The sequence below is a fragment of the Capricornis sumatraensis genome, chromosome X, assembly GCF_032405125.1.
Source record: "Capricornis sumatraensis isolate serow.1 chromosome X, serow.2, whole genome shotgun sequence".
NCBI lineage: Eukaryota > Metazoa > Chordata > Mammalia > Artiodactyla > Bovidae > Capricornis > Capricornis sumatraensis.
The window spans coordinates 85167720-85238872 of record NC_091092.1 but is presented as its reverse complement, the minus strand read 5'-3'; the positions used below and the strand labels follow the sequence as shown (position 1 = coordinate 85238872).

Sequence of the window (71153 nt, the reverse complement as noted above, 5' to 3'; positions counted from 1 at the left end):
TCAGATTACTCATTAGGACTTTTCTGTCCAGTTTCACAGTTACTGCTTCTTGCCTCTGGAGAAGGTAATGGCAACCCATTCCGGTACTCTTGCCTGAAAACTCCCATGGACTGAGCAGCAGCTGCTCAGTCCATGGGGTCGCTACGAGTCAGACACAACTGAGCGACTTCACTTTCACTTTTCACTCTCATGCATTGGAGAAGGAAATGGCAACCCACTCCAGCATTCTTGCCCGGGAGGCTGCCGTCTATGAGGTCGCACAGAGTCGGACACGACTGAAGCGACTTAGCAGCAGCTTCTTTACTCTGACTTTTGTCTTTTTGTCTGCTCCAGCTGTTATGCTATCAAAAGATAGAATAAATGTTGTAATATTTTAAAACAAGTTTCTCTTTGTAGTTGTGTTTTTGGCAGGTAGAGGTGGAAAATCCTAAAGTATGTATCTTAGGCTGTTTTGCACAATGCCACTATGTGTTTTCTTTGTTTTGCTTGTTTAGTCCTTTTGACCTTGAATTTATTTTCCCAGGTACATCATCACTGCTTCTTTTATTTTGCAGCCACTAACCTGGTGTGTGGGTTTCCCAGGTGACTCAGTGGTAAAGAATCCACTCGCAGTGCAGGAGAGATGGGTTTGATCCCTGGGTTGCGAAGATTCCCTGGAGTAGGAAATGGCACTCCAAGCCAGTATTCTTGCCTGAAAAATTCCATGGACAGAAGAGCCTTGGGGCTACAGTCCAGGACTTGCAAAGAGTCAGACACGATTGAGCAACTGAGCATGCACAACCTTGTGTATCTTTGCCTAAACCTTATTTTTCTCACTGTTTAACATCTACTTCAACTATATATATATATTTTGCTCTCATTGCACACTTGTGTCTTCAGATTTAGTCCATTTGAATATGTATAAATATGATAATCTTGTCTTTTGTATTAAAATTTCCTTATTATCAATTTTACTGTTTCCTAAATGCTAAAATTTCCTTATTTCAATTTTACTGTTTCCTACATGCAACCTTTTCTTTTCTTCTTCCTAATACTTTGATGCTTCTCTTCATTTCTGTGCCTCCTCCTTACATCATTAACGCTTTTTATGTTTACTAATGGTACAATTATATATTGTGCCACTTCCAACAGGCAAGATTTATGTTTTCTCTATTATTTGATCAGAATACAATTAACTGTTCTTTGTAGAGAAAGATATTTATCACCCATATTTGCCTCAGGAAGAGGAACAGTATTATTTTTGTGTTTTTCTAGAAATATTAAAGCTGCTCTTTGGAAGACTGTATTTTTCTTAGGTTAAGTCCATTCTGCTTCAAGAAAACTTACTTAGTATTTGTATTCAAAGTTCCCAGTTACTTTATTTGTCATAATTTAACTCTAGCTATGCTGCTGCTGCTGCTAAGTCGCTTCAGTCGTGTTCGACTCTGTGTGACCCCATAGACGGCAGCCCACCAGGCTCCCCCGTCCCTGGGATTCTCCAGGCAAGAACACTGGAGTGGGTTGCCATTTCCTTCTCCAATGCGTGAAAGGGAAAAGTGAAAGTGAAGTCGCTCAGTCGTGTCCGACTCTTAGCGAACCCTGCAATTGCAAGTGTATGTCTTACCACAACAGTTATTGCTAACCATTGTTTTGCTCCCTTATTTTGAGATCTATCTTCTCATTCACTGTCCATTTATCTACAATACTTCCTTTAGTGTTTCATCAAATAGAGTAAACTGGTGGGATAGTCTTCAAATTATTTAATGTCTGAACCTGTTGTTCTTTTGCTCTAAGGAGTGTTTTCTTGGGAGTGGGTATAGGATCTCTGCATTAGAGTCCTCCTTTTTAACTACACTTTTTATTTTTGTATTGGAGTATAGCAGATTAACAACTGGAGAAGGCAATGGCACCCCACTCCAGTACTCTTGCCTGGAGAATCCCATGGGTGGAGGAGCCTGGTAGGCTGCAGTCCATGGGGTCGCTAACAGTCGGACACCACTGAGTGACTTCACTTTCACTTTTCACTTTCATGCATTGGAGAAGGAAATGGCAACCCACTCCAGTGTTCTTGCCTGGAGAATCCCAGGGACGGGGGAGCCTGGTGGGCTGCCGTCCATGGGGTCACACAGAGTTGGACACGACTTAAGTGACGCAGCAGCAGCAGCAGTAGCAGCAGCAGCAGCAGATTAACAATGTTGTGATAGTTTCAGGTGGAAAACAAATGGACTCAGCCATACAAATACATGTATCCAAGAGTCCTTCTTTGTTGATGGCCTACGTGAAGTGGCTTCTAAGATGGCTCCCAATGAGCCCAGACTCCTGGTATCCAAGGCTTTGTGTAATTCCTTCCATTTGTGTAACTCACTTCTAAGCAGTAACGTACCTTTAACACTGAGGAGATGCCACCTTCGTGATTAGCTGACAAGAGATTGTAGGTTCTGTCTTGCTAACAGGCTCTCTTCCGTGTGGACTTAGTGAACCAACCTGCCATGTTGGGGAGGCCTGTATAGCAGGGAACTCAGGATTGCCTTTGACAAATAGTATGAAACTGAGGCTGTCAGTCCAACAGCCCAAATGAACTGGATCCTGCAAACAACCACATAAATGAGCTTGGAAGAACATCCTTCCCCAGGGGAGCCTTCGGATGAGGCCCCAAGCCTAGCTGAGACCTTGATTGCAGCCACATGAGAGACCCTGAAACAGAGGATCAAGCTACGCTGTGCCTAGGATTTTGACCCACATAAACACTGAGGTAATCAGTGCATGTTGTTTTAGACAACTAAGTTTATGGGAATGTGGAGACAGGCAGATAGGGACTGGGGGCGGGGGATGGTCAGTGATTTTGTGAAAGATACTAGGTGGTTTCTGAAATGAAAACCATAGCATGCAGCAGGCAAGTTCAGTGTTTGGCTGCTCCAGGAGTCAGTTTAGAAACCCTGTGGGTCATCAATTGGCAGTCTGGGAAGACGGATAATTGGAAACCTGCATGGGATGTGGCACTGCTGTACTTGTGTTGGTTATTATTCAATGTTGTCATAGTCATCACTGTGGATTAATAATATGAGGAGCCTGGCCATTCAAGTGATTAGGGGACTTTGAAGTGTCCTCTGCCAGTCCCTGTAGTCCATCCATGGGTGGATTCTGCTGGTCAGTGATTGATTGGCAGCGAGAGCAATCAGGGGTATAGTGCCAGGGATGTGAGGTGTGCAGAGACCAATTTTTTTGAGTTGGTCAGTCACTGGGGGACTTGGTGCACACCTGGATTCCAGTGTCTAAGAAAGGAGGGAGGATGAGTTTGAGTTTTCATCTCTATCAGAAGAGGGACATTTAGGCAGATTGCTGTGGATGTGCACTGAAATATGCAGAAGCTCAGTTTATGCCCACAAGATGGCCTCCTCCAGCCTGAGCATTTTGAGGACAATGGATAACAGGAATATTGTTTACTGGGAGCGGACCCAGTATGGGGTTCAGAATCACAGACCGGCTTTGAAGTCAGCTGATCTTGGCTTCAGTATTTCCTGGTCTTTTACTTGCTAGTAGTGTGACCTTAGGATAACTGACTTAGCCTCACTGTGCTTCAACAGCTTCTGCTGTCAAATGGTGCTAATGATAATCATTGTCGTGTAGCTGGCAAGGTTACAGTGAAAATTAAATGAGGTACCTGATATTGATCAGCAGGGCCTCAGGGCAGGACAGGTGTGTCACAGGAGGGGCAGATTCCAGCCTTGTTGCCCCGGAGATGAATCACCATTCCACTGTTGAGCATGAGTACCACCTGGCTGGTGTCCCACGTCCAGAGCCCTGCCTATTTTAGTGAAAAATGTGATGTAGTTGATGGAGGAACAGTGGGAGGAAGGGTGAGCCCCATAGCCTGGGAGAGGGGGAGGTCCAGGGTGTCTGCAGGCAGCAGTGTCCAGGTAGGGGTGACCACCAGCCCCAGCCTGGGAGACATTCCCCCCTGATGTCCAGCACTCCCCACTGGCTCTGTGCAAATGCTCAGCTGATCACCACCAGATCTTCCGTTTTCCTGATCCTTGGGGATTTGCTAATTTCCCCTCTACGCTGATCTAGGGCAGAAAATTCCCCTCCCTTTTTCGTTTTTGTTTTTTGGTTTTTTTTTTTTGGAACTTAGAGGATGGCCAGGTAGTAGGGTGAACACAGTCTCTAGGGCCCTTGTAGTTCTTCGTCCTCTTCTCAAAGATGAATAAAGTGGCCTGAGAAGGTACATGAGTTGGCCAGGTTCCTGGGGTTGTGACAGTAATGGACTGGAGCCAGGTCTCCTGACTGTGTCCTCCACCCTCCCCACACCCCAGCCAAGACCAGCTTTCCCGCTAAAAGTTCCCCTTGAAATTCGCAAACAGAGGAGGATGAGGGAGCCAGACCCTGCCCCACAGCTCCCTTCTGACAGTCCTGAGTCTGCTGTCAACACGGGGACAGGCTGGTTGTCACAGAGGCTCAGTGAGACAGTATATATGATAAAACTGCATTACTTTATTTTGTTTATTATATGGATATGAAATAGTTAAATGTATTTTATGTTGTTATATAAATTCATATATGTATATAAAAATGTTAAAATGTATATTTTTATATATGGTTATATAAAAATAGTTTTATTTTTGTAACAGGAAGTCATATACTCTAAGTAGAAAAAAGAAAATTAAAGTGACCTCTAAGTCTATTATCACCTAACTATCAATTCTATTAACATTTTGATGTTTATGGTTTCAGACATTTTCTCTGGTATGTGCATGTGTGGCTATTCATGAGTCTTTCAGTTCAGTTCAGTCACTCAGTTGTGTCCGACTCTTTGCGACCCCATGAATCGCAGCACGCCAGGCCTCCCTGTCCATCACCAACTCCCGGAGTTCACTCAGATTCTTGTCCATCGAGTCAGTGATGCCATCCAGCCATCTCATCCTCGGTCGCCCCTTTCTCTTGCCCCCAATCCCTCCCAGCATCGAAATCTTTTCCAATGAGTCAACTCTTCGCATGAGGTGGCCAATGTACTGGAGTTTCAGCTTTAGCATCACTCCTTCCAAAGAAATCCCAGGGCTGATCTCCTTCAGAATGGACTGTTGGAGCTCCTTGCAGTCCAAGGGACTCTCAAGAGTCTTCTCCAACACCACAGTTCAAAAGCATCAATTCTTCGGCGCTCAGCCTTCTTCACAGTCCAACTCTCACATCCATACATGACTACTGCAAAAACCACAGCCTTGACTAGACGGACCTTAGTCGGCAAAGTAATGTCTCTGCTTTTGAATATGCTATCTAGGTTGGTCGTACCTTTTCTTCCAAGGAGTAAGCGTCTTTTAATTTCATGGCTGCAGTCGCCATCTGCAGTGATTTTGGAGCCCCAAAAAATAAAGTTTGACACTGTTTCCACTGTTTCCCCATCTATTTCCCATGAAGTGATGGGACCGGATGCCATGATCTTCGTTTTCTGAATGTTGAGCTTTAAGCCAACTTTTTCATTCTCCACTTTCACTTTCATCAAGAGGCTTTTTAGTTCCTCTTCACTTTCTGCCATAAGGGTGGTGTCATCTGCATATCTGAGGTGACTGACATTTCTCCCGGCAATCTTCATTCCAGCTTGTGTTTCTTCCAGTCCAGCGTTTCTCATGATGTACTCTGCATGGAAGTTAGATAAGCAGGGTGACAATATCCAGCCTTGACGTACTCCTTTTCCTATCGGGAACCAGTCTGTTGTTCCATGTCCAGTTCTAACTGTTGCTTCCTGACCTGCATACAGATTTCTCAAGAGGCAGGTCAGGTGGTCTGGTATTCCCATCTCTTGAAGAATTTTCCACAGTTTCTTGTGATCCACACAGGCAAAGGCTTTGGCATAGTCAATAATGCAGAAACAGATGATTTTCTGGAACTCTCTTGCTTTTTGCATGATCCAGAGGATGTTTGCAATTTGATCTCTGGTTCCTCTGCCTTTTCTAAAACCAGCCTGAACATCAGGAAGTTCACGGTTCACGTATTGCTGCAGCCTGGCTTGGAGCATTTTGAGCATTACTTTACTAGCATGTGAGATGAGTGCAATTGTGCGGTAGTTTGAGCATTCTTTGGCATTGCCTTTCTTTGGGATTGGAATGAAAACTGACCTTTTCCAGTCCTGTGCCCACTGCTGAGTTTTCCAAATGTGCTGGCATGTTGAGTGCAGCACTGTCACAGCATCATCTTTATATTATTAATATATGCACACTTGGTTTATATGAAAACTAGAATTGTTTACCTTCATTTTTTTGCTCTTTACACTAACTTAAACATATCTCCATGTTGGCAAATATTTTTGTATACAATTTTAACAGTTGGATAATATTGAGTTTTCGCACGTATCATCATTTTTGTAACCAACATACTGTTAATATAGGAATCATTTTAGGAATCAGTGAACCAGAACAGACTGGAATGGGTGAATTTATCTCAGATGACCATTATATCTAACACTGTGGGCAGGAATCCTTTAGAAGAAATGGAATAGCCCTCACAGTCAATGAAAGAGTCTAATGTGCAGTACGTGGATGCAATCTCAAAAATGACAGAATCATCTCTGTTCGTTTCAAGGCAAACCAGTCAGTATCACAGTAATTCAAGTCTACGCCCCAACCAGTAATGCTGAAGAAGCTGAAGTCGAACAGCTCTATGAAGACCTACAAGACCTTCTAGAACTAATACCTGAGAAAGATGTCCTTCTCATTATAGGAAACTAGAATGCAAAAGCAGGAAGTCAAGAGATACCTGGAGTAACAGGCAAATTTGGCCGTGAAGGACAAAACAAAGCAGGGCAAAGCCTAGTAGAGTTTTGCCAAGAAAACTCACTGCTCACAGCAAACACACTCTTCCAACAACACAAGAGAGGACTTTACACATAGGCATCACCAAATGGTCAATACCAAAACCAGACTGATTATATTCTTTGCAGCCAAAGATGAAGAAGCTCTATACAGTCAGCAAAAACAAGACCGGGAGCTGACTGTGGCTCAGATCATGAACTCCTTATTGCCAAATTCAGACTTATACGGAAGAAAGTAGGGAAAACCACTAGACCATTCGGGTATGACCTAAATCAAATCCCTTACGATTATAGAGTGGTAGTGACAAATAGACTCAAGGGATTAGATTCGATAGACAGACTGCCTGAAGAACTATGGACAGAGGTTCGTGACATTGTACAGGAGGCACTGATCAAGACCATCCCCACGTAAAAGAAATGCAAAAAGGCAAAATGGTAGTCTGAGGAGAAAAGAAAAGAAGCTAAAGGCAAAGGAGAAAAGGAAAGATAGACCCATTTGAATGCAGAATTCCAAAGAATAGCAAGGAGAGATAAGAAAGCCTTCCTCAGTGATCAACGCAAAGAAATAGAGGAAAACAAGAGAATGGGAAAGACTTGGGATCTCGTCAAGAAAATTAGAGATACCAAGAGAACATTTCATGCAAAGATGGGCACAATAAAGGACAGAAATGGTATGGACCTAACAGAAGCAGAAGATATCAAGAAGAGGTGGCAAGAATACACAGAAGAACTATACACAAAAAAGATCTTCATGAACCAGATAACCACGGTGGTATGGTCACTCACCTAGAGCCAGACATCCTGGAGTGTGAAGTCAAGTGGGCCTTGGGAAGCATCACTATGAACAAAGCTAGTGGAGGTGATGGAGTTCCAGTTGAGCTATTCCAAATCCTAAAAGATGATGCTGTGAAAGTGCTGCACTCAATATGCCAGCACATTTGGAAAACTCAGTAGTGGCCACAGGACTGGAAAAGGTCAGTTTTCATTCCAATCCCAAAGAAAAGCAATGCCAAAGAATGTTTAAGCCACTGCACAACTGCACTCATCTCCCACGCTAGCAAAGTTATGCTCGAAATTCTCCAAGCCAGGCTTCAACTGTACGTGAACTGTGAACTTCCAGATGTTCCAGCTGGATTTAGAAAAGGCAGACGAAGCAGAGATCATATTGCAACATCCGTTGGATCGCAGAAAAAGCTAAAGAGTCCCAGGAAAACATCTACTTCTGCTTTATTGACTATGCTAAAGCCTTTGACTGTGTGGATCACAGCTAACCGGAAAATTCTTCAAGAGATGGGAATAGCAGACCACCTGACCTGCTCTCTGAGAAACCTATATGCAGGTCGAGAAGCAACAGTTAGAACTGGACATGGAAGAACAGACTGGTTCCAAATCGGGAAAGGAGTACGTCAAGGCTGTATATTGTCACCCTGCTCATTTAACTTCTGTGCAGAGCACATCGTGGGAAATGCCTGGCTGGCTGAAGCACAAACTAGAATCAAGATTGCCGGGAGAAGTATCAATAACTTCAGATGCGCAAATTACACCACCCTTACGACAGAGGACGAGATGGCTGGATGGCATCACTGACTCGATGGACGTGAGTCTGAGTGAACTCCGGGAGTGGGTGATGGACAGGGGAGGCCTGGCGTGCTGCAACTCATGGGGTCGCAAAGAGTCGGACACGACTGAGCGACTGAACTGAACTGAACTGAGGCAGAAACCAAAGAGAAACTGAAGAGCCTCTTGATGAAAGTGGAAAAGGAGAGTGAAAAAGCTGGCTTAAAACTCAACATCTGAAAAATGAAGTTCATGGCATCCTGTCCCATCACTTCATGGCAAATAGATGGGGAAACAGTGGAAACAGCGAGAGACTCTCTTTTCTTGGGCTCCAAAATCACAGCCGATGGTGACTGAAGCCATAAAATTCAACGACGTTTGCTCCTTGGAAGAAAAGCGATGTCAATCCAAGAGAGCACATTAAAAATCAGAGACATTGCTTTGCCTACAAAGGTCCGTCTAGTCAAAGCTATGGTTTTTCCAGTAGTCAGTCATGTATGGATGTGAGAGTTGGACCATAAAGAGAGCTGAGGGGCAGAGAACTGATGCTTTTGAACTGTGGTGTTGGAGAAGACTCTTGAGAGTCCCTTGGACTGCCAGGAGATCCAACCAGTCAATCCTAAAGGAAATGAGTCCTGAATGTTCATTGGAAGGACTGATGCTGCAGCTGAAACTCCAATACTTTGGCCACCTGATGTGAATAACTGACTCATTAGAAAAGACCCCGTTGCTGGGAAAGATTGAAGGCTGTAGGAGAAGGGGACAACAGAGGATGAGATGGTTGGATGGCATCACCAACTTGATGGACATGAGTTGGAGCAAGCCCCGGGAGTGGGCGATGGACGGGGAAGCCTGGTGTGCTGTGGTCCATGGGCTCGCAAAAGTCGGACATGACTAGCAAATGAACTATACTGATACTGTTAGTAAGCGTGTATGAAGGATAGTCTTGGTTTTGACAACTAATACCACTGTAGTTACATTTCTGCATTTAAATCTTTGTGCATATACATGACTGATTTCTAGAAACTGAAGTCTTGGGTCAGGGTGTAAGGAAAGATATCTAATGACTTAGGAGGGGACAGTTGGTACACTTGGTCCCAGTGAGAAACCTGCCTTTTCTAGGTGTCACACAATCATATCCGTTACAGATACACAGCTTGTGGCCATAGAAAGGTGGTGCTCCTTAGGTCTCCCACAGGGTGCGACCCCCAGCTGAAGTGTGGGTGTTTTCAGGCTGGTGGATCTGATCTCTACAATGCTTCTGACTTCACAGACCAAGCTCCTTCCCAATAAAAGCAGGAAATAATCAAGTTTTTAATGAGTTATCATTAATTCTTGTGTTTGTTTGTTTGTTTGTTTGTTTTTGCACCCATTGCTTTCCCAGTGTCCTTAGGGGGCCTTTAAGAATCCCTGAAGCAAAATGTCCAGGTATGACTCTATAAATTTGGGTCAGAGCAGATATAGAGAGAATGAACAAAGTCAGCGCCAGGATCTATTTTGACTGTAGACATTTGCACCTGATAGTCCTGCAGAGTAATTAAAATTGAGCTATAAGTTTCTTTCTTACCTTCCTTTTAGATGCAGCTGGAAAAGAAATACAGTCATTTGCAGGATTTACACTGGTCACAGGTAGAAAATATGCCAATTCTTCCAGGGTAAATGTTTCCTGATAACTGAATTTCAAAAACATGTTTGATCTTCTTATGGAGTGTAGCTGAGTTATCCTTATACTTTATCATCTAAATCAGGACACTTTAAAATGGGAAAGGGGCATCATTAATAATTGTGGTGGGGGACTTCCTTCCTGGTGGTCCAGTAGTTAGGGCTCTGTCTCACTGCTGAGGATCTGGGTTCAATCCCTGGTCAGGGAACTAAGACCTCACAAGCTGTGCAATGCAGCCATTAATAATAGTAATAATGGTTATACCAAACAACAGGTGTAAACCGGACAAGGGGTCGCCCTAATGAAAAAGACAGAGTGTTATCGATAGTAATCTTGTCGTAAGTGTGTTATAGTAAGATCTGCCACAGCCGTCTTCTAGAAAATGGTTCTCACATATATATGTATCTCACATATTCTCTATCCATTCATTTGCCTATGTAGTCCTCATTTTTAGTAAAGAACAACTGTTACTGCATGAACACTGAATTTCAGAAATTTCAATTATGTTTTCTCCTACAAAATGTTATTTTAAATCCGATGTCAGAGCTGACATATGTAAAACAAAATGAGGTTGGTTTTAGATGACATTGAGAAGCTGGAGAGGAAATGGAAAGGGACTGGCAGGAGCAAGGGCGGAATTGGTACTTTTGAAAGGAAGCAGATCCATGAAATCCGAATACATAAGGACAAAAACTATGGTGGGGGAGGGGCAGGACAAAGGAAGCACAAAATAGTAGGGAAGGAAATAAATAACTAAGAAAGCAAGCTGCCTGAGACGGTAGTGTGGCATATGATCTAGAGTACAGGGATAGGGGGAGAAGGGCAGATAGCTCTCCTGCCAAATAGCCAAGCAAAGAAGACAATGGATACTGGCAAGGGCCATACTAGGAGATGGCATTTAAGTATTAAAGGGGCTTCTGTCAACTCTGCCTAAGCAACTCTAAAAGTTTAGAGACTTTTTTGTTGTTGTTGTTGTTGACAAGCTCTCATTTCCAAATAAAAACAAATTCCAGATCATGTAGATGTTTATAGTGACTAGTTTATCTAAACATATATACAGGTTCAGTTGTAAGATGTTAACTAAAATTCTGTGACAAATATGCTTTTTCTTAAATACCAAGAACATTAGAGAATTAATGCAGAGTCCTAAGGATAATCTAGTAGTCACTAAGGTTTTCTTAAGTCTTCACTTGAGATGCTGTTATTTCTAGCACAGGTAAGCAGGCACAGTCTTTCATATGATCAAACACTGGAATCTTTGATTGCTACCATAACAGCTGGCTTGCAAACAAGTAGCCAACCATTTGAAGAATGTTTTAAGTGAACAACTTGCAAACCCCACGGATGGATAAACCCTCAGAATGCATTAACAACCATAGCAACTGCACAGGCTATTCTTCTGAAATGAGATCTCTCAAAGCAGTATAGTTCAAAATAAAAGATTTTAATTAAAATGGGCATAGGCACAATTTTCCCACCAATTTGTGTGTGTCAAGCATTTAGTGACCTTTTCCACTTGAAACAGCGAAACAGAAAACCGGATGCCATGTTTCACTAATTACAGAGCCTTTAACTCAGGAGACAAGACCTCTGCTGACCAGAGCCAGTTGACAGGGAACTGAACTTGCTGCTCAGTCTCCTGCTCTGTCTTTTGCTCCTTGATTCAAGTTTAAGGATGTTTCATTTCACTTTTGGTTTTGTCTCTTTTGCCTCTGGGGGTTTGGGCCTGCTGACCCTGCCCACTTGAAGAGGCAGCCTGCTGTTCTGCTTTCTGCTTTAACACTATCCAATCAAATGCATAGTCATGTTGATAATTCAGGGTCCTGAAAAGAACGCGGAATAGCTGCCTCAGGTACGTGTAATCCGGGGCTTCCTCAAAGGACAGCCCGAGACAATACTTTAAGTACATGGCAAATTCTACAGGAAATCCTTTACATAAAACATCAACAGGTGTGGTCATCTTCATTTCGCTAATCTTTTCACATTTTTGCTTCATTGTTGCACCCTTTACTCCTTGCCATGGCAGGCTGGCTCTGTTAAAATACATCAAAACATATCCTAATGATTCCATGTCATCTCGGCGACTCTGTTCCGTACCAAGATGGGCGTTGAGGCTAGCATAGGAAGGCGTGCCAGTGAAACCTTTACCGGATCTGTAGGGTATGTGTTGCCCTGTCTTCTTGTCTCTGTACCTCTTGGCCAAACCAAAATCAACAAGGAATAACTTCTTCCACTTCTGCCCAGTACCTATTAGGAAGTTATCTGGTTTAATGTCTCTGTGTATAAGATTCTTTGTATGCACATATTCGATTCTACTGATCATCTGATCAGCTAACATAAGTACAGTTTTCATTGTGAACCTTCTTGAACAGAAATTGAAGAGGTCTTCAAGGCTGGGTCCCAGAAGATCCATGACTAGCACATTATAGCCCATTTCCTGACCATACCACCGTATCTGGGGGACGCCAACCCCACCTTGAAGGATATCATAGCATTCCCTCTCGCGTAACAATTGGGGATGCCTCACATTCTGTGGTTCTAGTTTTACGGCTACCTCCTCATGGTTGGTGAGGTCTATCGCCAAATAAACGTGCCCAAAAGAGCCACACCCGATCGCCTGTACCAGTTTATATCTCCCTCCGACCAGGAAATCGGCCTCGGGTCCACTGCTGCTCGCCATCCTGAGAGACAAAGATGGGGGTAGGTTAAGCTCTGACACCTCTAAGGGGATGATGGACGCCTCTAAGGGGACGATGGACGCCCCTAAGACTCGTCCAGGGAGCAAGGCTGTGAAGGCAGGCAGGAGACAGAAAACGCTGGCTGTTTCTCAGCGTTACAGGGCCCAGAATCGGCCAAGGGGAATCTGACCACCGCTACTGTCAGGTTTCTTTTCACCAGGCCACAGACTGTTGAGGGGGTTCTTACCGTTAGCAGGCTGAGCCTCTGGCCTCTGGCGGCCGCAGCCTCGCCTTCACAGCGACTTCGGGGGCTGGTTCAGGGGAGCCGTGAAGTTATGGCGGCGATACCGCTGCCGCCACTGCCGCGGGCTCCCGCCAGGAGGGGCCCCCGGTCACTCCGTCGACGCTGCCATCTTGTTCCAACGGCTGCAGCCAACGCAGAATGCCCCGCGTTCCAGGAAGGCGCTTCATGGCGCAGAGAACTCTGGGAAAGGAATCACGCGTGCTCTTAGAACCTTCAAGACAGATTATCTTCAGAGCCTTTCAAAGGCATCAGCCTGTCCTAGAAAAACAGATCTACTCCACATCCCGCATCTACTCAGGTCACACGTCTGAGCAGCTGTGACGTGGGGTTTCTTCCTCCAATGTCCATGGGCCCTCTCCTTGCTCCAGCTTGAAGATGACCTCTGGTTTGGGAACTTGGTTCCCTGTGAACAGGACCCGATACAGATTGGGTCCAGTTAATTGGGTTTCAGGGCCTTTCAACCACACTTCTATTTGCTCTTCAGGAAAGTAATCCCATTTCCCTGGGAATAGAGTAATAATCACAGAAGGGTAAAAGGACTGAAGTATCTCGGGCACATCAAAGATGACACCATTACACACTTCAGGTGCCCCAGAGCATTCAGCAGCTGAGAATGGAAGCAGCCTCTCTGAGGCCCCTGGCAGGTGCACGGGGCAGCTGTGCTTACTTACCCACTGCGCACAGGTGGCTGTAGGTCTCCAGTGTCACATCCTGGTCCAGGCACCTCTGTACAGGGTCCACGGGCTGCTACTCCTCCCTGCTGAGCTCCACACGGACGTCCTCGAATGACCCCTGTTACAATACAGTCCCATTCAAGGTGACATGGTCAGCACCGGGGGTTGGATGGAAGAGAACGAGGAAGTTAGTTGTCTTTCATGATTTTCGCCGTGATATGCTATGCTTATCAAATACCTAGTTATACCTAACATTGTGCAGGGTGAGAATATCTAAAGCTGTGAATTTCTCTTACTCATCATGTGTTAAATTCAATCAGTAACTCATTATTCAGAAATTAAGATTAAATTCGCTTTTCTAAATCTTCTAGTTCTTTTCGGAAATACCTAGAATTTATTTCTTAAACAGGTAGGTACCAGACATGCTAGGCTCTTTGGCCAGTGCTGTGTGCTAATTCGCTTCGGTCCTGTCCGACTCTTTGTAACCCCATGAACTGGAGCCCGCCAGGCTCCTCTGCCCGTGAGATTCTCCAGGCAAGAAAACTGGAGTGGGTTGCCCTTTCCTTCTCTGGGGGATCTTCTTGACCTGGGGATGGAACCCGAGTCTCCAGCATCGGCAGGAGGAATCTTTACCACTAGCGTCACCTGGAAAGCCTATCTGAGACCTCAGCAAAAACACAGTTATTCCTGTTTCTCCCACCAGTTTCTTTGAGGCAATCTAGACTTCTTCTATCAAGCACCTACAAATTTCTCCAGCCTCCACCCGCTGCCCAATTCCAAAGCCACTTCATCTCTTTTTAGGCGTTTCTTATTCTAGCACTCCACCCCCAAATACAGAAAGCTGTAGTTTCCTAGGACTGTTGTAACAAAGTATCACAAACCGTGTGACTCAGAACAATAAGAATTTCTTGCCTTGCAGTTCTGAGGGCCAGAAGTCTAAAATCAAGGCGTCAGCCAGGTCATGCTCTTGTTGAAGGTGCTAGGGAGGGGTGTGTTCCATGTCCCTCTCCTGGTTTCTGGTGGCCTCAGGCACCTCTTGTCCTACAGAAGCATCCCTCCAACCACACGGTCATCTACTCCTTGTGTGCCTCCACACGGTCTCTCTTGTGTGTTTGTGTGTCTCTGTGTCTACACTTCCCCTTTTTGTAAGAATGCCAGGCATATTGGAGTAGGGCCCACCTAACGACCTCGTTGTAGATTGATTACTTCTGGGAAGACCTGACAGGTTACTGCTGTGAGCCGTGTGCTACGCTGGGATTCGTGGTCTCTGGAGGAGAGACAGGAATTCGATCCAGGGCAAGAGACGAGGCCTGCCCACTAGAACCTTTTGGGTAACAGAATTTTATTAAAGTATGAGAGAGAGCGAGAGAGAGAAAGCTGCTGACACGGACATCAGAAAGGGGCAGAAAGAATGCCCCCTTGCTACTTTCTGGCAAGGTGTTTTATGTCTGTTAGCAAGCTTATTAATCAGATAAGAGTGTCACCTCAAGGCTGAGGGGGTTTCACCAAGGCCCTCTCCCACAATATGCGTTTTTGAGATAGGATGGCCCAAGGTGTGTCATCCCCCCGGCCATAAAACAATTGGCATGAATACTGGTTTCTTGAGCCATTATCAGCCCGAGGGTTGAGAAAAGAAAAAAAAAAAAGTTATTCCTAGGCAGAACCATTTTGAAGAAAGGCAGGTTGCAAAGCAAATACATGGTTTCATTAACATAGCTTAAGAAAAACTTTTCCATAAGAAAAACATATTGGTTAGCTCATGGTAGAGCTAGGTGTCATCAACACATAGAGAGAAGGAGAAAAAAAGCACCTGCCACTTACAGTTTATTGTCTCCTGCCGCTCTGAGACTTCTGGCCTTCCTCCCTGTTACCGTCTCAGGCCCTATTTTTAATTAAGGTCACATTCAGAAGTAGTGGGGGTTAGGACGTGGACACAATTTTACTCATAACAGAGTCCTCAAGAAGGAGGAAACAGACAGAACAGGCTCCATCTGGAAAGCAGGACTCCATCTTGGGCTGGACTGTGGACTTTGAGCTCTATGCCCAGTATCTATGGAAATGACATACCAACTGGAAAACCAGGCCCCCGGGATGGAAGAGCCCCAGGGCTCATACCTAGACTCTCTGCTGCCTGAAAGAATACCCTAATGATCTGTGTAACCGAATAGAATCATAAATTCTATGATGCTTATTGGGGTATGACCACAGGCCTATTGGCCTATTGACAGTTGTCCACTGTTAACTACCTAGGCTTAAGGCATATGAAGCACGGGTTAACTCTGAGTGTATCTTTCCTTTCCTTTCTTCAGACTAGTTTCAGGGAATTTGGGGAGGTGGGTTTGGGCACGTACACTTAAGGCATATAAGGTTTTCAGAAAAACTGGTCAGGGTCCTTGGCAAAGAGGAGACTCTGCCTTGGGGCCGCCGGTGTAATAAACTGCACTCCACTATCTGCATTGTCCTTCTGAACGAGTGTGTTTCCCAGAACGCGTGGCTACAACACTCATAGATTCACAGGGTAGCTGTGCACACCCAGTGAGATGAGGTGGCTGTGGTTTTCGGCATCATGTCCTGGTACAGGAACCTCTGAGCAGAGTCCAGGCCCTGCCACTCCTCTCTGCTGAAGTCCACGGTCATGTCCTCAAAGGACACTGACACCTGTAACAAACACCAAGGACACTGACCCCTGTAAACACAGCCCCATTTGGGGTGACCAGGTCAGCACAGGGGGATAAGGGAAAGTTAGGAAATTGTTTTTAGTGATTTTTACCGTAATACCCCATAGGCTATGCCTTTTAAAGGCCTACTTACATGTGATGTATAGAATAAAAATATCTCGTCATAAATTTCTGCCACCCATTGTACATAACAGTCTTTCATTTTTGAAAATAATGCTTTTAATTTGCTATCTATTTTATACATAGTAGTGTGTATACCTGACTCAGTTTGCTGTAGAGCAGAAACTAACACAGCAGTGCAAACCATCTATACTCCAATAATAAATAAATAAATAGTGTGATTGAAAGGGGGGAAAATGATAATTTTGTCCAGGATTTGAAGTTTGTTCTACTTTGTTGCTCATGTTCATGGGAAATTTGTGCTTTATTCCTTTTTGAAGGAGGCACGTATACTTTATTAAAATTTATTTATGTATATATCTTTGTCTGTGCTGGGGCTTTGTTCCTGTGCATGGGCTTTCTCTAGTTGTGGCAAGCAGGGGCTACCATCTAGATGTGGTGCGAGGGCGTCTCATTGCAGTGGCTTCTCTCGTTGCAGAACACAGGCTCTGGAGCACACAGGCTTCAGTGGTTGGGGAGCACAGGCTCAGCAGTTTGGCTCCCGGGCTCGAGAGTGCAGCCTCAGTAGTTTTAACGCACAGGGTCACTTGAACGAGCGGCCCCTGCCTTGACAAGCAGACTCTTAACCATTGGACCAGCAAGAAAACCCAGCATCTACACTTTTTTTTTTTTTTTTCTCAATTGACATAGCTCCCTCTACTGCTGCTTTCATTTAGTCTTCAAAAATACAGCATTTTCTCTTGACGCCTTCTTTCTGGGTCAATTTAACTTAATTCCATAGTTGTCGGAAAACGTACTCTGTCTGATTTCAACATATGGTCTATCTGGAAGAATGTTTCATGTGTCCCCAGAAAAGAATGTATGTTCAGCCAAGGATGGGTGCAGTGTTCTCTAATATATAAGTCAACTTGATTGAGTGTTGTTGAACTTTTATATCACTTTACTCACTTGTCTTCTACTTGTTCAACCAGTTCTTTGTCGACTTTTTGGTGAAAACTGAAACAGAGATGTTAGAAATTTATATTGCTATGCAAAGGAACTAGAATACACAAAGCAGGGATTAGCACGGAGGATTTCTATTATGGAATGTTAGGACTTACTGTAACGCTACAATAATTCAGACAGTGTGGTATGGATGTAAGTACAGACACAGATATTAATGAAACAGAATAGAGGGTCTAAAAAACAGATTTGCACACATATGGACAACTGTTTTATGAAAAAAGTGACAAAGTACTTCAATGGGGAAAAGGAAAGACTGTTTTAAAAATTGTGCTGGAACAAATGAATGAAGTCACTCAGTCGTGTCCGACTCTTTGCGACCCCATGGACTGTAGCCTACCAGGCTCCTCTGTCCATGGGATTTTCCAGGCAATGGTACTGGAGTGGATTGCCATTTCCTTCTCCAGCGGATCTTCCCAACCCAGGGATCGAACCTGGGTCTCCCGCATTGTAGACAGACGCTTTACCGTCTGAGCCACCAGGGAACAAATAGATAAACATTTTGGAGGAGAAAGCAAACCGTGATGCACACCGCACACCATATACAAAAGTTACCTTAAGTGTTCTCACCGCACACACAAACACACACACGCACACACAAAGTAACTCTGTGAGGTGAAGAATGTGCTGACAAACTTGATTGTGGTATGAAAACAGACATACAGATCAATGGGACAGATGAGAAAATCCAGAAATAAGCCCACACATTGATGGTCAATTGATTTTTACCGAAGGAGCCAAGAATATGAAAAGGGAAAGGACAGTCTCTTCAATTAACGGTTTGGCAAAATTGGACAGCCACATGCAATAGGATGAAACTGGAACACTCTCTTACACCACACATCAAAGTGAACGGAAAATGGATTAAAGACTTGACCGTAAGACCCCAAACCACACACCTTCTGAGGAAATCAAAGGTGGTAAGCTCCTAGACGTAACTGGTGGAGATAAATTCTTGGATTTGACACCAATATCAAAGGCAACAAAAGCAAAAATAAACGAGTGGGAATATACCAAACTAAAAAGTTTGTGCACAGCGATTGAGACCTTGCACAAAATGACAAGGCAGCTTACTGAATGGGAAAAATATTTGCAAATTGTATGTCTGAAATGCGGTTAAAATCCAAAGTATGTGGGGCTTCCCTGATGGTTCAGATGATAAGGAATCTGCCCGCAATGCAGGACACCATGCTTAGATCCCTGGGTGGGGAAGATACCCTGGAGAAGGAAATGGATTTAAGGAAATAGAATTTAAATCCATAGATTTAAAATGTGTGCATTGGGTTGACAACACTTCAACACACCGAGAGAGATAACCAGGCGTCATGTGCCATCTGGAGGGATGAATTAAAAAGCATTCAATACCACTTCTGTAGTATGTTTGCCCAAAAATCAAATCTGGTTTGATCAAGCCTCTAAAATTATCAGTTCATATGAACATAGAGACATGGGAACTACGAAATAACACCACAAGAATACAATTAGGAAATTCCCAAAGGTGGAACATAGTTCAGGGCAAATGGCCCAGTTGCTTCAACAAAAACATAGCCAGGGGTAGAGCCCATTACATCAGTTCCAGATTAAAAGGGACTTGAGAGATTATTGGGAGACTATTCTCCACAAATCTCATATTTCTGTGTATCTTTCAAGCAGACCGAAGATTGCCTTTTGTCCAAACTATCTTTTTGAATATTTCTATAGTGAACAGCCTCAAAAGGTAGAGTCTCCCTCTCCAGAGCAAAGGGCAAGTTATACTGGAAATTATGCTCAAGACATCTTTTCCTCAAGGCAAGGATCAGGCAGGCTTACCACCCTTTATGAAAGACTCGACGCCCGTAAGCTAGGAGTGCTTCTCCTATAATGGAGCCTACTGCACACGCAGGATTTATCTGGCCTTCTGCAACACCCTGTGGGGACTGAGGCTTAGGGAACTCATGGAAATGTTGATACTCTCAGTGCCACTAACGCTGTGGGTATTCAAGTGTTTGTCTCTGACCCAGGAGTCTCATGTTTTCCAACAGCAGCCATAACACCACGGCCAGCCACCCTGTTAGCTTTCACGGAGGAGAAAATATTAGACCCTATGCCTCAACTACGGAAGCCCACACACCTAGAGCCTGTTTTGGCAACAGAAGAAGACTCCACAGTAAGTCCGCACACAACAACGAAGAGATGCCCCTGCTCGCTAAAACTAGAGAAAAGCCTACACACCAATGAACACCCAGCACAGACAAAATTAATGAAATAAATAAATAAATAAACGGACCCATACCTGCCAACATCTTGACTTTAGCCCAATGGGAGCCATTTAGGTCTTCAGAACTACAAGACTAACATTTTCTGTGGTTTTAAGCCAACGAGTTTATGGCAGTGTGCTACAGGAATGATAGAAAACGGACAGAGGCAAATTCAGGAGATCTGAGAGAAGTCTCTGGAATCAGGAGTGGAAATGTTGATCCAATTGTATGGTCAATAAACGGTCCTCCACTTTACTGCCAGTCAGTGAGGAGGAACTGAAGAAGTTATTGCATGCAAAGTACCCTGAAGTAGGTTTAAAGACAGCTGCTTCGACAGTGTTACAGTTGGTCTTAACTCTTCCAGGTGGGGGACTTCCTCACCAAACTGTGGTCAGTCTCAAGTGTAACTTATTGTACACACTCTCAAGCCTCTTATTGCAACAACTAGTACAGGCATACCTCAGGGATATTGTGGGCATGGCAGACCACCGCAACAAAGTGAATATTGCAATAAAGTGAGACACAAAATTTTGGTTTCCCAATGCATGTAAAAGTAACCTTTATATCGTATTGTAGTCTACTAAGTGTTCAACAGCACTGTATCTTAAAAACAATGTAAATTAATTAATTAAAAAACTTTATTCTTTAAGGGCTCCACAGGTGGCTGAATGGTAAAGAATCCACCTGCCAGCAGAGGAGACCCAAAAGACGACGGCATGTCGATCCCTGCGTCAAGAAGATCCTCTGGAGGAGGAAATGGTAACCCTCTCCAGTGTTCTTGCCTGGAACATCGCATGTACGGAGGAGCCTGGCAGGTTACAGTTCATAGTGTTGCAAAGAGTCAAACACTTCTGAGCACAGCACAGCACTTATGCCTAAATGAGGCTAACCATCGTCTGAGTCTTAGGTGAGTCGTAATCATTTTGCTGATGGAGGGTCTTGCCTTGATGATGATGGCTACTGGTTGATCAGGATGGTTTTTGCTGAAGGTTGAGGTGGCTGTGGCAGTTTCCTAAAATGAGACACAAATGAAGTTTGCCTCACCGACTCTTCTTTTCACGAACGACTTCTCTGCAGCATCTGATACTCTTTTGTAAAATTTATTTTTGTATTGAAGGATGATTGCTTCACAGAATTTTGCTGTTTTCTGTGCTGACCTGCACTACCAAAAGAGTTCCTTAAGACAGAAGGCAAATGATACCAGATGGAAATCTACATCTACACAAAGGAATGAAGAGCATCAGAAATGGTAACTACATGGGTAAATATAAATATTGTTCTCATTGTTTGGATCTCTTTAAAAGATCATCAGCTGTTTAAAATTAGAATATCAATGAATCATGCCACGTATAATATACTCAGATTTAAATATATGACAACAATAGCACAAAACGTGGGAGGGGCATGGAAGTATGTTGTTGTAAGGTTCTTGAATTATACATAAGCTGGCATAATGTCACGACGTTAAATTGTAATAAGCGAATGATATCAACACTATAAATGCTAAAACAACCACTAAAATAAAACAAGGAAGTATTAAAGCTCTTAAACATAACAAAGAATACAAAATGGAAGCATAAACAATAATTAATTCAAAATAAGACAGAAATAAAGGGGGAAAGGACCAAGGAATTGATAGAACAAATAGAAAACCAATAGCCATATGGTAGATTTAAGCACAACCGCATCTGTAATCTTATTATATGTAAGTGGAAAATAGATTTTCAAGTGGGTAAAAAAAAAAAAGCAAGAAATCCACTTTAAATATAAAGACAAGATTAGGTTAAAAGTAGAAGGATGGCAAAAACATGTACCAGGCTTTGCCAGGGGAAAGGGATATTTAGGGAGTTCGGTATGGACAGGTACACACTGTTCTATTTAAAATAAATAATCAGTAAGGGCCTACTGTAGAGCACATGGAACTCTGCTCATTACGTGGCAGCTTGGATGGGAGGGGAGTTTGGGGGAGAATGGATACATGTATACGTATGGCTGAGTCCTTCCGCCATTCACTTGAAACTCAATACAAAATAAAAGGGATTTTTTAAAAAACTTTGAATTTCCATACAAATTTTAGAATCATCTTAGTCAATTTCTACAGAAAAGCATAGTGTACCATGCTAACACTAATCTGAAGAATCCAAACTAATCCTTAGTGCTTATGCATGTGATAATAGAGCTTCAAAATACATGAAGCAGAATTCAGGAAGCAATAAATATTTTTCTTATTATTTGGATCTCTTTAAAAGATAATCAACTGTTTAGAACTGCAAGAATTAGAGAAGTCAGCATTTATAATTGGAGATTTCAACAATACTCTAAGTAATTGATAGAAAAGTGGACAAAAAGTCAATAAAGATACATAAGATCTGATCAACACTATTAAGCAAGTTGGCCTAATCGGCTTTTATGGAACACTCCACTAAGTAACAGTAGAATACACATTCCTTTCCTTTCAAGCGCACACAGAACTTTTACAAAGCAGACTATAATCTTGCCCATAAAAATACATCTCAATAAGTATTAAGACGTTCAAGTTATACCAAGTACATTCTCTAGCCACAGTAGAACTGAGTTAGAAACCAATAGAAAGGTAATTTCAAAATCCCTAAGTAACTGAAAACTGAATTAACACACATCTAGATAACCCATGCATTAAAGAATAAATCAAAAGGGAAATTTAAAAAGTATTTTGAACTAGATGAAAATGAAAACACAATGTATTAAGTGTTGTTAGGGACTTCCCTGGTGGTACAGTAGATAGGAATCTGCCTGTCAATGTAGGGGAAATGGGTTCAGTTTCTAGTCTGGGAGGATTCCACATGCCCCAGAGCAGCTAAGACCATGTGCCACAACTCCTGAGCCCATGCTCTAGAGCCGGTGTGCCTCAACCACTAAGGCCTGCTCACCGGGAGCCTGTGCTCAGCAACAAGAAGCCATCGCAATGCGAGGCCCATGCACCGCAGCTAAGAGTAGTCCGCACTCGCTGCAACTAGAGAAAGTCAGTACACTAATTAAAAAAACAAACAAACAAACAAAACTCAGTATACTAGGAATAGAAGGGGATGTCCCCAACTTGGTAAAGGGCATCTATGAAAAACCTATAGCTAACATCATATTTAAGGGTGAAAAATGGAATGTTTTCCCCCTTAGGATCAAGAACAAGTCAAGGATGTCCTCTTGGCACGTGTATTCAGCATTGTATTAGAGATGCTAGCCAGTGCAGCAAGAACAAAAACGAAAGAAAATGCATGCAGATTAGAAAGGGTGAAGTAAAACATGATTGTCTCCATTGAAAATCCTTATGGAATCTATTTATTTAAAAGCTACTCAAATTAATAAATAAGCTTAGTAAGGTTTCGAGACTCACAGTCAATTTATCAAAAATTGATTGCATTTCTATATACTTATTATAATACCATTTATAACTGCATTAAAAATATCAAATACTTATGGAGAAACCTGACAAGAGCCATGTAAGATTTATATACTGAAAACAGAAAACTTGCTGAGAGAACTTAGGGAATCCAAAGACTCTTAAAGATGTAAATAAATGGAGAGATGTATACTGTGTTCATGGATCCGCAAACACAGTATTGTTAAGATGTCAGTTCATCCCCAACTGATCTAGGCATTTAGCACATTGCCAATCATAGCGCCACCAAGCCTTTCTTGTCGAAATTGACTAAGATGACTCTAAAATTTAAATGGAAATTCAAAGGACCCAAATAGCCTAAACAGCTTTGAATAAAGAGACAGAGTTTTGCCTGACTTACACTCCCCGACTTTAAGACTTATTATTCAGTTCAGTTCAGTCTCTCAGTCGTGTCTGACTCTTTGTGATCCCATGGACTGTGATCACATGAAAGTGAAAAGTGAATGTGAAGTCGCTCAGTCAAGTACAACTCTTCGCAACCCCATGGACTGTAGCCTACCAGGCTCCTCCATCCACGGGATTTCCCAAGTAAGAGTACTGGAGTGCGTTGCCATTGCCTTCTCCAGCCAGTCAGAATGGCTGCCATCAAAATGTCTACAAGCAATAAATGCTGGAGAGGGTGTGCAGAAAAGGGAACCCTCTTACACTGTTGGTGGGAATGCAAACTAGTACAGCCACTTTGGAGAACAATGTGGAGAGTCTTTTAAAAATTGAATGTACAAATGCCATATGACCCAGAAATCCCACTGCTGGGCATACACACCAAAGAAACCAGAACTGAAAGAGGCACATGTACCCCACTGTACACTGCAGCACTGTATACAATAGCTAGGGCATGGAAGCAACCTAGATGTCCATCTGCAGATGAATGGATAAGGAAGTTGTGGTATATATACACAGTTATATGCCATATTACTCAGTTATTAAAAGGAATGCATTTGAGTCAGTTCTAATGAGGTGGATGAAACTGGAGCCTATTATATAGAGTGAAGTAAGTCAGAAAGAGAAACACCAATACAGTATATTAACATATATATGGAATTTAGAAAGAAGGTAATGACGACCCTATATGCAAGACAGCAAAAGAGACACAGATGTAAAGGACGGACTTCTGGACTATAAGGGAGAAGGCGAGAGTGGGACGATTTGAGAGAATAGCACTGAAACATGTATATTCCCATATGTGAAATAGATGACCAATGAAAGTTCGATGCATGAAGCAGGGCACGCAAAGCTAGTTCTCTCGGACAACCCAGAGGGATGGGATGGGGAAGAAGGTGGGAGAGAGGTTCAGGATGGGGGCCGCATGTACTCCAGTGGCTGATTCATGTTGATGTATGGCCAAAACCACCACAATATTGTAAAGTAATCAGCCTCCAATTAAAATATATTAATTTTTTAAAAAATGAAAAAAAAAAGTGTATGGCAGCAAAACCTCCTGCACCACAAACGTAAGCTGCTTGTGCCTGAGTGTGTGCAGTCACATCTAACTCTTTGGACCCCATGGACTGTAGCCCACCAGGACCCTCTGTCCCTGGGATTCACTAGGCAAGAATGCTGGAGTGAGTTGCCATACCCTTCTCCATGGGATCTTCCTGACACAGGGAACAAATCCCCATCTCCTGCGTCTCTTGCATTGCAGGTGGATTCTTTACCACTGAGCCACCTGGTAAGCACCAACTCCACTTTGCCAGGTAAATAAATGTAACACCAAACCACAAAGGCTATGAAAGGGGCTGGTGGCCCAGGGGCAGAGAGTCTGACCCACAGCAGGGCAGAGGAGCAGGTGTGAATGTGCTGGAAGGGTGAATTCTCCCACTTTGACCCCTCAGAGCCCCCAGTCCTAACACTGCCCTGGGTGGGTGTATATATCCTGTCTGATACATAAGAGGTAGAGGCTGTACCCAACTCTCAGCTCCTTCTTGTGTTTCTAGTAGGAGAGGGAGGTGATGCTTTCCCTCTGCTGGGGGTCAGAAGGCAAGATTCTCTGAAACTGGAGCAAACGGGATGTGTGGGAGTTTGAGCATCTTCTCTTGTGGAGTATGGGCATGCGGACTCCTAGAGAAAGCCAGTTCTCTGAGCACGTGGTCTGGAAGTTTCTACTACTGACAACTCATTGATTCTTGCCCCTCTCCATGATGAGGGGAGGGGACCTTGGAGGCCCCGTGAGCTCTTCCCCAGTTTCCAGCCACCAAAAGAGGTCCTCAGAGAGGGCAGGGACAGGTGCGGGCCCCGCCCGTCCTGGGTTCTCCTCTCTGACCACTTTCAGTACCGCCGGAGGAAAGGCTCCAGCTCTTAGGGAATGAAGCCCTTGTAGGGGATCTTGTTGTGTCCAGGGTGAAGGCCGCAAGGCACTGTGGGGTCACGTAGTTGAAGGGCTGAATGGTGATCTTGGCCAGCAGTTTCTCATGAAGCACCTCGCAGGCCGTATTCTTGAAGGCACTGGTGGCGTCCATGTGGGTCCCTGCCTCTGTCAGGGCATTCACGATCTCCAGGCAGTTGTTCTGCTTCGCGATGTGCACTGGGGTGCTGTTGTCAAAGTCCCAGCTGTCTGGATCGACTCGGGAGTCGAGATCACCTTGACCGCTTCGGGTAAGGGAATCTGCCCCCGAGAAGTGGCCCACGTTCGTGGTCCAAATCCACCGCCACGTGCAGGAGTGGAGCCATTCTTGCTGAGAGGGGTGCAAACCCTCACCCTCTGGGGTTTCATGTCCTCCTGATCAGGATGGCACTCCACTTTCTCCAGCAGATAGAGCAGGTGGAGGATGATGTCCAGGGCCTTGGTGAACTGGGCTGAGTCCCTGGGCTCCTTGGGCTTGCTCCACTTCCCAGTCCCCTTTGCACAGCACCCACATGAGATCTGCAAAGCCAGTTGGCACGCCCAGGCTGCCCCTTGGCCAAGGGTTTCTGGAGCACTTAGGAGAAGAGTTCATCAGAGGATAGGAAGCTGCTGGCAATCAGAGGCTCCAGGTTATTCTGCTGCATGTCTAGGATGTATTTCCATGAGGGGATGCAGAGCTAAAAGCTGTTCCAGTCGGCCTACACAGCATCCTGGTAACGCACAGAGTAGGAAATGTCCGGGTGGGAGGGACCCAGGACCACTCTCAGGTCAGCAGTGCCTGCTTGCGCATCTCATCACGCTGCATTTTGAGCGCCTCCAATTCCTTGGTGGTGTTCACCTCCCTGGAATAGTCAGACCGAGGACCAGCTGGGACTCAGGTTTTGGCAGATACGTGTCCCCTGGTGACGCAGTTCCATGGCCCCTACCAAGAGTTTCAGGACCCTGAGCAGATTCCATTTCTTAGCCATGTAGGTGGCTCCCAGCAACTCCAAGGCTGTCAGACGGCTTCTCAGCTGGTGCTCAGGGGTTCCCCTGAGGAGGAGCTTCAGCAGCATGAGCCCTGGGGCTGCACACATGCCTGGCTGGTGGAGGGACCTTCTCAGGCCTTCCTTGGCTGCGTCTCCTCTCCAGCAGGCTGCTCTTGGGTGAGGTCCCCTGGCATGCGCCTGTGGTCCGTCACGTGGGCTGCCAGCAGCAGGGTCATGCCATAGCCATCCTGTTCCCTGTGGGTCTGGTACATGAACAGCACCTGCTGGACACCCAGGCTGCCGGCCTCAGTGAGGTCACGCAGGGCCTTGTTGCCCTTGACATTGCTCAGGTTCAGGTGGGAACCCTGATCTAACCGGTAGATGGCGATCTGGCGATGGCTTGTGTAAGGGTAGATCAGGAGGCATGTGTGTGCCTGCCCTGGTTGGCCTTCCCCAGGTAGCCTGGTGCTCACCCTCCGAGTATTGCTCCACATCCAGTTGCCCATCAAAGCAGGCAGCATGCAAGGGCTTCGAGAGGGTGCATTTGGTGCTGCTCTCCAAGTCCTTGCAGCACAGCAGGCTCTGCACCAGGTCCAGGTGGTCAGCGGCTGAGGCGGCCCACAGCGGCTGTGCACCCTTGATGGTCTCGTCACTGAAGGATACTGAGCCACCAGCCTCCAAGCTGGCGCCGCCACCGGGTACTTGACCACATCTAGGTGGCTGTAATGGGAATTGATGACAAGCGGCTTCCCCACCCTCAGCCCCCCACCCCCATCCCCTTTTACCACTTTGCTCTTTTCAAATACTACCTTGATGGCTCTCACTCTCCAAATTTTAGATTTTCTTCTTGAGTAAGCATGCATAATACAGGACCTAAAAGTCCATCAGAGTCATCATCAGCTTTAATGGTGGGAAAGATGGGAAGCCAGATCTTACTTGCAAATCCTTTCTCTTAAATGACCAATACAGCTCAATATGACATTTGGAAGGGAATCCATCTAAAAGGAAAATGCAGTCTTACGTTGGCCTGAAGATGCTTCCATTAATTTGGATGAATTAACATATATGGTGGTTCTTAGAAGAACCTCTTCTTGGTAGCTCAGACAGTAAAGAATCTGCTTGCAACGCAGGAGGCCCGGGTTTGATCCCTGGGTCAGGAGATCCCCTGGAGAAGGGAATGGCAACCCACTCCAGTATTCTTGCCTGGAGAATCCCACGGACAGAGGAGACTGGCTGGCAACTGTCCATATTGTTGCAAAGAGTTGGACATGACTGAGTGACTAAAATTTCACCTTCATTCCCAGCAAAGGAATTACTAATGTTTACAGGATGCATATCATCCTAAGAAGAAGGTAAAAAATCATTTGGGAAGATGGAACAAAATGGAAGAGGAAATGCAAGAATTAAAGTCTCTTTCTCTTTCTCCAAACCCTCCTCCTCCTTTCTCTGCTGTCTCCCCTCCTTTTGCTCCCTTTCCATGGCAGCTCTTCATCTTCACGCCTCAATCGGACTCCTAGTAAGGGCGAAGCTATGATCTTCAAGACGGGTGGTTAATCAGTAGATTTCCCTGCAAAGAAGGACAAGGAGACAGTAATGAATTATCTCCCTGTGTGAGGTGTGTGTTTGTCATGCCCTAGCTCTGATTCCATTTCATGCATAGCCTAGATTTTGACTTCCAAGAATATTTTCTTATCCCCAAACTATACAGCTGGGAAAGCAGAGATGATAAAGCAATATTATTAAGGAATAACTGGGAAAGGAAACCCAGGAGTCATCTAATTCTACATTTTTCCTGAAGACAGCTAGCCTTCCCTAACCACTTTGCCAATAAAGCAGATGCCATCACGTAGCTACCCAGGGTTGAAACAGTACAACTCTACATGCTGTTCAACTCCCCTACATTGTTCACTGAGGGCTCCTTTTCCTGAGCCCAGGGAAGACCAAAGAAGCTTGTGCAAGTACCTGGCATGTGTTTTCAGTTTACAGCCCTTCATATGTGCAATGGTAGTTGCAGAGAATTCTGCAAGCAGCAGCTTTGGTTGTTTGATGGAGCAGGCATGTCAGGACCGGAATGTGACCTACCACATCAGGGGCAATGTGGCCAAAATAATGTGTCTGTGTATGCAAAATCCACTACAATATTGTAAAGTAGTTATCTTCCAATTAAAATAAATTAATTACTTTAAAAAAAGAAAAAAAAAGACTCTGACTCTATGCCACCTCCCACATAATGGAAGAACTAAATGCTTGAGGGACCCACTGAGAGGGCCTGCAAATGGCCATAGCTGAAGTCCTTCTAAGAAAAGTGAGCTGGGAGAAATCACAGCAGTGTATCCAGAAGACTAGTGATTTCCCAGTTGATTTCCATTGGCAGTTTGTTGAGGCTTCCCAAAATTTACCATCATGGATCCAGGGGTAGGTCAAAATCACCCACTGGTCTTATTTACTTTGTGTCAACCTTGGAGAAGGAAATGGCAACCCATTCCAGTGTTCTTTCCTGGAGAATCCCAGGGACGGGGGAGCCTCATGGGCTGCCATCTGTGGGGTCACACAGAGCCGGACATGACTGAAGCGACTTAGCAGCAGCAGCAGCAGCAGGACCGAATACTACATAAAACCTAGCAGGAGCTGCTCAATTTGGGGACAATGTAGAGAAAGAAGAAGGAGAAAAGAAGCAGTTAAATATCACTGTGTTAGCCACTTGGTTACAACTATTTTCTGAGGGAAGAAGCCCTACTCTGGACAACATGTGAAGGGAGCCAAGGTAGATGGGAAAACTGTATGTCATTATTACATTACGCCAAGACACTGGAAGAGACTGGAGAAAGAGATTCCTGAGAATGCAGACCCTGCAGGAACAAGGGAATCAGGAAAGCCTAGGACGAAACCCTCGGCTAGGGAATAATAGGAAAAAGGCTCAAAGTCAACTGATTGAGGGAATCTTGGACGTAGAACCTGGTGAACCACCAGCTTCAATAAGTTGCCCTCAGGCTAATTATGCTTGCCTTTTCTGGTAAATATTGGTGCTGGAGAGGGCTCTTGAGAGTCCCTTGGACTGCAAGGAGATCAAACCAGTGAATTCTAAAGGAAATCATCCCTGAATATTCATTGGAAGGACTGATGATGAAGCTGAAGCTTCAAAGGCATGATGTGGACAGGAGCAGGAGCAGGGTGGGCAAGATCAAGGGCAGCATGTGGGTGGGTTTGGTGGGATAGACACCAGGAAGCTCACTTGGCTGGGGTTGGTGACAAGGTGTGGGCAGGGTTCCGGGTGGGACCACCTTCCTAATAATAAGAGGTAGTGCAAGCAATTCCAGGTGTTATGCCCTGAGCACTCAAGGGACCCCAAGGCAAGGGTTGTCCTTTTCTCCCTCATGAACTTCCATTCCTCACCTCCCTATCACACCTTCTTCCTCTGGTTCTCCATGCTTGAAATATCTCCTATTCCTTCTTCCTTCTGCCTGAATGCCTTCATACCTTCTGGCTAACCTCTGCGGGTCCCTTCCTTTCTTCCTGACCTCCCCTACATTCCCCTCTTCTTACTGCTCAATCATCTTCTAGTCTCACTTTTCTGTCTGCCTGGCTGCTGTTTCTTTATTGATAACCTCCTTGCCTTACCACACCCCCCAATATGTCTCTCTTTCCGCCTGTCTAGCCTCCATTCCTCTGCTCCTCACTGTATAACCATTCCCTGTTCCTCCTGTCTCCTTGCTTGCCCATCTACTCTCTTTTCCCACCCCCTGCCTGACATTCCACCCCCAATCATCCCCAAAAGGCCATCCTCAATTCCTCTGTTTTGACTTTCTGACTTCCCTTCATTCTTATTCTCCCTACCTCACATCCCCAGTCATCGTCTCCCTGCTTCTCACCTCCAAAATCCCTTATTCTTCCTTGTTTGATCAGCCCCCATCCATCTCACTGTCCTGGCCTCATTCCTCACCTCCTCCATGTTTTATCAACCTCCATTCATCTAATTCTCCCTGTCAGACCTCCCTTCCATCCTTCCCCTCCTTCCTGTTTGATCTCTTTCTAGTCTTCCATCCTTCCCGCTGATCACCTCCTTTTCTATACCCCTGCCTAACTTCTTCCTCCTTTCTCCATGCTTGATCATACTCCTTTCTTTCCTTCTTCTTAACTTGTTGTTGTTCACCCTCTCAGTCATGTCTGACCCTTTGAGACCCCATGGACTGCAGCACACCAGGCTTCCCTGTCCTTCATCATCTCCTGGAGCTTGTTCAAACTCATGTTCATCGAGGTGGTGACACCATCCAAACATCTCATCCTCTGTTGTCCCCTTCTCCTCCTGCCTTAAATCTTGCCCAGCATCAGGGTCTTTTCTAATGAGTCAGTGCTTCGAATCAGGGAGCCAAAGTTTTGGAGCTTCAGCTTTAGCATCAGTCCTTCCAATAAATATTGAGGGTTGATTTCCTTTAGGATTGACTGGTTTGATTTCCTTGAAGTGCAAGGCATTCTCAAGAGTCTTCAACACCACAGTTCAAAAGCATCAATTCTCTGGCGTTCAGCCCTCTGTATGGTCAAACTCCCATATCCATACATGACTACTAGAAAAACCATTAGCTTTGACTATGTGGACCTTCATTGGCAAAGTAATGTCTCTGCTTTTTAATATGCTGTCTAGGTTGGTCATAGCTTTCCTGCCAAGGAGAAGGTCTTTTAATTTCATGGCTGCGGTCAGCATTTGTAGTGATTTCAGAGCCCAAGATAATAAATTTTGTCAGTTTCCATGGTTCCCACATCTACTTGCCATGAAGTGATGGGACTGGAGGCCATGATCTTTGTTTTTTGAATCTTGAGTTTTAAGCCAGGTTTTTCACTCTCCCCTTCCACTTTCATCAAGAGTCTGTCTAGTTCCTCTTCACTTTCTGCCATAACTGTGATGTCATATGCATATCTAAGGTTGTTGATATTTCTCCTTGCAGTCTTGATTCCAGTTTGTGCTTCACCTAGCTAGGCATTTCGCATGATGTACTCTGCATAGAAGTTAAATAAGCAGACTGACAATATACAGCCTTAATGTACATCTTTCCCAATTTGGAACCAGTCCATTGTTCCATGCTTGGTTATAACTGTTGCTTCTTGACCTGCATACAGATTTCTCAGGAGACAGGTGATATTCCCATCTGGTATTCCCATCTGTTTAAGAATTTTCCACAGTTTGTTGTGATCCACATAGTCAAAGGTTTTAGCACAGTCAATGAAGCAGTAGTAGATGTTTTTTCTGGAATCCTCTTGCTTTTTCTATGATCTAGCAGATGTTGGCAATTTGATCTCGGGTTCCTCTGCCTTTTCTAAATCCAGTTTGAACCACTGGAAGTTCTCGGTTGGCATACTGTTGAAGCCTATCTTGAAGAATTTTGAGCATTACTTTGCTAGTGTGAGAACATTCTTTGGCATTGCCTTTCTTTGGGATTGGAATGAAAACTGACCTCTTCCAGTCCTGTGGCCACTGTGGAGTTTTCCAAATTTGTTGGCATATTGAGTGCAGCAGTTGAACAGCATCATCTTTTAAGACTTGAAATAGCTGAGCTGCAATTCCATCACCTCCACTAGCTTTGTTCATAGTTATGCTTCCTAAGGCCCACTTGACTTTGAACTCCACAATGTCTGAATCTAGGTGAGTGATCACACCATTGTATCATTAAGATATTTTTGTGTAGTTCTGTGTATTCTTGCCAACTCTTCTTAATATCTTCTGCTTCTGTTAGGTCTGTACTGTTTCTGTCCTTTATTTTATCCATCTTTGCATGAAATGTCTCTTTGGTATCTCTAATTTTCTTGAAGTGATCTCTAGTCTTTCCCATTCTGTTGTTTTCCTATATTTCTTTGCACTGATCTCTTAGGAATGCTTTCTTATCTTTCCTTGCTATCATTTTGAGCTCTGCATTCAGATGGGTATATCTTTCCTTTTCTACTTTGCCTTTAGCTTCTTTTTTCAGCTGTTTGTAAGGCCCCCTCAGACAACTATTTTGCCTTTTTGCATTTCTTTTCTTGGGGATCATTTTTATCACTTCATCCTGTACAATGTTAAGAACCTCCATCCATAGTTATTTAGGCATTCTGTCTATCAGATCTAATCCCTTGAATCTATTTTGTCACTCCCACTGTATAATCATAGGGATTTAATTTAGGTCATATCTGAATGGCCTAGTGGTTTTCCCTACTTTCTTTAGTTTAAGTCTGAATTTTGCAATAAGGAGTTCATGGTCTGGGCCACAGTCAGCTCCCACTCATGTTTTTACTGACTGTATAGAGCTTTTCCATCTTCAGTTGCAAAGAATATAATCACTCTGATTTCAGTATTGACCATCTGGTGATGTCCATTCCATGTATAGAGTTGTCTCTTGCATTGTTGGAAGAGGGTGTTTGCTATGACCAGTGCATTCTCTTGGCAAAAACTTGCTGTTACTCCAGGTATCTCTTGACTTTCTACTTTTGCCTTCTAGTCCCCTATGATGAAAAGGACATCTTTCTTTGGTGTTAGTTCTAGAAGGTCTTGTAGGTCATCGTAGAGCCATTCAAATTCCGCTTCTTCAGCATTAGTGGTTAGGGCACAGACTTGGATTACTGTGATATTAAATGGTTTGCCTTGGAAACGAACAGAGATCATTCTGTCATTTTTGAGATTGCACCCAAATACTACATATCTGAAAATTTTGTTGGCTATGAGGACTACTCCATTTCTTCTAACAGATTTTTATGCACAGTAGTAGATATAATGGTCATCTGAATTAAATTTGCCCATTCTGGTCCATTGTAGTTCACTGATTCCTGAAATGTCAATGTTCACTCTTGCCATCTCTTGTTTGACCACTTCCAATTCACTTTGATTCATGGACCTAACATTCCAGTTTCCTATGAAATATTGTTCTTTACAGCATCAGACTTTACTTCCATCACCAGTCACATGAAAATTGGGTGTTGTTTTCGCTTTGGCTCCAACTCTTCATTCATTCTGGAGTTGTTTCTCCACGCTTCTCCAGTAGCATACTGGGTACCTACTGACCTGGGGAGTTTATCTTTCAGTGTCATAACTTTTTGACACTTTTTGAAAACCCTCCTACACTATTGGTGGGAATGCAAACTAGTACAGCCACTATGGAGAACACTGTGGAGATTCCTTAAAAAAACTGGAAATAGAACTGCCATATGACCCAGCAATCCCACTGCTGGGCATACACACTGAGGAAAGCAGAATTGAAAGAGACACGTGTACCCCAATGTTCATTGCAGCACTGTTTATAATAGCCAGGACATGGAAGCAACCTAGATGTGCATGAGCAAAGAATGGACAAGAAAGCAGTGGTACATATACACAATGGAATATTACCATTAAAAAATATAGCCATTAAAAAGAATATATTTGAATCACTTCTAATGAGGTGGATGAAACTGGAGCCTATTATACAGAGTGAAGTAAGCCAGAAAGAAAAACACCAATACAGTATACTAACGCATATATATGGAATTCAGAAAGATGGTAATGATAACCCTATATGAGAGACAGAAAAAGAGAAAGAGATGTATAGAACAGTCTTTTGGACTCTGGGTGAAGGCAAGGGTGGGATGATCTGAGAGGATAGCATTGAAACATGTATATTATCATATGTGAAACAGATCGCCAGTCCAGGTTCGATGCATGATACAGGCACTCAGGACTGGTGCACTGGGATGACCCAGAGGGATGGGATGGGGAGGGAGGTGTGAAGGGGGTTCAGGATGGGGAACACATGGAAAACCCATGACTGATTCATATCAATGATCTGTTTCTTTGAACTCTTTTTTACACAATTTAAACAAAACCCACTGAAACGTCTCCACAAAACTATTAATGTCAGTACTTGACTTGGTTTCTCCATTTTTGCATGAGAAAATTTAAGAATAAAATATTATTTCTCTGTTCTTAAAGATTTTTCATAGATATAGGATGGAAAGTAATCATATACCAGGCAATCTAAAAGTATTATTTGTAAAGAAATATTTCTGGAAAGAAAGCAAAAAATGATTAATATTGGTTGTCCTCAGGGAAGAAAAGTGGGGAGAGGACTTGTGCACATCTTTTCATGTGTTTCTTTGCTATCTGTATATAATCTTTGATAAAGCATCTGTGCATACTCTTTGGCCATTAATTTGGTAGGTAGTTTTCTTATTTGTAGCATTTTTGAGAGACTGTCATATATTCTGGATACAAGCCCTTTATCATTAATGTACTTTGCAAACAGTTTCTCCTAGTCTGTAACTTGTCTTCTGAAAAACAGAAGTTTATTTTATGAACCAGAAACTATCAATTTGTTCCTTTAATGGACCATAATTTTTGGTGTCATACCTAACAACTCTTTGCCTAACTCAAGGTCACAAATAATTTCCCTTATGTTTTCTTGTAGAAGTTTTATAATTTTACACTTAGGCCAATGATTCATTTTGAGCTAATATTCATATATCGTATGATATATAGATCCAAGTTCATGTAATTTTTTTGTACATGCATTTCCAATTTTTGAAAAGAATGTACCTTTTGGACAGAAGAGTACAAAATGGACAGAAAATACAACACAGTACTTTTGCATCTTTGTCAAAAGTTAGCATATATATATGGGGCTATTTATCCACCGTCTACTTATGTGTCTTGATCCCAATATTGCACTGTCTTGCGACCCCACGGATTGTAGCCTGCCAGGCTCCTCTGTCCATGGGACTCTCCAGGCAAGAATACTGGAGTGAGTTGCCAGTATTTCCTTCTCCAGGGGATCTTCCTGACCCAGGAATTGAATCCAGGTCTCCAGCATGGCAGGAAGATTCTTACCGACTGAGCTACAAGGGAAACCCCTGTCTTTATTACTGCACCTTTATAATAAGTCTTCATGAGAGTTATACATCATGAGAAACATTGGGCTGGAGGAAGCACCAGCTGTAATCAAGATTGCTGGGAGAAATATCAATAACCTCAGATATGCAGATGACACCACCCTTAAGGCAAAAAGTGAAGAAGAACTAAAGAGCCTCTTGATGAAAGTGAACGAGGAGAGTGGAAAAAGTTGGCTTAAAGCTCAACATTCAGAAAACTAAGATCATGGTATCCAGTCCCATCACTTCATGGCAAATAGATGGGGAAGCAGTGGAAACAGTGAGAGACTATTTTGGGGGGCTTCAAAATCACTGCAGATGGTGACTACAGCCATGAAATTAAAAGACACTTACTCCTTGGAAGAAAAGTTATGACTAACCTAGACAGCATATTCAAAAGCAGAGACATTACTTTGCCAACAAAAGCCTATCTAGTTAAGGCTATTGTTTTCCCAGTGGTCATGTATGGATGTGAGAGTTGGACTATAAAGAAAGCTGAGCACCAAAGAATTGATGCTTTTGAACTGTGTTGTTGGAGAAGACTCTTGAGAGTCCCTTGGACTGCATGGAGATTCAACCAGTCCATCATAAAGGAAATTAATCCTGAATATTCATTGGAAGGACTGATGTTGAAGTGGAAACTCCAATACTTTGACCACCTGATGCAAAGAGCTGACCCATTTGAAAAGAACCTGATGCTGGGAAAGATTGAAGGCAGGAGGAGAAGGGGACGACAGAAGATGAGACGGTTGGATGGCATCACTGACTCAATGGACGTAACTTTGAGTGTACTCCAGGAGTTGGTGATGGACAGGGAGGCCTGGCGTGCTGCAGTCCATGGGATCACAAAGAGTCAGACACGACTGAGAGACTGAACTGAACTGAATAATAAGTCTTAAAGTCGGGGAGTGTAAGTCAGGCAAAACTCTGTCTCTTTATTCAAAGCTGTTTAGGCTATTTGGGTCCTTTGAATTTCCATTTAAATTTTAGAGTCATCTTAGTCAATTTCGACAAGAAAGGCTTGGTGGCGCTATGATTGGCAATGTGCTAAATGCCTAGATCAGTTGGGGATGAACTGACATCTTAACAATACTGTGTTTGCGGATCCATGAACACAGTATACATCTCTCCATTTATTTACATCTTTAAGAGTCTTTGGATTCCCTAAGTTCTCTCAGCAAGTTTTCTGTTTTCAGTATATAAATCTTACATGGCTCTTGTCAGGTTTCTCCATAAGTATTTGATATTTTTAATGCAGTTATAAATGGTATTATAATAAGTATATAGAAATGCAATCAATTTTTGATAAATTGACTGTGAGTCTCGAAACCTTACTAAGCTTATTTATTAATTTGAGTAGCTTTTAAATAAATAGATTCCATAAGGATTTTCAATGGAGACAATCATGTTTTACTTCACCCTTTCTAATCTGCATGCATTTTCTTTCGTTTTTGTTCTTGCTGCACTGGCTAGCATCTCTAATACAATGCTGAATACACGTGCCAAGAGGACATCCTTGACTTGTTCTTGATCCTAAGGGGGAAAACATTCCATTTTTCACCCTTAAATATGATGTTAGCTATAGGTTTTTCATAGATGCCCTTTACCAAGTTGGGGACATCCCCTTCTATTCCTAGTATACTGAGTTTTGTTTGTTTGTTTGTTTTTTTAATTAGTGTACTGACTTTCTCTAGTTGCAGCGAGTGCGGACTACTCTTAGCTGCGGTGCATGGGCCTCGCATTGCGATGGCTTCTTGTTGCTGAGCACAGGCTCCCGGTGAGCAGGCCTTAGTGGTTGAGGCACACCGGCTCTAGAGCATGGGCTCAGGAGTTGTGGCACATGGTCTTAGCTGCTCTGGGGCATGTGGAATCCTCCCAGACTAGAAACTGAACCCATTTCCCCTACATTGACAGGCAGATTCCTATCTACTGTACCACCAGGGAAGTCCCTAACAACACTTAATACATTGTGTTTTCATTTTCATCTAGTTCAAAATACTTTTTAAATTTCCCTTTTGATTTATTCTTTAATGCATGGGTTATCTAGATGTGTGTTAATTCAGTTTTCAGTTACTTAGGGATTTTGAAATTACCTTTCTATTGGTTTCTAACTCAGTTCTACTGTGGCTAGAGAATGTACTTGGTATAACTTGAACGTCTTAATACTTATTGAGATGTATTTTTATGGGCAAGATTATAGTCTGCTTTGTAAAAGTTCTGTGTGCGCTTGAAAGGAAAGGAATGTGTATTCTACTGTTACTTAGTGGAGTGTTCCATAAAAGCCGATTAGGCCAACTTGCTTAATAGTGTTGATCAGATCTTATGTATCTTTATTGACTTTTTGTCCACTTTTCTATCAATTACTTAGAGTATTGTTGAAATCTCCAATTATAAATGCTGACTTCTCTAATTCTTGCAGTTCTAAACAGTTGATTATCTTTTAAAGAGATCCAAATAATAAGAAAAATATTTATTGCTTCCTGAATTCTGCTTCATGTATTTTGAAGCTCTATTATCACATGCATAAGCACTAAGGATTAGTTTGGATTCTTCAGATTAGTGTTAGCATGGTACACTATGCTTTTCTGTAGAAATTGACTAAGATGATTCTAAAATTTGTATGGAAATTCAAAGTTTTTTAAAAAATCCCTTTTATTTTGTATTGAGTTTCAAGTGAATGGCGGAAGGACTCAGCCATACGTATACATGTATCCATTCTCCCCCAAACTCCCCTCCCATCCAAGCTGCCACGTAATGAGCAGAGTTCCATGTGCTCTACAGTAGGCCCTTACTGATTATTTATTTTAAATAGAACAGTGTGTACCTGTCCATACCGAACTCCCTAAATATCCCTTTCCCCTGGCAAAGCCTGGTACATGTTTTTGCCATCCTTCTACTTTTAACCTAATCTTGTCTTTATATTTAAAGTGGATTTCTTGCTTTTTTTTTTTTACCCACTTGAAAATCTATTTTCCACTTACATATAATAAGATTACAGATGCGGTTGTGCTTAAATCTACCATATGGCTATTGGTTTTCTATTTGTTCTATCAATTCCTTGGTCCTTTCCCCCTTTATTTCTGTCTTATTTTGAATTAATTATTGTTTATGCTTCCATTTTGTATTCTTTGTTATGTTTAAGAGCTTTAATACTTCCTTGTTTTATTTTAGTGGTTGTTTTAGCATTTATAGTGTTGATATCATTCGCTTATTACAATTTAACGTCGTGACATTATGCCAGCTTATGTATAATTCAAGAACCTTACAACAACATACTTCCATGCCCCTCCCACGTTTTGTGCTATTGTTGTCATATATTTAAATCTGAGTATATTATACGTGGCATGATTCATTGATATTCTAATTTTAAACAGCTGATGATCTTTTAAAGAGATCCAAACAATGAGAACAATATTTATATTTACCCATGTAGTTACCATTTCTGATGCTCTTCATTCCTTTGTGTAGATGTAGATTTCCATCTGGTATCATTTGCCTTCTGTCTTAAGGAACTCTTTTGGTAGTGCAGGTCAGCACAGAAAACAGCAAAATTCTGTGAAGCAATCATCCTTCAATACAAAAATAAATTTTACAAAAGAGTATCAGATGCTGCAGAGAAGTCGTTCGTGAAAAGAAGAGTCGGTGAGGCAAACTTCATTTGTGTCTCATTTTAGGAAACTGCCACAGCCACCTCAACCTTCAGCAAAAACCATCCTGATCAACCAGTAGCCATCATCATCAAGGCAAGACCCTCCATCAGCAAAATGATTACGACTCACCTAAGACTCAGACGATGGTTAGCCTCATTTAGGCATAAGTGCTGTGCTGTGCTCAGAAGTGTTTGACTCTTTGCAACACTATGAACTGTAACCTGCCAGGCTCCTCCGTACATGCGATGTTCCAGGCAAGAACACTGGAGAGGGTTACCATTTCCTCCTCCAGAGGATCTTCTTGACGCAGGGATCGACATGCCGTCGTCTTTTGGGTCTCCTCTGCTGGCAGGTGGATTCTTTACCATTCAGCCACCTGTGGAGCCCTTAAAGAATAAAGTTTTTTAATTAATTAATTTACATTGTTTTTAAGATACAGTGCTGTTGAACACTTAGTAGACTACAATACGATATAAAGGTTACTTTTACATGCATTGGGAAACCAAAATTTTGTGTCTCACTTTATTGCAATATTCACTTTGTTGCGGTGGTCTGCCATGCCCACAATATCCCTGAGGTATGCCTGTACTAGTTGTTGCAATAAGAGGCTTGAGAGTGTGTACAATAAGTTACACTTGAGACTGACCACAGTTTGGTGAGGAAGTCCCCCACCTGGAAGAGTTAAGACCAACTGTAACACTGTCGAAGCAGCTGTCTTTAAACCTACTTCAGGGTACTTTGCATGCAATAACTTCTTCAGTTCCTCCTCACTGACTGGCAGTAAAGTGGAGGACCGTTTATTGACCATACAATTGGATCAACATTTCCACTCCTGATTCCAGAGACTTCTCTCAGATCTCCTGAATTTGCCTCTGTCCGTTTTCTATCATTCCTGTAGCACACTGCCATAAACTCGTTGGCTTAAAACCACAGAAAATGTTAGTCTTGTAGTTCTGAAGACCTAAATGGCTCCCATTGGGCTAAAGTCAAGATGTTGGCAGGTATGGGTCCGTTTATTTATTTATTTATTTCATTAATTTTGTCTGTGCTGGGTGTTCATTGGTGTGTAGGCTTTTCTCTAGTTTTAGCGAGCAGGGGCATCTCTTCGTTGTTGTGTGCGGACTTACTGTGGAGTCTTCTTCTGTTGCCAAAACAGGCTCTAGGTGTGTGGGCTTCCGTAGTTGAGGCATAGGGTCTAATATTTTCTCCTCCGTGAAAGCTAACAGGGTGGCTGGCCGTGGTGTTATGGCTGCTGTTGGAAAACATGAGACTCCTGGGTCAGAGACAAACACTTGAATACCCACAGCGTTAGTGGCACTGAGAGTATCAACATTTCCATGAGTTCCCTAAGCCTCAGTCCCCACAGGGTGTTGCAGAAGGCCAGATAAATCCTGCGTGTGCAGTAGGCTCCATTATAGGAGAAGCACTCCTAGCTTACGGGCGTCGAGTCTTTCATAAAGGGTGGTAAGCCTGCCTGATCCTTGCCTTGAGGAAAAGATGTCTTGAGCATAATTTCCAGTATAACTTGCCCTTTGCTCTGGAGAGGGAGACTCTACCTTTTGAGGCTGTTCACTATAGAAATATTCAAAAAGATAGTTTGGACAAAAGGCAATCTTCGGTCTGCTTGAAAGATACACAGAAATATGAGATTTGTGGAGAATAGTCTCCCAATAATCTCTCAAGTCCCTTTTAATCTGGAACTGATGTAATGGGCTCTACCCCTGGCTATGTTTTTGTTGAAGCAACTGGGCCATTTGCCCTGAACTATGTTCCACCTTTGGGAATTTCCTAATTGTATTCTTGTGGTGTTATTTCGTAGTTCCCATGTCTCTATGTTCATATGAACTGATAATTTTAGAGGCTTGATCAAACCAGATTTGATTTTTGGGCAAACATACTACAGAAGTGGTATTGAATGCTTTTTAATTCATCCCTCCAGATGGCACATGACGCCTGGTTATCTCTCTCGGTGTGTTGAAGTGTTGTCAACCCAATGCACACATTTTAAATCTATGGATTTAAATTCTATTTCCTTAAATCCATTTCCTTCTCCAGGGTATCTTCCCCACCCAGGGATCTAAGCATGGTGTCCTGCATTGCGGGCAGATTCCTTATCATCTGAACCATCAGGGAAGCCCCACATACTTTGGATTTTAACCGCATTTCAGACATACAATTTGCAAATATTTTTCCCATTCAGTAAGCTGCCTTGTCATTTTGTGCAAGGTCTCAATCGCTGTGCACAAACTTTTTAGTTTGGTATATTCCCACTCGTTTATTTTTGCTTTTGTTGCCTTTGATATTGGTGTCAAATCCAAGAATTTATCTCCACCAGTTACGTCTAGGAGCTTACCACCTTTGATTTCCTCAGAAGGTGTGTGGTTTGGGGTCTTACGGTCAAGTCTTTAATCCATTTTCCGTTCACTTTGATGTGTGGTGTAAGAGAGTGTTCCAGTTTCATCCTATTGCATGTGGCTGTCCAATTTTGCCAAACCGTTAATTGAAGAGACTGTCCTTTCCCTTTTCATATTCTTGGCTCCTTCGGTAAAAATCAATTGACCATCAATGTGTGGGCTTATTTCTGGATTTTCTCATCTGTCCCATTGATCTGTATGTCTGTTTTCATACCACAATCAAGTTTGTCAGCACATTCTTCACCTCACAGAGTTACTTTGTGTGTGCGTGTGTGTGTTTGTGTGTGCGGTGAGAACACTTAAGGTAACTTTTGTATATGGTGTGCGGTGTGCATCACGGTTTGCTTTCTCCTCCAAAATGTTTATCTATTTGTTCCCTGGTGGCTCAGACGGTAAAGCGTCTGTCTACAATGCGGGAGACCCAGGTTCGATCCCTGGGTTGGGAAGATCCGCTGGAGAAGGAAATGGCAATCCACTCCAGTACCATTGCCTGGAAAATCCCATGGACAGAGGAGCCTGGTAGGCTACAGTCCATGGGGTCGCAAAGAGTCGGACACGACTGAGTGACTTCATTCATTTGTTCCAGCACAATTTTTAAAACAGTCTTTCCTTTTCCCCATTGAAGTACTTTGTCACTTTTTTCATAAAACAGTTGTCCATATGTGTGCAAATCTGTTTTTTAGACCCTCTATTCTGTTTCATTAATATCTGTGTCTGTACTTACATCCATACCACACTGTCTGAATTATTGTAGCGTTACAGTAAGTCCTAACATTCCATAATAGAAATCCTCCGTGCTAATCCCTGCTTTGTGTATTCTAGTTCCTTTGCATAGCAATATAAATTTCTAACATCTCTGTTTCAGTTTTCACCAAAAAGTCGACAAAGAACTGGTTGAACAAGTAGAAGACAAGTGAGTAAAGTGATATAAAAGTTCAACAACACTCAATCAAGTTGACTTATATATTAGAGAACACTGCACCCATCCTTGGCTGAACATACATTCTTTTCTGGGGACACATGAAACATTCTTCCAGATAGACCATATGTTGAAATCAGACAGAGTACGTTTTCCGACAACTATGGAATTAAGTTAAATTGACCCAGAAAGAAGGCGTCAAGAGAAAATGCTGTATTTTTGAAGACTAAATGAAAGCAGCAGTAGAGGGAGCTATGTCAATTGAGAAAAAAAAAAAAAAAAGTGTAGATGCTGGGTTTTCTTGCTGGTCCAATGGTTAAGAGTCTGCTTGTCAAGGCAGGGGCCGCTCGTTCAAGTGACCCTGTGCGTTAAAACTACTGAGGCTGCACTCTCGAGCCCGGGAGCCAAACTGCTGAGCCTGTGCTCCCCAACCACTGAAGCCTGTGTGCTCCAGAGCCTGTGTTCTGCAACGAGAGAAGCCACTGCAATGAGACGCCCTCGCACCACATCTAGATGGTAGCCCCTGCTTGCCACAACTAGAGAAAGCCCATGCACAGGAACAAAGCCCCAGCACAGACAAAGATATATACATAAATAAATTTTAATAAAGTATACGTGCCTCCTTCAAAAAGGAATAAAGCACAAATTTCCCATGAACATGAGCAACAAAGTAGAACAAACTTCAAATCCTGGACAAAATTATCATTTTCCCCCCTTTCAATCACACTATTTATTTATTTATTATTGGAGTATAGATGGTTTGCACTGCTGTGTTAGTTTCTGCTCTACAGCAAACTGAGTCAGGTATACACACTACTATGTATAAAATAGATAGCAAATTAAAAGCATTATTTTCAAAAATGAAAGACTGTTATGTACAATGGGTGGCAGAAATTTATGACGAGATATTTTTATTCTATACATCACATGTAAGTAGGCCTTTAAAAGGCATAGCCTATGGGGTATTACGGTAAAAATCACTAAAAACAATTTCCTAACTTTCCCTTATCCCCCTGTGCTGACCTGGTCACCCCAAATGGGGCTGTGTTTACAGGGGTCAGTGTCCTTGGTGTTTGTTACAGGTGTCAGTGTCCTTTGAGGACATGACCGTGGACTTCAGCAGAGAGGAGTGGCAGGGCCTGGACTCTGCTCAGAGGTTCCTGTACCAGGACATGATGCCGAAAACCACAGCCACCTCATCTCACTGGGTGTGCACAGCTACCCTGTGAATCTATGAGTGTTGTAGCCACGCGTTCTGGGAAACACACTCGTTCAGAAGGACAATGCAGATAGTGGAGTGCAGTTTATTACACCGGCGGCCCCAAGGCAGAGTCTCCTCTTTGCCAAGGACCCTGACCAGTTTTTCTGAAAACCTTATATGCCTTAAGTGTACGTGCCCAAACCCACCTCCCCAAATTCCCTGAAACTAGTCTGAAGAAAGGAAAGGAAAGATACACTCAGAGTTAACCCGTGCTTCATATGCCTTAAGCCTAGGTAGTTAACAGTGGACAACTGTCAATAGGCCAATAGGCCTGTGGTCATACCCCAATAAGCATCATAGAATTTATGATTCTATTCGGTTACACAGATCATTAGGGTATTCTTTCAGGCAGCAGAGAGTCTAGGTATGAGCCCTGGGGCTCTTCCATCCCGGGGGCCTGGTTTTCCAGTTGGTATGTCATTTCCATAGATACTGGGCATAGAGCTCAAAGTCCACAGTCCAGCCCAAGATGGAGTCCTGCTTTCCAGATGGAGCCTGTTCTGTCTGTTTCCTCCTTCTTGAGGACTCTGTTATGAGTAAAATTGTGTCCACGTCCTAACCCCCACTACTTCTGAATGTGACCTTAATTAAAAATAGGGCCTGAGACGGTAACAGGGAGGAAGGCCAGAAGTCTCAGAGCGGCAGGAGACAATAAACTGTAAGTGGCAGGTGCTTTTTTTCTCCTTCTCTCTATGTGTTGATGACACCTAGCTCTACCATGAGCTAACCAATATGTTTTTCTTATGGAAAAGTTTTTCTTAAGCTATGTTAATGAAACCATGTATTTGCTTTGCAACCTGCCTTTCTTCAAAATGGTTCTGCCTAGGAATAACTTTTTTTTTTTTCTTTTCTCAACCCTCGGGCTGATAATGGCTCAAGAAACCAGTATTCATGCCAATTGTTTTATGGCCGGGGGGATGACACACCTTGGGCCATCCTATCTCAAAAACGCATATTGTGGGAGAGGGCCTTGGTGAAACCCCCTCAGCCTTGAGGTGACACTCTTATCTGATTAATAAGCTTGCTAACAGACATAAAACACCTTGCCAGAAAGTAGCAAGGGGGCATTCTTTCTGCCCCTTTCTGATGTCCGTGTCAGCAGCTTTCTCTCTCTCGCTCTCTCTCATACTTTAATAAAATTCTGTTACCCAAAAGGTTCTAGTGGGCAGGCCTCGTCTCTTGCCCTGGATCGAATTCCTGTCTCTCCTCCAGAGACCACGAATCCCAGCGTAGCACACGGCTCACAGCAGTAACCTGTCAGGTCTTCCCAGAAGTAATCAATCTACAACGAGGTCGTTAGGTGGGCCCTACTCCAATATGCCTGGCATTCTTACAAAAAGGGGAAGTGTAGACACAGAGACACACAAACACACAAGAGAGACCGTGTGGAGGCACACAAGGAGTAGATGACCGTGTGGTTGGAGGGATGCTTCTGTAGGACAAGAGGTGCCTGAGGCCACCAGAAACCAGGAGAGGGACATGGAACACACCCCTCCCTAGCACCTTCAACAAGAGCATGACCTGGCTGACGCCTTGATTTTAGACTTCTGGCCCTCAGAACTGCAAGGCAAGAAATTCTTATTGTTCTGAGTCACACGGTTTGTGATACTTTGTTACAACAGTCCTAGGAAACTACAGCTTTCTGTATTTGGGGGTGGAGTGCTAGAATAAGAAACGCCTAAAAAGAGATGAAGTGGCTTTGGAATTGGGCAGCGGGTGGAGGCTGGAGAAATTTGTAGGTGCTTGATAGAAGAAGTCTAGATTGCCTCAAAGAAACTGGTGGGAGAAACAGGAATAACTGTGTTTTTGCTGAGGTCTCAGATAGGCTTTCCAGGTGACGCTAGTGGTAAAGATTCCTCCTGCCGATGCTGGAGACTCGGGTTCCATCCCCAGGTCAAGAAGATCCCCCAGAGAAGGAAAGGGCAACCCACTCCAGTTTTCTTGCCTGGAGAATCTCACGGGCAGAGGAGCCTGGCGGGCTCCAGTTCATGGGGTTACAAAGAGTCGGACAGGACCGAAGCGAATTAGCACACAGCACTGGCCAAAGAGCCTAGCATGTCTGGTACCTACCTGTTTAAGAAATAAATTCTAGGTATTTCCGAAAAGAACTAGAAGATTTAGAAAAGCGAATTTAATCTTAATTTCTGAATAATGAGTTACTGATTGAATTTAACACATGATGAGTAAGAGAAATTCACAGCTTTAGATATTCTCACCCTGCACAATGTTAGGTATAACTAGGTATTTGATAAGCATAGCATATCACGGCGAAAATCATGAAAGACAACTAACTTCCTCGTTCTCTTCCATCCAACCCCCGGTGCTGACCATGTCACCTTGAATGGGACTGTATTGTAACAGGGGTCATTCGAGGACGTCCGTGTGGAGCTCAGCAGGGAGGAGTAGCAGCCTGTGGACCCTGTACAGAGGTGCCTGGACCAGGATGTGACACTGGAGACCTACAGCCACCTGTGCGCAGTGGGTAAGTAAGCACAGCTGCCCCGTGCACCTGCCAGGGGCCTCAGAGAGGCTGCTTCCATTCTCAGCTGCTGAATGCTCTGGGGCACCTGAAGTGTGTAATGGTGTCATCTTTGATGTGCCCGAGATACTTCAGTCCTTTTACCCTTCTGTGATTGTTACTCTATTCCCAGGGAAATGGGATTACTTTCCTGAAGAGCAAATAGAAGTGTGGTTGAAAGGCCCTGAAACCCAATTAACTGGACCCAATCTGTATCGGGTCCTGTTCACAGGGAACCAAGTTCCCAAACCAGAGGTCATCTTCAAGCTGGAGCAAGGAGAGGGCCCATGGACATTGGAGGAGGAAACCCCACGTCACAGCTGCTCAGACGTGTGACCTGAGTAGATGCGGGATGTGGAGTAGATCTGTTTTTCTAGGACAGGCTGATGCCTTTGAAAGGCTCTGAAGATAATCTGTCTTGAAGGTTCTAAGAGCACGCGTGATTCCTTTCCCAGAGTTCTCTGCGCCATGAAGCGCCTTCCTGGAACGCGGGGCATTCTGCGTTGGCTGCAGCCGTTGGAACAAGATGGCAGCGTCGACGGAGTGACCGGGGGCCCCTCCTGGCGGGAGCCCGCGGCAGTGGCGGCAGCGGTATCGCCGCCATAACTTCACGGCTCCCCTGAACCAGCCCCCGAAGTCGCTGCGAAGGCGAGGCTGCGGCCGCCAGAGGCCAGAGGCTCAGCCTGCTAACGGTAAGAACCCCCTCAACAGTCTGTGGCCTGATGAAAAGAAACCTGACAGTAGCGGTGGTCAGATTCCCCTTGGCCGATTCTGGGCCCTGTAACGCTGAGAAACAGCCAGCGTTTTCTGTCTCCTGCCTGCCTTCCCAGCCTTGCTCCGTGGACGAGCCCTAGGGGCGTCCATCGTCCCCTTAGACGTGTCGGAGCTTAACCCACCCCCATCTTTGTCTCTCAGGATGGCGAGCAGCAGTGGACCCGAGGCCGATTTCCTGGTCGGAGGGAGATATAAACTGGTACAGGCGATCGGGTGTGGCTCTTTTGGGCACGTTTATTTGGCGATAGACCTCACCAACCATGAGGAGGTAGCCGTAAAACTAGAACCACAGAATGTGAGGCATCCCCAGTTGTTACGCGAGAGGGAATGCTATAATATCCTTCAAGGTGGGGTTGGCGTCCCCCAGATACGGTGGTATGGTCAGGAAATGGGCTATAATGTGCTAGTCATGGATCTTCTGGGACCCAGCCTTGAAGACCTCTTCAATTTCTGTTCAAGAAGGTTCACAATGAAAACTGTACTTATGTTAGCTGATCAGATGATCAGTAGAATCGAATATGTGCATACAAAGAATCTTATACACAGAGACATTAAACCAGATAACTTCCTAATAGGTACTGGGCAGAAGTGGAAGAAGTTATTCCTTGTTGATTTTGGTTTGGCCAAGAGATACAGAGACAAGAAGACAGGGCAACACATACCCTACAGATCCGGTAAAGGTTTCACTGGCACGCCTTTCTATGCTAGCCTCAACGCCCATCTTGGTACGGAACAGAGTCGCCGAGATGACATGGAATCATTAGGATATGTTTTGATGTATTTTAACAGAGCCAGCCTGCCATGGCAAGGAGTAAAGGGTGCAACAATGAAGCAAAAATGTGAAAAGATTAGCGAAATGAAGATGACCACACCTGTTGATGTTTTATGTAAAGGATTTCCTGTAGAATTTGCCATGTACTTAAAGTATTGTCGCGGGCTGTCCTTTGAGGAAGCCCCGGATTACACGTACCTGAGGCAGCTATTCCGCGTTCTTTTCAGGACCCTGAATTATCAACATGACTATGCATTTGATTGGATAGTGTTAAAGCAGAAAGCAGAACAGCAGGCTGCCTCTTCAAGTGGGCAGGGTCAGCAGGCCCAAACCCCCAGAGGCAAAAGAGACAAAACCAAAAGTGAAATGAAACATCCTTAAACTTGAATCAAGGAGCAAAAGACAGAGCAGGAGACTGAGCAGCAAGTTCAGTTCCCTGTCAACTGGCTCTGGTCAGCAGAGGTCTTGTCTCCTGAGTTAAAGGCTCTGTAATTAGTGAAACATGGCATCCGGTTTTCTGTTTCGCTGTTTCAAGTGGAAAAGGTCACTAAATGCTTGACACACACAAATTGGTGGGAAAATTGTGCCTATGCCCATTTTAATTAAAATCTTTTATTTTGAACTATACTGCTTTGAGAGATCTCATTTCAGAAGAATAGCCTGTGCAGTTGCTATGGTTGTTAATGCATTCTGAGGGTTTATCCATCCGTGGGGTTTGCAAGTTGTTCACTTAAAACATTCTTCAAATGGTTGGCTACTTGTTTGCAAGCCAGCTGTTATGGTAGCAATCAAAGATTCCAGTGTTTGATCATATGAAAGACTGTGCCTGCTTACCTGTGCTAGAAATAACAGCATCTCAAGTGAAGACTTAAGAAAACCTTAGTGACTACTAGATTATCCTTAGGACTCTGCATTAATTCTCTAATGTTCTTGGTATTTAAGAAAAAGCATATTTGTCACAGAATTTTAGTTAACATCTTACAACTGAACCTGTATATATGTTTAGATAAACTAGTCACTATAAACATCTACATGATCTGGAATTTGTTTTTATTTGGAAATGAGAGCTTGTCAACAACAACAACAACAAAAAAGTCTCTAAACTTTTAGAGTTGCTTAGGCAGAGTTGACAGAAGCCCCTTTAATACTTAAATGCCATCTCCTAGTATGGCCCTTGCCAGTATCCATTGTCTTCTTTGCTTGGCTATTTGGCAGGAGAGCTATCTGCCCTTCTCCCCCTATCCCTGTACTCTAGATCATATGCCACACTACCGTCTCAGGCAGCTTGCTTTCTTAGTTATTTATTTCCTTCCCTACTATTTTGTGCTTCCTTTGTCCTGCCCCTCCCCCACCATAGTTTTTGTCCTTATGTATTCGGATTTCATGGATCTGCTTCCTTTCAAAAGTACCAATTCCGCCCTTGCTCCTGCCAGTCCCTTTCCATTTCCTCTCCAGCTTCTCAATGTCATCTAAAACCAACCTCATTTTGTTTTACATATGTCAGCTCTGACATCGGATTTAAAATAACATTTTGTAGGAGAAAACATAATTGAAATTTCTGAAATTCAGTGTTCATGCAGTAACAGTTGTTCTTTACTAAAAATGAGGACTACATAGGCAAATGAATGGATAGAGAATATGTGAGATACATATATATGTGAGAACCATTTTCTAGAAGACGGCTGTGGCAGATCTTACTATAACACACTTACGACAAGATTACTATCGATAACACTCTGTCTTTTTCATTAGGGCGACCCCTTGTCCGGTTTACACCTGTTGTTTGGTATAACCATTATTACTATTATTAATGGCTGCATTGCACAGCTTGTGAGGTCTTAGTTCCCTGACCAGGGATTGAACCCAGATCCTCAGCAGTGAGACAGAGCCCTAACTACTGGACCACCAGGAAGGAAGTCCCCCACCACAATTATTAATGATGCCCCTTTCCCATTTTAAAGTGTCCTGATTTAGATGATAAAGTATAAGGATAACTCAGCTACACTCCATAAGAAGATCAAACATGTTTTTGAAATTCAGTTATCAGGAAACATTTACCCTGGAAGAATTGGCATATTTTCTACCTGTGACCAGTGTAAATCCTGCAAATGACTGTATTTCTTTTCCAGCTGCATCTAAAAGGAAGGTAAGAAAGAAACTTATAGCTCAATTTTAATTACTCTGCAGGACTATCAGGTGCAAATGTCTACAGTCAAAATAGATCCTGGCGCTGACTTTGTTCATTCTCTCTATATCTGCCCTGACCCAAATTTATAGAGTCATACCTGGACATTTTGCTTCAGGGATTCTTAAAGGCCCCCTAAGGACACTGGGAAAGCAATGGGTGCAAAAACAAACAAACAAACAAACAAACACAAGAATTAATGATAACTCATTAAAAACTTGATTATTTCCTGCTTTTATTGGGAAGGAGCTTGGTCTGTGAAGTCAGAAGCATTGTAGAGATCAGATCCACCAGCCTGAAAACACCCACACTTCAGCTGGGGGTCGCACCCTGTGGGAGACCTAAGGAGCACCACCTTTCTATGGCCACAAGCTGTGTATCTGTAACGGATATGATTGTGTGACACCTAGAAAAGGCAGGTTTCTCACTGGGACCAAGTGTACCAACTGTCCCCTCCTAAGTCATTAGATATCTTTCCTTACACCCTGACCCAAGACTTCAGTTTCTAGAAATCAGTCATGTATATGCACAAAGATTTAAATGCAGAAATGTAACTACAGTGGTATTAGTTGTCAAAACCAAGACTATCCTTCATACACGCTTACTAACAGTATCAGTATAGTTCATTTGCTAGTCATGTCCGACTTTTGCGAGCCCATGGACCACAGCACACCAGGCTTCCCCGTCCATCGCCCACTCCCGGGGCTTGCTCCAACTCATGTCCATCAAGTTGGTGATGCCATCCAACCATCTCATCCTCTGTTGTCCCCTTCTCCTACAGCCTTCAATCTTTCCCAGCAACGGGGTCTTTTCTAATGAGTCAGTTATTCACATCAGGTGGCCAAAGTATTGGAGTTTCAGCTGCAGCATCAGTCCTTCCAATGAACATTCAGGACTCATTTCCTTTAGGATTGACTGGTTGGATCTCCTGGCAGTCCAAGGGACTCTCAAGAGTCTTCTCCAACACCACAGTTCAAAAGCATCAGTTCTCTGCCCCTCAGCTCTCTTTATGGTCCAACTCTCACATCCATACATGACTGACTACTGGAAAAACCATAGCTTTGACTAGACGGACCTTTGTAGGCAAAGCAATGTCTCTGATTTTTAATGTGCTCTCTTGGATTGACATCGCTTTTCTTCCAAGGAGCAAACGTCGTTGAATTTTATGGCTTCAGTCACCATCGGCTGTGATTTTGGAGCCCAAGAAAAGAGAGTCTCTCGCTGTTTCCACTGTTTCCCCATCTATTTGCCATGAAGTGATGGGACAGGATGCCATGAACTTCATTTTTCAGATGTTGAGTTTTAAGCCAGCTTTTTCACTCTCCTTTTCCACTTTCATCAAGAGGCTCTTTAGTTTCTCTTTGGTTTCTGCCTCAGTTCAGTTCAGTTCAGTCGCTCAGTCGTGTCCGACTCTTTGCGACCCCATGAGTTGCAGCACGCCAGGCCTCCCTGTCCATCACCCACTCCCGGAGTTCACTCAGACTCACGTCCATCGAGTCAGTGATGCCATCCAGCCATCTCGTCCTCTGTCGTAAGGGTGGTGTAATTTGCGCATCTGAAGTTATTGATACTTCTCCCGGCAATCTTGATTCTAGTTTGTGCTTCAGCCAGCCAGGCATTTCCCACGATGTGCTCTGCACAGAAGTTAAATGAGCAGGGTGACAATATACAGCCTTGACGTACTCCTTTCCCGATTTGGAACCAGTCTGTTCTTCCATGTCCAGTTCTAACTGTTGCTTCTCGACCTGCATATAGGTTTCTCAGAGAGCAGGTCAGGTGGTCTGCTATTCCCATCTCTTGAAGAATTTTCCGGTTAGCTGTGATCCACACAGTCAAAGGCTTTAGCATAGTCAATAAAGCAGAAGTAGATGTTTTCCTGGGACTCTTTAGCTTTTTCTGCGATCCAACGGATGTTGCAATATGATCTCTGCTTCGTCTGCCTTTTCTAAATCCAGCTGGAACATCTGGAAGTTCACAGTTCACGTACAGTTGAAGCCTGGCTTGGAGAATTTCGAGCATAACTTTGCTAGCGTGGGAGATGAGTGCAGTTGTGCAGTGGCTTAAACATTCTTTGGCATTGCTTTTCTTTGGGATTGGAATGAAAACTGACCTTTTCCAGTCCTGTGGCCACTACTGAGTTTTCCAAATGTGCTGGCATATTGAGTGCAGCACTTTCACAGCATCATCTTTTAGGATTTGGAATAGCTCAACTGGAACTCCATCACCTCCACTAGCTTTGTTCATAGTGATGCTTCCCAAGGCCCACTTGACTTCACACTCCAGGATGTCTGGCTCTAGGTGAGTGACCATACCACCGTGGTTATCTGGTTCATGAAGATCTTTTTTGTGTATAGTTCTTCTGTGTATTCTTGCCACCTCTTCTTGATATCTTCTGCTTCTGTTAGGTCCATACCATTTCTGTCCTTTATTGTGCCCATCTTTGCATGAAATGTTCTCTTGGTATCTCTAATTTTCTTGACGAGATCCCAAGTCTTTCCCATTCTCTTGTTTTCCTCTATTTCTTTGCGTTGATCACTGAGGAAGGCTTTCTTATCTCTCCTTGCTATTCTTTGGAATTCTGCATTCAAATGGGTCTATCTTTCCTTTTCTCCTTTGCCTTTAGCTTCTTTTCTTTTCTCCTCAGACTACCATTTTGCCTTTTTGCATTTCTTTTACGTGGGGATGGTCTTGATCAGTGCCTCCTGTACAATGTCACGAACCTCTGTCCATAGTTCTTCAGGCAGTCTGTCTATCGAATCTAATCCCTTGAGTCTATTTGTCACTACCACTCTATAATCGTAAGGGATTTGATTTAGGTCATACCCGAATGGTCTAGTGGTTTTCCCTACTTTCTTCCGTATAAGTCTGAATTTGGCAATAAGGAGTTCATGATCTGAGCCACAGTCAGCTCCCGGTCTTGTTTTTGCTGACTGTATAGAGCTTCTTCATCTTTGGCTGCAAAGAATATAATCAGTCTGGTTTTGGTATTGACCATTTGGTGATGCCTATGTGTAAAGTCCTCTCTTGTGTTGTTGGAAGAGTGTGTTTGCTGTGAGCAGTGAGTTTTCTTGGCAAAACTCTACTAGGCTTTGCCCTGCTTTGTTTTGTCCTTCACGGCCAAATTTGCCTGTTACTCCAGGTATCTCTTGACTTCCTGCTTTTGCATTCTAGTTTCCTATAATGAGAAGGACATCTTTCTCAGGTATTAGTTCTAGAAGGTCTTGTAGGTCTTCATAGAGCTGTTCGACTTCAGCTTCTTCAGCATTACTGGTTGGGGCGTAGACTTGAATTACTGTGATACTGACTGGTTTGCCTTGAAACGAACAGAGATGATTCTGTCATTTTTGAGATTGCATCCACGTACTGCACATTAGACTCTTTCATTGACTGTGAGGGCTATTCCATTTCTTCTAAAGGATTCCTGCCCACAGTGTTAGATATAGTGGTCATCTGAGATAAATTCACCCATTCCAGTCTGTTCTGGTTCACTGATTCCTAAAATGATTCCTATATTAACAGTATGTTGGTTACAAAAATGATGATACGTGCAAAAACTCAATATTATCCAACTGTTAAAATTGTATACAAAAATATTTGCCAACATGGAGATATGTTTAAGTTAGTGTAAAGAGCAAAAAAATGAAGGTAAACAATTCTAATTTTCATATAAACCAAGTGTGCATATATTAATAATATAAAGATGATGCTGTGACAGTGCTGCACTCAACATGCCAGCACATTTGGAAAACTCAGCAGTGGGCACAGGACTGGAAAAGGTCAGTTTTCATTCCAATCCCAAAGAAAGGCAATGCCAAAGAATGCTCAAACTACCGCACAATTGCACTCATCTCACATGCTAGTAAAGTAATGCTCAAAATGCTCCAAGCCAGGCTGCAGCAATACGTGAACCGTGAACTTCCTGATGTTCAGGCTGGTTTTAGAAAAGGCAGAGGAACCAGAGATCAAATTGCAAACATCCTCTGGATCATGCAAAAAGCAAGAGAGTTCCAGAAAATCATCTGTTTCTGCATTATTGACTATGCCAAAGCCTTTGCCTGTGTGGATCACAAGAAACTGTGGAAAATTCTTCAAGAGATGGGAATACCAGACCACCTGACCTGCCTCTTGAGAAATCTGTATGCAGGTCAGGAAGCAACAGTTAGAACTGGACATGGAACAACAGACTGGTTCCCGATAGGAAAAGGAGTACGTCAAGGCTGGATATTGTCACCCTGCTTATCTAACTTCCATGCAGAGTACATCATGAGAAACGCTGGACTGGAAGAAACACAAGCTGGAATGAAGATTGCCGGGAGAAATGTCAGTCACCTCAGATATGCAGATGACACCACCCTTATGGCAGAAAGTGAAGAGGAACTAAAAAGCCTCTTGATGAAAGTGAAAGTGGAGAATGAAAAAGTTGGCTTAAAGCTCAACATTCAGAAAACGAAGATCATGGCATCCGGTCCCATCACTTCATGGGAAATAGATGGGGAAACAGTGGAAACAGTGTCAAACTTTATTTTTGGGGGCTCCAAAATCACTGCAGATGGCGACTGCAGCCATGAAATTAAAAGACGCTTACTCCTTGGAAGAAAAGGTATGACCAACCTAGATAGCATATTCAAAAGCAGAGACATTACTTTGCCGGCTAAGGTCCGTCTAGTCAAGGCTGTGGTTTTTGCAGTAGTCATGTATGGATGTGAGAGTTGGACTGTGAAGAAGGCTGAGCGCCGAAGAATTGATGCTTTTGAACTGTGGTGTTGGAGAAGACTCTTGAGAGTCCCTTGGACTGCAAGGAGCTCCAACAGTCCATTCTGAAGGAGATCAGCCCTGGGATTTCTTTGGAAGGAGTGATGCTAAAGCTGAAACTCCAGTACATTGGCCACCTCATGCGAAGAGTTGACTCATTGGAAAAGATTTCGATGCTGGGAGGGATTGGGGGCAAGAGAAAGGGGCGACCGAGGATGAGATGGCTGGATGGCATCACTGACTCGATGGACAAGAATCTGAGTGAACTCCGGGAGTTGGTGATGGACAGGGAGGCCTGGCGTGCTGCGATTCATGGGGTCGCAAAGAGTCGGACACAACTGAGTGACTGAACTGAACTGAAAGACTCATGAATAGCCACACATGCACATACCAGAGAAAATGTCTGAAACCATAAACATCAAAATGTTAATAGAATTGATAGTTAGGTGATAATAGACTTAGAGGTCACTTTAATTTTCTTTTTTCTACTTAGAGTATATGACTTCCTGTTACAAAAATAAAACTATTTTTATATAACCATATATAAAAATATACATTTTAACATTTTTATATACATATATGAATTTATATAACAACATAAAATACATTTAACTATTTCATATCCATATAATAAAATAAAGTAATGCAGTTTTATCATATATACTGTCTCACTGAGCCTCTGTGACAACCAGCCTGTCCCCGTGTTGACAGCAGACTCAGGACTGTCAGAAGGGAGCTGTGGGGCAGGGTCTGGCTCCCTCATCCTCCTCTGTTTGCGAATTTCAAGGGGAACTTTTAGCGGGAAAGCTGGTCTTGGCTGGGGTGTGGGGAGGGTGGAGGACACAGTCAGGAGACCTGGCTCCAGTCCATTACTGTCACAACCCCAGGAACCTGGCCAACTCATGTACCTTCTCAGGCCACTTTATTCATCTTTGAGAAGAGGACGAAGAACTACAAGGGCCCTAGAGACTGTGTTCACCCTACTACCTGGCCATCCTCTAAGTTCCAAAAAAAAAAAACCAAAAAACAAAAACGAAAAAGGGAGGGGAATTTTCTGCCCTAGATCAGCGTAGAGGGGAAATTAGCAAATCCCCAAGGATCAGGAAAACGGAAGATCTGGTGGTGATCAGCTGAGCATTTGCACAGAGCCAGTGGGGAGTGCTGGACATCAGGGGGGAATGTCTCCCAGGCTGGGGCTGGTGGTCACCCCTACCTGGACACTGCTGCCTGCAGACACCCTGGACCTCCCCCTCTCCCAGGCTATGGGGCTCACCCTTCATCCCACTGTTCCTCCATCAACTACATCACATTTTTCACTAAAATAGGCAGGGCTCTGGACGTGGGACACCAGCCAGGTGGTACTCATGCTCAACCGTGGAATGGTGATTCATCTCAGGGGCAACAAGGCTGGAATCTGCCCCTCCTGTGACACACCTGCCCTGCCCTGAGGCCCTGCTGATCAATATCAGGTACCTCATTTAATTTTCACTGTAACCTTGCCAGCTACACGACAATGATTATCATTAGCACCATTTGACAGCAGAAGCTGTTGAAGCACAGTGAGGCTAAGTCAGTTATCCTAAGGTCACACTACTAGCAAGTAAAAGACCAGGAAATACTGAAGCCAAGATCAGCTGACTTCAAAGTCGGTCTGTGATTCTGAACCCCATACTGGGTCCGCTCCCAGTAAACAATATTCCTGTTATCCATTGTCCTCAAAATGCTCAGGCTGGAGGAGGCCATCTTGTGGGCATAAACTGAGCTTCTGCATATTTCAGCGCACATCCACAGCAATCTGCCTAAATGTCCCTCTTCTGATAGAGGTGAAAACTCAAACTCATCCTCCCTCCTTTCTTAGACACTGGAATCCAGGTGTGCACCAAGTCCCCCCAGTGACTGACCGACTCAAAAAAATTGGTCTCTGCACACCTCACATCCCTGGCACTATACCCCTGATTGCTCTCGCTGCCAATCAATCACTGACCAGCAGAATCCACCCATGGATGGACTACAGGGACTGGCAGAGGACACTTCAAAGTCCCCTAATCACTTGAATGGCCAGGCTCCTCATATTATTAATCCACAGTGATGACTATGACAACATTGAATAATAACCAACACAAGTACAGCAGTGCCACATCCCATGCAGGTTTCCAATTATCCGTCTTCCCAGACTGCCAATTGATGACCCACAGGGTTTCTAAACTGACTCCTGGAGCAGCCAAACACTGAACTTGCCTGCTGCATGCTATGGTTTTCATTTCAGAAACCACCTAGTATCTTTCACAAAATCACTGACCATCCCCCGCCCCCAGTCCCTATCTGCCTGTCTCCACATTCCCATAAACTTAGTTGTCTAAAACAACATGCACTGATTACCTCAGTGTTTATGTGGGTCAAAATCCTAGGCACAGCGTAGCTTGATCCTCTGTTTCAGGGTCTCTCATGTGGCTGCAATCAAGGTCTCAGCTAGGCTTGGGGCCTCATCCGAAGGCTCCCCTGGGGAAGGATGTTCTTCCAAGCTCATTTATGTGGTTGTTTGCAGGATCCAGTTCATTTGGGCTGTTGGACTGACAGCCTCAGTTTCATACTATTTGTCAAAGGCAATCCTGAGTTCCCTGCTATACAGGCCTCCCCAACATGGCAGGTTGGTTCACTAAGTCCACACGGAAGAGAGCCTGTTAGCAAGACAGAACCTACAATCTCTTGTCAGCTAATCACGAAGGTGGCATCTCCTCAGTGTTAAAGGTATGTTACTGCTTAGAAGTGAGTTACACAAATGGAAGGAATTACACAAAGCCTTGGATACCAGGAGTCTGGGCTCATTGGGAGCCATCTTAGAAGCCACTTCACGTAGGCCATCAACAAAGAAGGACTCTTGGATACATGTATTTGTATGGCTGAGTCCATTTGTTTTCCACCTGAAACTATCACAACATTGTTAATCTGCTGCTGCTGCTGCTACTGCTGCTGCTGCTGCGTCACTTAAGTCGTGTCCAACTCTGTGTGACCCCATGGACGGCAGCCCACCAGGCTCCCCCGTCCCTGGGATTCTCCAGGCAAGAACACTGGAGTGGGTTGCCATTTCCTTCTCCAATGCATGAAAGTGAAAAGTGAAAGTGAAGTCACTCAGTGGTGTCTGACTGTTAGCGACCCCATGGACTGCAGCCTACCAGGCTCCTCCACCCATGGGATTCTCCAGGCAAGAGTACTGGAGTGGGGTGCCATTGCCTTCTCCAGTTGTTAATCTGCTATACTCCAATACAAAAATAAAAAGTGTAGTTAAAAAGGAGGACTCTAATGCAGAGATCCTATACCCACTCCCAAGAAAACACTCCTTAGAGCAAAAGAACAACAGGTTCAGACATTAAATAATTTGAAAACTATCCCACCAGTTTACTCTATTTGATGAAACACTAAAGGAAGTATTGTAGATAAATGGACAGTGAATGAGAAGATAGATCTCAAAATAAGGGAGCAAAACAATGGTTAGCAATAACTGTTGTGGTAAGACATACACTTGCAATTGCGGGGTTCGCTAAGAGTCGGACACGACTGAGCGACTTCACTTTCACTTTTCCCTTTCACGCATTGGAGAAGGAAATGGCAACCCACTCCAGTGTTCTTGCCTGGAGAATCCCAGGGACGGGGGAGCCTGGTGGGCTGCCGTCTATGGGGTCACACAGAGTCGAACACGACTGAAGCGACTTAGCAGCAGCAGCAGCATAGCTAGAGTTAAATTATGACAAATAAAGTAACTGGGAACTTTGAATACAAATACTAAGTAAGTTTTCTTGAAGCAGAATGGACTTAACCTAAGAAAAATACAGTCTTCCAAAGAGCAGCTTTAATATTTCTAGAAAAACACAAAAATAATACTGTTCCTCTTCCTGAGGCAAATATGGGTGATAAATATCTTTCTCTACAAAGAACAGTTAATTGTATTCTGATCAAATAATAGAGAAAACATAAATCTTGCCTGTTGGAAGTGGCACAATATATAATTGTACCATTAGTAAACATAAAAAGCGTTAATGATGTAAGGAGGAGGCACAGAAATGAAGAGAAGCATCAAAGTATTAGGAAGAAGAAAAGAAAAGGTTGCATGTAGGAAACAGTAAAATTGAAATAAGGAAATTTTAGCATTTAGGAAACAGTAAAATTGATAATAAGGAAATTTTAATACAAAAGACAAGATTATCATATTTATACATATTCAAATGGACTAAATCTGAAGACACAAGTGTGCAATGAGAGCAAAATATATATATATAGTTGAAGTATATGTTAAACAGTGAGAAAAATAAGGTTTAGGCAAAGATACACAAGGTTGTGCATGCTCAGTTGCTCAATCGTGTCTGACTCTTTGCAAGTCCTGGACTGTAGCCCCAGGGCTCTTCTGTCCATGGAATTTTTCAGGCAAGAATACTGGCTTGGAGTGCCATTTCCTACTCCAGGGAATCTTCGCAACCCAGGGATCAAACCCATCTCTCCTGCACTGCGAGTGGATTCTTTACCACTGAGTCACCTGGGAAACCCACACACCAGGTTAGTGGCTGCAAAATAAAAGAAGCAGTGATGATGTACCTGGGAAAATAAATTCAAGGTCAAAAGGACTAAACAAGCAAAACAAAGAAAACACATAGTGGCATTGTGCAAAACAGCCTAAGATACATACTTTAGGATTTTCCACCTCTACCTGCCAAAAACACAACTACAAAGAGAAACTTGTTTTAAAATATTACAACATTTATTCTATCTTTTGATAGCATAACAGCTGGAGCAGACAAAAAGACAAAAGTCAGAGTAAAGAAGCTGCTGCTAAGTCGCTTCAGTCGTGTCCGACTCTGTGCGACCTCATAGACGGCAGCCTCCCGGGCAAGAATGCTGGAGTGGGTTGCCATTTCCTTCTCCAATGCATGAGAGTGAAAAGTGAAAGTGAAGTCGCTCAGTTGTGTCTGACTCGTAGCGACCCCATGGACTGAGCAGCTGCTGCTCAGTCCATGGGAGTTTTCAGGCAAGAGTACCGGAATGGGTTGCCATTACCTTCTCCAGAGGCAAGAAGCAGTAACTGTGAAACTGGACAGAAAAGTCCTAATGAGTAATCTGAACCTAACAGAAAATATATTTTCTTACATCCATGAAAGTTTATGAAACTCACTTGAGTAATCTGGCCCACAAAGAAAATCCTGAGTAATATTTTGAGTTCAGATTCAACAAGCTATATTCTCTGATCACAGTAAAAGCATAATTACAAATATAGAAAGGAAAGATAGCAAAACTGCTTAACCAGTTAGAAACTAAGAAACATTCCTCAATAGGTAGAATCAGAGTGAGAAATCAATTCTGAACTTGCACTTTTCAGACCAGAGTTTATCCGATAACAGCTGCATTAGAAAAAAAGTGTATATTTTCAAATCCTTTACTACTATAATAGACTGGAAAACAAAATTAATAAAGCTAGGAATTCAATTCAAGAAAGGACAAAATGGAGCAAACACAAAAAATGAAACAAAACAAAAAAAGTGGCAATTAATAAAATGAAAGTTTACAGAAATAAATATAAACATAGGGAGTATAATGAAAACTAAAATTTAATCTTATAATTATTTATATGGATTAGCTCCTGGAAAATATGATCAAGTTAAAGAAAAAAAAATACAATACTGGGAATAAAGAAAGGAGATAAGGCACCAGATAGGTAGGGCATTGGTGGTGGTGGTGGTTTAATCGCTAAGTCATGCCTGACTCTTGTGACTCCATGGACTGCAACCTGCCAAGCTCCTCTGTCCATGGAATTCTCCAGGCAAGAAGACTGGAGTGGGTTGCCATTTCCTTCTGCAAGGTAGTGCATTGGACACTGATACACTAGCTATGGTGGAATACGAGGTGTAAGTCTAGAGCAACATCCTGAAAAATTTAGGTGAAATATCTGAGTCCATTCAGAAAAAACAATAGTGAAAATTACAACAACAACAACAAAATCTCTGAGGGTCTAGTGAATATAAAAAGAACAGGAAGAGTGGTTGAAGTCTCTCATTTGAGTCATACGAGTTCCCACAGGCAGCCTTACTGGACACACCTCCACTGGCCTGGCAGGGCCTTGCAAAGGCAGATATAGCAGAGGTCCCAATCCTCTTCTGGCAACCCTATAGGCATTAGGTAGACAGAGCCAGCTGGGAAGAGTAGAGCCAGAGAAGGGTAGTGGGAATAGGAGAACAAGACAAGATCAGAGGTGGGGGCTGGGGGGGGGGGGATGTGCATAGACCAGGACTGCACTGACAGGGGCCAAGGCTGACGGAAGGGCTGGGACCTCATGGTATGGTGAGGGGTGGGACAAGATGGGCAGGGGCAAGGGCCCGATTGCATTGAACCTTGAACTCTCCTCAGTGTCCCAACATGGACTCATCACCTTTTCCCTCCATTGCAACATTTTTCCAGCATCTCTGGCCTGGGGAATGCCAACAATTATACAGAAGTTGGTCAAAGTGCACTAATCAGGTGACAATGACAGACCTGATGGCCTGGGACGGGGGACTCAGGGTCACTGGTACCCACTTTGTAACCTCACCTCTCCCTTGACAGAAAAGGACAAACTGAGCTGAGTGTGCAGCACTTCTCAGCCAACTGCAAATGGGCCTGCCAGCCAAGTAAAGCTGCACTGTCCCCCACCACCATTGGAGGTTTGGAATTGGGTTTGTGGGCACAGAGACTGGATTAGGGGCCACCAGGAGATGTTAAAATGTCTTGCCAGTCTCAAGTTTCTAAACAAAACTCAGGCCAGTGGGAGATGAGCACAGGGCAGATCCTTTGGCCCTGCTCAGATTCAGGAAAGAGAGAGACAGGGGATAAGAGAAAGGACAGAAGTGGGGACATTTTAAAGACCAGTCCACCTTAAGGAGGCGTAGAGATAGGATACTAAACGGGGAACAGAGAAGCACAGAGAAACTTTGAGATGCCCTGAGAAAGACGTGGTTAGAGGAATAGGTGTGTGAGAAATTCGTAGTGTCTCCCTTGCACCAAGTATTGGGCATAGGACCTCAGTTGAGCAGAGCTCAGCTGTCTACTCTGAGGCGTCGGTCAGTGCTGAGTGGATCATGCTGGACTGCTTGGTGAAGCATCAGGGTCAGCAGCCCTGTCCGATTCATCGTGGCTTTGCACACCTTGTGCTCCTGCTCAACCAGCTCGTGCAACTGTGGAGGGTAAGTGTGAGAAGGGGCTTCTAGGATCCCATGCTGCCTCTCAGCCACACTCAGCCTTGTAACCTACCGCACGAACATGCTCTAGGTCCACCTCGGCATGCCTCAGCTTCTCCCAGCAATAGTGGAGTTTGCAAAGGCCTTTGGGGGAGATGACAGAAATCATCAGTGACCTCAATGACATGGTGCACTAGTGGACAACCGCACACCTCATCATCTGGAACCTGTGGGCAGAAAGAATGATGATGCGGTATGGAGGGGGTGGCTATGGAGGGGGATCAGGCAGGTAAAATGAGAGAAAGAGGGGGATTGGAGGGCAGTCAGGCAGAGGGAGAGGGATGGGGTCAAAGAGGGTATGATCAAGCATGGAGGATGGAGGAAGAAGTTAAGCTGGGATGTAGGAAAGAGTGTGATCGGGTAGGATGGATGGAAGAGTAGAAAGAGATCAAAGAGGAAAGAGAGGAGGGATGGAGCGGAGGTCTGACAGGGAGAAGCACATGAATGTGAGTGACAGTCGCCCAGTCATGTCCAACACTTTGCGATCCCACAGAATTTTCTAGGCCAGAAGAGTGGAATAAGTAGCCTTTCCCTTCTCCAGGGGATCTTCCCAAACCAGGGATTGAACCCAGGTCTCTTGCATTGCGGGTGGATTCTTTACTAGCTGGACCACAGTAGATGAATGGAGGTTGGTAAAACATAAAGGAGGTGAGGAATGGGGTCAGGAGTGTGGAGGGATGAGGGCTGATCAAACAAAGAAGGAGGGATTTTGGAGATGAGAAGCAGGGAGAATAACTGGGGAAGTGAGGCAGGAAGAATAAAAAAGAAATGAAGGGAAGTCAGAAATTCAAAAGAGAGGAATTGAGGGTGTCCTTTCAGGGATGGTTGGGGTGGAATGTCAGGCAGGGGCTGGGAGAAGAAAGCAGATGGGCAAGCAAGAAGACAGGAGGAACAGGGGATGGTTATACTGAGGAGCAGAGGAATGGAGGCTAGACAGGCAGAAGGAGAGAGACAGGCAGAAAGAGAAATGTTGGGGGGTGTGGTCAGGCAAGGAGCTTATCAATAAACAGCAGCCACACAGAAAGAAAAGTGAGACTAGAAGATGACTGAGTAATAAGGTGGGGGAGTGTAGGGAAGGTCAGAAAGAGAGGAGGGGACCCACTGAGATTGGTCAGTAGGTATGAAAGCAGTCAGGCAGAGGGAAGAAGGAATAGGAGGCAATTCAAGCACGGAGAACCAGACAAAGAAGGTGGTCACGTAGGGAGAAGGGGGGGTGGGACTGAAAGCTCATGAGATAGAGAAGAAAAAGTCTCACCTTGGGGTCCATTGAGTGCTCGGGGCGGGAGTTGCTTACAGTACCTCTTACTCTATGGGTTGTAAACATCACAGAAGAGCCTTGTGGCTCTGGGGAGAGATTGAAAGTGAGGTGCTAAAGATGAAGAGGAGGGTGGTTTCACCCTGAACTCAGGCCACACTTTCTCCCAATCCCACCCAAGTGGGCTTCTCTGGTGGTGCCTCATACAAACCCTGCCCCAAATTCACCCACTTTTGCCTCTGAGCCCACCCACATCCTGCCCTTGATCTTGCCCACCCTGCCCCCGATCCTGTCCACATCATGCCTCTGAAGCTTCAGCTTCATCACCAGTCCTTCCAGTGAATATTCAGGGATGATTTCCTTTAGGATTCACTGGTCTGATCTCCTTGTAGACCAAGGGGCTCTCAAGAGTCTTCTGCAGTATGAATATTTACCAGAAAAGGCAAGCATAGATTAGCCTCCGGGCAAGTTATTGAAACTTGTGGTTCATCAGTTTCCACCTCCAGGATTCCCTCAGTCAGTTGACTTTGAGACTTTTGCCTATTATTCCCTAGCTGAGGGTTTCATCCTGGGCTTTCCCGATGCCCTTGTTCCTGCAGGGTCTGCATTCTCAGGAGTCTCTTTCTCCAGTCCGGCTTTCAGTGTCTTGGCATAATGTAATAATGACATACAGTTTTCCCACTTAACTTGGCTGCCTTCACATGTTGTCCAGAGGAGGGGTTCTTCCCTTAAAAAGTAGTTGTAACCAATGTGATCACACGGACCACAGCCTTGTCTAACTCAATGAAACTAAGCCATGCCGTGTGTGGCCCCCAAGACAGGAGGGTCATGGTGGAGAGGCCTGACAGAATGTGGTCCACTGGAGAAGGGAATGGCGAACCACTTCAGTGTTCTTGCCTTGAGAACCCCATGAACAGTATGAAGAGGCAAAATGATAGGATACTGAAAGGGGAACTCCCCGGGTCGGTAGGTGCCCAATATGCTACTGGAGATCAGTGGAGAAATAACTCCAGAAAGAATGAAAGGATGGAGCCAAAGCAAAAACAATACCCAGTTGTGGATGTGACTGGTGATCGAAGCAAGGTCCGATGCTGTAAAAAGCAGTGTTGCATAGGAACCTGGAATGTCAGGTCCAAGAATCAAGGCAAGTTGGAAGTGGTCAATCAAGAGATGGCAAGAGTGAACGTCAACATTCTAAGAATCAGCAAACTAAAATGGACTGGAATGGGTGAATTTAAATCAGATGACCATTATATCTACTACTGCAGGCAGGAATCCCTCAGAAGAAATGGAGTAGCCATCATGGTCAACAAAAGAGTCCAAAATGCAGTACTTGGATGCAGTCTCAAAGACGACAGAATGATCTCTGTTCGTTTCCAAGGCAAACCATTCAATATCACGATAATCCAAGCCTATGTCCCAACCAGTAGCACTGAAGAAGCTGAAGTTGAACAGTTCTATGAAGACCTACAAGACCTTTTAGAACTAACACCCCAGAAAGATGTCCTTTTCATTATAGGTCCTGGAATGCAAAAGTAGGAAGTCCAGAAACACCTGGAGTAACAGGCAAATTTGGCCTTGGAGTACGGAATGAAGCAAGGCAAAGGCTAATAGAGTTGTGCCAAGAGAACCCACTGGTCATAACAAACACCCTCTTCCAACAACACAAGAGAAGTCTCTACACATGGACATCACCAGATGGTCAACACCAAAATCAGACTGATTATATTCTTTGCAGCCAAAGATGGAGAAGCTCTATACAGTCAGCAAAAACAAGACCGGGAGCTGACTGTGGCTCAGATCATGAACGCCTTATTGCCATATTCAGACTTAAATTGAAGAAAGTGGGGAAAACCACTAGACTATTCAGGTATGACCTAAATCAAATCCCTTATGGTTATATAGAGGAAGTGAGAAATAGATTTAAGGGACTAGATCCGATAGAGTGCCTGATGAACTATGGACAGAGGTTCGTGACATTGTACAGGAGACAGGGATCAAGACCATCCCCGTGGAAAAGAAATGCAAAAAAGCAAAATGGCTGTCTGAGGAGGCCTTACAAATAGCTGTGAAAAGAAGAGAAGTGAAAAGCAAAGGAGAAAAGGAAAGATGTTCGCATCTGAATGCAGAGTTCCAAACAATAGCAAGGAGAGATAAGAAAGCCTTCTTCAGTGATTAATGCAAACACAGAGGAAAACAACAGAATGGGAAAGACTAGAGATCTCTTCAAGAAAATTAGAGATACCAAGGGAACATTTCATGCAAAGATGGAGTTGATAAAGAACAGAAATCGTATGGACCTAACAGAAGCAGAAGATATCAAGAAGAGGTGGCAAGAATACACAGAAGAACTATTTAAAAAAGAGCTTCATGACCAAGATAATCACGATGGTGTGATCACTCACCTAGAGCCAGACATCCTGGAATGTGAAGTCAAGTGGGCCTTAGACAGCATCACTACGAACAAAGCTAGCGGAGGTGATGGATTCCAGCTGCGCTAATTCAAATCCTGAAAGATGATGCTGTGAAAGTGCTGCACTCGATATGCCAGCAAATATGGAAAACTCAGCAGTGGCCACAGGAATGGAAGAGGTCAGTTTTCATTCCAGTCCCAAAGAAAGGCAATGCCAAAGAATGCTCGAACAATGCACAATTGCACTCATCTCACACGCTAGTAAAGTAATGCTCAAAATGCTCCAAACCAGGCTTCAGCAATATGTGAACCATGAACTTCTGGATGTTCAAGATGGTTTTAGAAAAGGCAGAGGAACCAGAGATCAAATTGCCAACATCTGCTGGATCATTGAAAAAGCAAGAGAGTTCCAGAAAATCATCTATTTCTGCTTTATTGACTATGCCAAAGCCTTTGACTGTGTGGATCACAATAAACTATGGAAAATTCTGAAAGAGATGGGAATACCAGACCACCTGATCTGCCTCTTGAGAAACCTACATGCAGGTCAAGAAGCAACAGTTAGAACTGGACATGGAACAACAGACTGGTTCCAAATAGGAAAAGGAGTATGTCAAGGCTGTATATTGTCACCCTGCTCATTTAGCTTATATGCAGAGTACATCGTGAGAAACGCTGGGCTGGAAGAAGCATAAGCTGGAATCAAGATTGTTGGGAGAAGTATCAGTAACTTCAGATGTGGAAATTACACTGACCTTTTGGCAGAAATCAAAGAAAAACTAAAGAGACTCTTGATGAAAGTGGAAAAGGAGAGTGAAAAAGCTGGCTTAAAACTCAACATTCGAAAAATGAAGATTATGGCATCTGGTCCTATCAGTTCATGGCAAATAGATGGAGAAACAATGAGAACGGTGAATGATTTTATTTTCTTAGGATCCAAAATCACTGAAGATGGTGACTGCAGCCACAGAATTCAAAGATGCTTGCTCCTTGGAAGAAAAGCTATGACAGTCCAAGAGAACATATTAAATATCAGAGACATTACTTTGCCCACAAAGGTCCATCTAGTCAAAGCTATGGTTTTTCCAGTAGTCATGTATGGATGTGAGAGTTGGACCATAAAGAGAGCCGAAGGGCAGAGAATGAATGCTTTTGAACTGTGGTGTTGGAGAAGACTCTTGAGAGTCCCTTGAACTGCCAGGAGATCCAACCAGTCAATCCTAAAGGAAATGAATCCTGAACATTCATTGGAAGGACTGAAGCTGCAGCTGAAGCTCCAATACTTTGGCCACCTGATGCGAATAACTGACTCATTAGAAAAGACTCTGTTGCTGGGAAAGATTGAAGGCTGTAGGAGAAGGGGACAACAGAGGATGAGATGGTTGGATGGCATCACTGACTCGATGGACATGAGTTTGAGCAGGCCCTGGGAGTTGGTGATGGACAGGGAAGCCTGGCATGCTGCAACCCATGGGGTTACAAGCAGTCAGACAGGACTGAGGGACTGAACTGAGTTCCAGCTTAGAGCCAGGCCCTGAGGCTAAGCTCCCAGGGTGATAGATCACCATCTTCTTTGGTGTTTATATTTCAAGGAGATGGCTCCTAGTCCCAAAGAAAATTACTCTGGGTTGTTTTGCTGACAGAAGGCTTATTTACCCTTATAAGATTTACATATGTATCCAAGGGGCAGAGGAAGGGTTTACAAATACCAGTCTTCTCCAGGAAATATTCTAAGAAAAGGGAAGGAGGAAAAGGTCTCTTTCTCTTATAGCAACAGAGAAGATTCCATTTTTTAAAAAAATGGCTGTGAGTTTTAAAAGGCTGTGAGTTTCCTAAGCCTGAGTTCCCACAGAGGTGTCACAGATCATCCTTGACAAATGCCTGCATGTGCACTGAGTTGCCTTACAGGAAAGGACCCTGAGCATGAGCAACCTGCTGCCTAAGAGCAGCCTGGAAACCAGCCTTGGAGTCATTTGCTGTAAGCACAAGCCTGAGAAATGCCAGGGAAAGAGCACTTGGGGCCTTGCTTTCCTGTCACACTCAGCAAGATGTGTAGGAGCACAAGAGACCCATAGAGGAGTGTCTTCAAGTCCAGTGGGACAGAAAAGAAGGCCTAGGCAGCGCCATCAGTCTGTGCTGTGTGTTCATTTACAGCCACAGAGTCTCGAATGGCCAGGGCCACCGGAGCGACACACATTCCATTGGCGGAAATCCACAGTGAGCCTGTACCCCCTGCTAGTTTTTTCCACTGGCCATACTGGGCCATTATACTGATGCTTTACTGTCGTAATCTACCTGCCGCATTTTAGTCTTAGTCAAGGCCGTGACTTCTCTTTGTCCTCCAGGGAGTCTCTGCTGTTTCCCTTCAGACACCTGGGAGAGGATAGGGAGATGGGTTAGGGAGTGAGTTGCACACTCTGCTGTTGTCTCTCTGCACGCAGCAGTCCCTCAGTTGGAGAATTCCCTTTGGTCTTTATCCAGCATTCCTAGAACAAGCATGCAAAACACTGTCCCAGGGAAGTATTAGGTCGTGGAAGCAACAAGGACAGTTCTGTTGACCCTTGAACAATGTAGGTGTTAGGGGCACCAACACCCCTCTGAGTCAAGAATCCAAGTATAACTTTAGATTCGTCCAAAACTTAACTACTAATAGTTTATTGTTGACTGGCAGCCTTATGGTTAACATAAACAGTTGATTAACACATATTTTGTATGTTATATCCGTTACCTGGGCAATAGTGGTAAAGAATCCGACTGCCAGGGTAGGAGACGAACAAGATATGTGGGTTTGATCCTTGGGTGGGGAAGATCCCCTGGAGGAGGAAATGGCAACCCACTCCAGTATTCTTGCCTGGGAAATCCCATGGACAGAGGAGCCTGGCAGGCTACACTCCATGGAACCACAAAGAGTCAGACACAACTGACAACGCACACCCACTCATGCCTCATATACTGTATTCTTTTAAAAAAACTAATTGTATTTGTTTTGTGTTGGGGGGTGCTGTGCTAAGTCTTTGTTGCTGCATGGGGGTATTCTCTAGTTGCGATGTGCGGGGTCTACTCTCTAGTGGCGAGCCACACCCTTCTCATTGTGGTGGCTTCTGTTGTTGTGGATCACAGCTTCTAGGGTGTGTGGGCTCAGTGTTGAAGCTCTGAGGCTCTAGAACACTGCCTCAATAGTTGTGGCACACGTCGGTTTATTTGCTCCGCAACACATGGGATATTCTCAGATCAGGGATGGATACAGTCATTCCAGAATTGCCAGGCAGATTCTTTACCACTGAGCCACCAGGGAAGCCCCTAAATACTGTATTCTTAAGGTAAGCCAGAGAAAAAAATGTTATTAAGAAAATTATTAAGGAGACACACCTAGGATGGCAGCAGGAGAGATGGTGAAATTTGCAGTCTGCCCCTCCGGGCTCTAGTCCTCGGTCCCCAGTCCCCTCAACCCTTCGGCGGCCAGTCCATGTCCTGGCAGAGGTCCAAATGGTAGACATCTAAACCACCGTATACAACACAGTCCATGTTGACAAGCTTCAGATGCTTCAGAGGCTGCCTAGCAGCCAGAGCAGGAAGGAGCTGGACGAGCTGACATGCTAGTTGGCCAGCGGGGGACAGGGGTGGGGGGTTAAGGTGGGGACACTGCTTGTCATCACCTCCCATTGCAGCCACCAAGATGTGGTTCAGTACCCAGTGGACCGGAGCGGCGCCAGCATGGATGCCGGCGGCTCCATACACTTCAGTGACGAGAGCATCGAGGGCACACAGCTGCTGTGGGCTGCCTCGGCAGCTGATCACCTGGGTGTGGAGCCTGCTGTGCCAGGGGGTCTTGGTGAGCCACAAGAATCACAGCCAGAACGGCTTCACTCTTGCACATGGTAGTGGACATAGGCCACAAACGAGGGCCACTTCTAGGTGGGCAGATTCCCTTCCCTCCAGGTGGTCAAGGTACACTCAACTGTGGGGCTGACCCAGAGAGCTGGGACTTTGCTAACAACACGCCAGTGCGCATTGCAAAGCAGAACAACTGCCTGGGGATCATGAATGCCCTGATAGAGGCGGGGGCCCACATGGATGCCATCAGATCTTTCAAGAAGACAGTCTACGAGCTGCTGCATGAGAAGCTGCTGGCCAAGAGCAACATTCAGCCCTTCAACTATGTGACCCAGTAGTGCACTGACTTGCACCCTGGACAAGAACAAGAACCCATACAAGGGCTTCACTCCCTAAGAGCTGGAAGCTTTCATCCAGCTGCACAGAAAAGTGTGGGAGAGGAAAACCCAGGATGGGCGGGGCCCACACCTGTCCCCGCCCTCTCTAGGGAACACTTGTGGTGGCTGGAAACCAGGGAAGAGCTCATGGGCCTCCGTGGCCCGCTCCCCTCATCAGGCAGAGGGGCCAAGAATCAATGAGCTCTTGGTGGTAGAAGCTTCCAGACCACGTGCTCAGAGAACTGACATTCTATAGGAGTCCACGCACTCATCCTCCACAAGAAGATGCTCAACCTCCCACACGTCCCGTCTGCCTGAGTTTCAGGGAATCTTGCCTCTGACCTGGGGCAGAGAGATTGAAACCATCGCCTTCCTCCCCTACTAGAAACACATGTAGAAGCTGAGAGTTGGGTTCAGCCTCTACCTCTGACGTATCAGAAAGGATAGACCCAGCCACCCAGGGCAGTGTTAGAACTGCGGCCCCTGAGAGGGCAAAGTGGGAGAATCCACCTTTCCAGCACATTCTCACCTGCTCCTTCTGCCCTGCTGTGGGTCCAACTCTCTGCCCACAAGCCACCAGCCCCTTGGGTAGCTTTTGTGATTTGGTGTTCTGTTTATTTACCTGGGGGAGGGGAGTTAGTGCTCACCAGGTGGCTCTGTGGTAAAGAATCCACCTTCAATGCAAGAGACACAGGAGATGCCAGTTCGATCCCTGTGTCGGGAAGATCCCCTGGAGAAGGGAATGGCCACTCACTCCAGTATTCTTGCCTGGAGAATACCATGGAGAGAGGAGCTTGGTGGGCTATAGTCCATGGTGTCGCAAAGAGTTAGATGCAACCGGGCACGTTCAGGCACGGGCAGCTTACAGCTGTGGTGCAAGAGGTTTTGCTGCCATACACTTAAAAAAAAAAAGAGGTGTCACAGATCATCCTTGACAAATGCCTGCATGTGCACTGAGTTGCCTTACAGGAAAGGACCCTGAGCATGAGCAACCTGCTGCCTAAGAGCAGCCTGGAAACCAGCCTTGGAGTCATTTGCTGTAAGCACAAGCCTGAGAAATGCCAGGGAAAGAGCACTTGGGGCCTTGCTTTCCTGTCACACTCAGCAAGATGTGTAGGAGCACAAGAGACCCATAGAGGAGTGTCTTCAAGTCCAGTGGGACAGAAAAGAAGGCCTAGGCAGTGCCATCAGTCTGTGCTCTGTGTTCATTTACAGCCACAGAGTCTTGAATGGCCAGGGCCACCGGAGCGACACACAATCCACTGGCGGAAATCCACAGTGAGCCTGTACCCCCTGCTAGTTTTTTCCACTGGCCATACTGGGCCATTATACTGATGCTTTACTGTCGTAATCTACCTGCCGCATTTTAGTCTTAGTCAAGGCCGTGACTTCTCTTTGTCCTCCAGGGAGTCTCTGCTGTTTCCCTTCAGACACCTGGGAGAGGATAGGGAGATGGGTTAGGGAGTGAGTTG

The 71153-nt window shown here is 44.2% G+C and overlaps 2 protein-coding genes and 2 pseudogenes across 2 annotated transcripts; 2 read left to right on the top strand and 2 right to left on the bottom strand.

Moving 5' to 3' along the window:
* Window positions 1-11670: 11670 nt before the first annotated feature.
* Window positions 11671-12681, bottom strand: LOC138071785 (casein kinase I-like). Its single transcript, XM_068963205.1, has one exon. The coding sequence runs from the start codon at window positions 12679-12681 to the stop codon at window positions 11671-11673; it is 1011 nt and encodes a 336-aa protein (XP_068819306.1).
* A 12714-nt stretch (window positions 12682-25395) lies between these two features.
* On the bottom strand, window positions 25396-27302 carry LOC138071784 (protein fem-1 homolog A-like; annotated as a pseudogene).
* Window positions 27303-46979: 19677 nt separating this feature from the next.
* LOC138071783 (casein kinase I-like) lies at window positions 46980-47990 on the top strand. Its single transcript, XM_068963203.1, has one exon. The coding sequence runs from the start codon at window positions 46980-46982 to the stop codon at window positions 47988-47990; it is 1011 nt and encodes a 336-aa protein (XP_068819304.1).
* Window positions 47991-68956: 20966 nt separating this feature from the next.
* The window catches only part of LOC138071782 (protein fem-1 homolog A-like), a 7534-nt pseudogene continuing 5337 nt past the window's right edge, over window positions 68957-71153 (top strand).

What these genes read in the sequence shown, in the direction of transcription:
- LOC138071783 (XM_068963203.1), top strand. Translation starts at nt 46,980, where the DNA reads ATGGCGAGCAGCAGTGGACCCGAGGCCGATTTCCTGGTCGGAGGGAGA.
- LOC138071785 (XM_068963205.1), bottom strand. Translation starts at nt 12,681, where the DNA reads ATGGCGAGCAGCAGTGGACCCGAGGCCGATTTCCTGGTCGGAGGGAGA.